At 44.8% G+C, this 72,089-nt stretch overlaps 4 protein-coding genes and 1 pseudogene across 4 annotated transcripts; 2 read left to right on the top strand and 3 right to left on the bottom strand.

Annotated features, from left to right (window-relative positions):
- Positions 1–5,066: 5,066 nt before the first annotated feature.
- Positions 5,067–8,663, top strand: LOC8032976 (carbohydrate sulfotransferase 13-like). The gene is made up of 3 exons (XM_042294871.1): positions 5,067–5,081; positions 6,429–6,663; positions 8,134–8,663. Exons 1-3 carry the CDS (start codon positions 5,067–5,069, stop codon positions 8,661–8,663), a joined length of 780 nt encoding a protein of 259 aa, XP_042150805.1.
- A 14,744-nt stretch (positions 8,664–23,407) lies between these two features.
- LOC8023225 (carbohydrate sulfotransferase 13-like) lies at positions 23,408–36,123 on the bottom strand. The gene is made up of 2 exons (XM_042294870.1): positions 35,905–36,123; positions 23,408–24,244 (listed from the first exon to the last, which is right to left on the bottom strand). The coding sequence occupies exons 1-2, from the start codon at positions 36,121–36,123 to the stop codon at positions 23,408–23,410; spliced, it is 1,056 nt and encodes a 351-aa protein (XP_042150804.1).
- An 11-nt stretch (positions 36,124–36,134) lies between these two features.
- Positions 36,135–60,902, top strand: LOC120849130 (annotated as a pseudogene).
- A 47-nt stretch (positions 60,903–60,949) lies between these two features.
- Positions 60,950–61,723, bottom strand: LOC120849131 (carbohydrate sulfotransferase 13-like). The gene has a single exon (XM_042294869.1). The coding sequence runs from the start codon at positions 61,721–61,723 to the stop codon at positions 60,950–60,952; it is 774 nt and encodes a 257-aa protein (XP_042150803.1).
- A 4,043-nt stretch (positions 61,724–65,766) lies between these two features.
- LOC121838554 (carbohydrate sulfotransferase 13-like) lies at positions 65,767–68,000 on the bottom strand. Its single transcript, XM_042294868.1, has 2 exons — positions 67,926–68,000; positions 65,767–66,612 (listed from the first exon to the last, which is right to left on the bottom strand). The coding sequence occupies exons 1-2, from the start codon at positions 67,998–68,000 to the stop codon at positions 65,767–65,769; spliced, it is 921 nt and encodes a 306-aa protein (XP_042150802.1).
- Between the last annotated feature and the right edge of the window lie 4,089 nt (positions 68,001–72,089).

The raw sequence follows: 72,089 nt of genomic DNA, 5'->3' as shown, positions 1-72,089 counted from the left end.
GAGAACCGCCTTATCTTAACTACGCGCCTGAAATCCTTCCAGGCGGGCGTACACAATATCAAGCGTTTCGAGAAATGCCCGTAGAGTAGAACTATGGGAAAATTCGGAGCCCGCGATGTCGATATCGTCGCCGTTGCGTTAGTACGCCGTCGCGTACTGCAGTCCCCCGTTGGGGGACGGGGGGGGGGGCGGTCTTACTACGATAACATGGCGACAGCGTTTACACTCTATGTATTTACGCGAGGCTCGAGTATTTGGGGATAATACTGCCGGTTGGTGTGCCCCTTTGTGCCTTATATTATCGCCCGTGACGCCAGCGAGTGAGATGGCGACAGGCATGACTGCTCAGTAAACAGGCGTCGGCGGCCATGTTTTGCTGGTTGAAGCGAACCCCCTTGTGCTTGACAGCGAGCGGGGAAATGCGAAAAAAAGATTGTATCGGTCGTTTTGCCAGAACTAGCGACGAGTGTCGTCTACGGTTTCCGGCAACTATTTTGCCATAATCGTGAGCTTAGCGAGGAAATGATTTTTGCTAGCCACAGAACACTACCACGCAGAAAGGGAATGCTTGAACATGTTTTTGTTCTGGATATATATCAGGGATATATATGAGAGAGAGAGATGAAGGTAGAGCGGAAGAGGGAATAGCATATAGTGTCGCAGGAGAATAAAGTAAACAAAGTTCCTAGTGGCCGATGGCTGCATGATCTTTTCTCGGATCACTAGTCCGTAATATGATACCTCTTTGTACACAGTAGTTTCTCCTTAATTTAAGTGTGTGAACGATTTCTTTAGTTATCATTGGCCTCATCTGAATAAAAATATATAAAACATGTGTGTTGGTTTCATGAAACTGGAACTCAGAGTCAGTTCTTGTATAAAACACTGCTAAGTGTAGGCTTTGAAAAAGGACCCTACTTTGGGGAGTTGTATCTTCTTTCTCAATACAATGATGCAACATGTTTTTAATGGAAATGAATGCCGAAATAGAGTATAACAGGTTACCTAAATTTAAAAAAAATCGAGAGTGGTGTTTTTTTTAATTCGCATCGGAATTTTTCTTTGTTTGATTTTTTTTCCATGTTTGACTAAATATATCCTAACTATTGTATCACACAGATACCTTAGTTATTTCTTAAATATTAGCTATATATTAGTAAAATAATATCTGCAAATTATATCATAACGATTAAATTATTTCATGAGATACAGACCTCCAAAGTTTGCCATTTGTCGTTCGAGCAGGCATGTTTGTCAATTTTTAGAAAAATAAATAAATTTTAAATAAATATGATTACTTTATATTACAAGCAAGATATACCCATAGTTTGCGCCTAAAACGTATTAGAGTTCTCCTAATGTTATCGCTTTAGTTATTCACTCTCAAACGGGCCCCCTCCATCAGTGCGCGTTAATGCAACTGTCCACCACCTCATGCATTACGATTTTTCCTGTCCCCAAGTATTTTTTCTAGTCAAAACTAAGTTTGGATTCGTTCATACCAGACACTAGACAATAACATATAAAAACATCAGTTGATTTGAAAATGTCGACTAGCCATCCTTTGGTCGATCTTATCTGAAATCACCCACCTACATTTTCCCATAGGAATACACAGGAAGCGTGGAAAAGTAGACTGCATGCTGTTTGCTTCAATTTGCAACCGGAAGTCCCTTAGACACTAGCGCTAGCAGAGCCTCTAGCGTTCATTCCAATAAAGGCCGGTTCACACATACAGCGGAGCGCTACGTTAGCGCTACGTGAGCGCTCGAAGTAGCGCTCATGTGGCGCTTCCTGGCGCGTGATGTAGCGCTCTGTTGGCGCTTCAGAAGCGCTTTGTTAGCACTCTGTTAGCGCTACAGAAGCGCTCTGTTAGCGCTCTCACGCCCCTTGTGCGGAGCTTGGTGCTGCGGAATAGCGCGTGCGCGGCGATCCCTTGGTTTTTGTTTTTCCTTTGGCATTGAAAGAAATGGAAGTAAAAGAGCCGCTCTCTAAGAAGGGTCGGGCAGGCGACCCAGACTCATGGACTCTGAGCGACTAATTGATTGGGTACGACCTCATAGCTTTCAATTCGATATGTGTGACGCTGGTTTCAAGGACAGGCAGGTAAAAATAATCGCCTTCGAAAGAGCTCTGTGTCTCGGTCCCTCAGCCTATGAACAAGGTTCGCCGGGTACCCGTCGGTATCTCGGAGGCGAAAGATTTCGCGCATCCAGAAGGCTCTTCTGGGAGTTAAGCCGTCCACACTGATATGCACTAATCGCGTATGTAAGAGCATTTTTCGCATTTCTATTACAGCATCCCACATGTCCGCCATGGTGCTGCTGATGCACACCCAACCACAGGAGCCGAAACCGCAGTGCACCTGCTAATCCGCAGCACCGCGGTACAAGAAGCGCTAATGACACGCTAACACGGCGCTACTGAAGCGCTAACAAGGCGCTACTGGAGCGCTAACAAGGCGCTACTAAAAGCGCTAACCACGCGCTCTATCAGAACGAAGTCACGCGCTGGATGCGCCACATGAGCGCTCCTTGGAGCGCTCACGTAGCGCTAACTTAGCGCTCCGCTGTATGTGTGAACAGGCCTTAACTCTATGGCCTGGATGCCCGCAGTGAGCGAGCCAGAGATGTCAGAACAGCAAGCGCGAGGCTGCGGGTGCACCACAGCTGCTTTTGCGCCCGTTCTACTACAGTTCGTCGGCACACATGCCGGACGCGATCCAAATGAAATCGGCGCCGTGAAAGGGATTCCGCCATTTGGGATTCCCCCAGGTATGCCGAAACATTTGAATTATTTTTGTCACTTGTAAAAATCATTTTCGCAATCAAACTATGCTTGTCGGAATAGTTCGACTATATTCTCTTTAAAAAACGACCTCGGTGGCTCTTAAGTGGCAATGATATCAAAACAAAACACAAAACATTAAAACGCCTCAGTGCCTCTGAGCCAACGCCGTGCCCCATGAATCCATATTTGTCGGGTTTAAATACCGGCCGAGGTCCCCGCAATCTGACGGAAGCCAATCTGAGATTTCGGTTGCACGTCCAATGACCTCCATTTAGTTAAAATGAACCCGCAATTTTTTCTTATTGGAGCGCGTTAGGTGATTTTTATTGGATCGGCTTGTAAAACCCTAAGATATGAATATTTGCTTTGCTTTACCTTAGTTCGAAGCGTAGCCAACGCTACGGTCTACTCCGGTCGCCCCACTCGTCCTTTCTAATACTCTCTAGTCGTGCTAGGCCAATGGCCGATAGAATGAAGAGATTTTCCAATCCAATCCAGCTTTTCAGCCTGCGTTTTAGTTTTCTTCCCCCTTGTTTGATTCTATATTTCTCTAACTCCCTTTTGAAAACACTAAGTCTTGAAATGTCCATTCTCTTTCCGGTTGCTTGGATACTATGTTCTCGATTCGCTTAGATTGCCCTGTAATTGTTTATCACTTAAGTTATTTCTACCCTTCTGTTTTTTATTTTGCATTTCTGGTTTTACTGTGCCAAATGTGATTTTGATTCTTTTATGGTCTCTCCCCAGACATTTTGTGCCTTCCTAATCTATTTCCATACCTACTAATCTGTTGTATAGCTTCCGCGACATTAAACAGTAGTCAATAGTCGATTGCGAGTTCTTTCTTTCCCACGTTAGTTTAGAGCGCAGCTCTTAGGCGCCCGTTTCCGGCTTGAGAGGCGTCGCCGTCGCCGTCGCCGTCGGCGTAACCGCGCGGTGCATTATGCAACGCGTGAAGTCACTGATGACGTCATCGGCATACGCATCGTCATCGTCCCTAATGGCGTCATCACTGAGGTCACTGACGACGTCATCGGCATCCGCATCGTCATTGATAACGTCATCGGCATCCGGATCGTCATCGTCACTGAACTAGTGACGTCACTGATGACGTCACTGATGCTCTTTGTTATCCAGAAAAAGTTTCGCTTTTTCTGGATAACTCATTTTCGCTAAATCACGCTCTGCACTCGTTGCACTAGATTTGGGAGAAGCAGTCTAGAAAAGCACGTTGTGCTGCCACTGCCCGTACGGCACGCTATTAGTATGAGCCCGTATCTCACACGCGCATGCAGGAGCAGCACACATGGACGCACATTTCGGGTGTGCAGGATCGCAAAGTAGCATTTTGTACAAGTACCTTCCGCAGCCTCTGTTACTTTTTACTTGTGCTCTCGAACCAACTAGCCTTACCCGGTGCCCCCCAAACCTTGATGGAAATGTTAAAAAAAGTATAAAATCTCCTTTTTTAATACTAAATTAAAGCGATTTGTATGTGAACGCGATACACAATGTCGCCGAAAACAGTCCTAACTTCGTGGTGACTGCCAAGGTCGGTGTTTTATTCATATTTAAAAAAAAGAGAAAAAGTGAGGGAATGAAACTTAATGACGAAACGCAGCAAATATCCATGGTACGTCTATAGTATGTGCACATATCAGCATCTCAGCATCCCCAAAAGGTATTTGCAACCTGTCCAGGCGACGTATTTTGGATGTCCGTTTCGTACATTGTCTAATTTGTATTATCCATAGATCATCCTCAGAACATTGCATCTGGATCTGGACGTTTGGATAAAGCGGGTACATCCAATAGATGTCAATGGTTGACTTGTTTACTCTTTCTGATGTTAGCCTGAGACTGAGGCAGGAAAAGAGGAAGTTTCAAAGTAGAAGAAAAAACGAACAGTCGAGGATACGTCTCGACTGTTCATTTTTTCGTCTACTTTAAAACTTCCTCTTTTCCTGCCTCAGTCTCAGGCTAACATCAGAATGATTAATTTCCACCAGCTCACCTGCGCACTCACTACAATATCATTGTTTACTCTCTCCCCTTCCCCAGCACAGGCGTTTCGTGGATTGTGGCGTGCTTACCTAAACAATGCGGCACATGTCTCGCACAGCCGTGAGCATTTGAAGAGACATTTGCTTTGTTGCAGCTGTATACGTCATTCATGTTCAACAAAGCAGATTGCGTCCACGTCGATGCGCTCTATTCTTCTTCCGGGGCAGCGCCCACAAACTTGGAGTCCCCCAGAGTGTACACCCATGTCTAAGATGTCGACTTGTACGGTGAGCAAAAGTGCCTTGGTGGTTTTGTGCGCAGCAGTTGTGGCCTCGCTCGCATATTTTGACTGGTTTGAACGGCCGCCTTCTTGCCCAGTGCCACCATCCGGCGGCACGACCAGAGAGCAGGTAATACTCAAGGCCCATACGCACATTGGCGTTTGAACGCGTTTGAGTACGTTGCGACGTCCTTGCGAACAGGAGCGGTCGCTTGCGGTGTGACGGGCGCCTTTCCGTTGCGCTTGGTAGTGCGACGCAAGCGAGTAGGGCATCTCTCAACTTTCCGAAGCGTTGCGGTGCGTTCGACCAATCAGAAGCCAAGAGAGATGGTGACGTGTTCGTTCGCCCCACTCGGCGAGGTGTATTTGGTCCTCCGCTCGCAGAACTCGCTTTTTCTTTTTGTGAAGCGGTGGGGACTGCTTTGTGCAAGGCTGCGATGGTTCAAGCTCGACAAAATGTCGGGAAGGCCACCGGGATTTTCCCAAGATCGAACACTTCGACGCTGTCGCTGAGCGCCGCCATGCTGCCGTAGATTTCGCTTACGCCGATAGTCACGATAGCGCGTTCTTATTGGCTCTTGACTGCGGTTCACTGCGTGTCAGCGCAAATGTGTGTACAAGCTTGGCGCGAGCACTCTTCGCAACGCAACGCGTCCGCTTGCTCCTACGGAACGCACCGCGCTCAAACGCAGATGTGCGTAGGGCCCTTAAGTGTTGCCGCTATGGTCACTGACAGGATGAGTACGTCAGGGAGGCCCCTCAGTTGTCCCGCCTCCCGAGCGAGCTTCCTGCCTTCGATAATGCTCCAGCGTTTTGTGAGCTTCGAGCCTGCACATGCAGCCGAAGCACGGTGGAAGCCAATGGGCGCGTGCTGATGTCCCGGCATCCGTAGAAACGCCCTGCCTTTCCCATCCTCTCAGCGAGCATAGTGGTCATCCCGATTCCGATTTCTTCTGAAGATATTCCAAGTGTTGTTCTGACGGGACTCCTTTGAATAAAACTTTCGTTGGCCGTTTTCCGATTTCATGTTTGTCGCACAGGGAACGAAATATATAGTTTTGTTTCGCTTTTGCTTGGTATCCTAGAAAATTTCAGCTTTCGTTGTCTAAAAGCGTTCATGAAATCGACGTGCATACACTTGACCCTACAATAGGTTCTAGATAACAAGGACTTTTCGTAGATCGTACGCAAGGGTTTTGCGTACACAGCGGGAGCTCGTGACGACTCTTCGAGCACAGATTCAGGACGCGGGCGCAAGGCCCGCACTCCGCAATGTATACCATCTCCGCCCAGAACAGTTTTGCACTTCCCGTGTCGATTGTTAATTCCGTGCTCTTTATTTTTGTTTCCGCAGACTTCCAGACGTAGCGACGATGACTTCGCATCCAGAGCAAAAATAATCAACGAAGTGTGTCGCAAGTACAAAGTGACCTTGGTGGATCGCAACTTCGGCTACGAACGGCCCGACCTGTGCCACATCACAAGATGTCCGATCATCATCGACCCCGCACGGAAAGTCGGCTACTGCTTCATCAGCAAGGTTCCATCCACCACTGTGAAGACCATCTTCGGGCTCCTGCTCAACATCAGCAATTACTTAGAATCCAATTCATTTTTCGCTCCTGCTCAACATGGTTTCCGTCGCTCATTTTCTTGTGAAACGCAGCTGCTTCATTTCACCCATTGTTTGCATGCTATACTGGACAAAAACCATCGGGCTGACTGTATTTTTCTCGATTTTTCTAAAGCATTCGACAAGGTTAATCATAAGTTACTAATGCTTAAACTTTCTTCATTAAGCCTAGATCCTAACTTGTTAACCTGGCTGGAATGCTTTCTAACCAACCGCTCACAATATGTAACTCTAAATGGCGTTAATTCATCCCTGACTGATGTTGTATCGGGCGTACCCCAAGGTTCAGTTTTAGGCCCGCTTCTTTTTCTAATATTCATTAATGATTTACCAAGTTGTGTTTCTTCCTCCATGCATTTATATGCAGATGACTGTGTAATTTATCGGGAAGTTCATGATGATGATGACGTACGCATTTTGCAATCTGATTTAAATAATATTACTCTTTGGTGCAAAAAATGGCGTATGGAATTAAACCCTAACAAATGCAAACTAATGCGCGTCTCCCGGCAAGGCGCACGCCCTTCAAAATATACACTAACCGACATTCAACTTGAATCTGTAAACTCGTACCGTTATCTGGGTGTTACTATATCGTCGACATTAACCTGGAAGCCTCATATTGATATAATAATCGCCAACGCTCACCGCATGTTAGGATACTTACGACGAAACATCAGAACGGCCCCAGTTAACTTAAAACTTCTTCTTTATAACACTCTTGTACGGTCAAAATTGGAATACGCAGCCTCTATTTGGGATCCTAACCACACGTTTCTGCATAAAGCTCTCGAACTAGTTCAAAACAACGCCGTTCGTTTCATTCTGTCTAATTATAATCGAACAGCTAGCATATCATCAATGAAATCCAGTTTATTGTTACCCTCTTTGTCATTGCGCAGAAAGTTTTTTCGACTTTGCCTGTTTCATAAAGTGTATCATCATCAGTCGCTGCGAGACCATTTCTTTACACTGCCTAGCTATTACTCTTCCCGTCTGGACCATCGGAATAAAGTTGGATTAACACGTTGCAAAACAAACACTTTTTTTTATTCATTTATCCCGCATACATCAAACGACTGGAACCACCTTCCAGCAGATATCGCAACTATACCTGATTATTCTCTTTATCGCCAATCTTTGTCTACATTTCTGTTTGGTGAGCCAACATGAGTCATTTTATTTTGTTTATTTTTTTCCGTAAAATATATTGCTTGCCGCTTTTGCCAATGGCTGTGTGTTTTTGATATTTCAATTTCTTGTTGTTTGTTTTTTATTGCTTTGTCAGTTTGTTTTATTTTGCTTTGCCCCTCCCCTCTACAATGCTTCGGCGCTTGAGGGTATGTACAATAAATAAATAAATAAATAAACACGCCAAATACAGTTGACAGCTTTCACAGGGCATTTCATGAGCAGGTCCGCACAGTCTCACCCATGACGTTCCTACAAAAGAGCAACGAGGAGCACTACACAACCGCCATGTTCGTGAGGCATCCCTTCGAGAGGCTTGTATCCGCTTACGTGGACAAGGCACTAGCCCCACGTGCTGTCAATGACTATTTTTACGAGCGGTACTGGAACGACGTGCCTGGTGTCAGGGCAACGGGTCGAAACTTGACCTTCCCGGAGTTCATTGATTACATACTGAATCAGAGAAAGAACGAGATGGATTCTCATTGGGCTCCGTACCACGTGACGTGTCAGCCTTGTACCGTCAAGTACGAGGTCGTCGGAAAGCTGGAGACAGCAAGCAGGGACTTTGCGCTGTTCTTTGAAGCGCTAGGTGTTCAGCCAAAGGACATTCCGCACGAAAACAAGAGTGGCGACCACGCGTACCGCAAGTCTGCCCGAGAGTTTTTTAAAGAGCTCACCTTCGATCAGGTGATGCGCTTATATGAGCGGTTCTTCTTCGACTTCGAGATGTTCGGGTACGACTTCAGGGACTATCTGCACTGAGAGTGTACGCGAAACCAAAGTGGATAAGGAATACTTCTGAGGGAGTTCTTCAAATCCACTGCTTAAACAAATCTGCAGTGGAGAAAGCGAAGACTCATGCATGAAAGCCATAAAGTTATTGTTTTTTGTTCTCTTCAAATGCGCATTCAACAGTCAGCTTTATTTACAATTATATAAGTCTAGACGACTTGCGTTTGCCAGTTTCTTAAAAGTAGTGCCTCATATGTTGACTCATAACCTCCTGTATACTGATAATGCCTCTCCAATCGCCGGTAGCCAGCTATCACCACAAGGACACGTTGGTTCCCTATACAAGACAGAAAATGTGAACGAAGTGAATAAGCTTCTCTCGCCCGTTGTATTCTTGGTGCTATTTTTTACATTTTTTATTGGTTGCTGTGGGCAGGAACCTGCCGCATCTGTCATTTTACTATGCCCCAAGCTACACCCGGGACCATGGAAAATGACTGAAGCTGATTACGAGGAAACACTGCACCCCAATTCTGCCTCCTGCCACTCAACAGTATGCGGTAGGCGCCTTTTAAGGATATCTTGTCTGTCCATTTTCGTGCATCCTGCGGAGGCTTCACCCGCAACCCAGCTTCGCTGAGGCCTCCCTATCGTCGAAGCTGGATCAGCCCATGTGCCCTTCCAGATCCTCTTTCGGCGCTGCTTGAATGGCTCTCAGAGGTCACCTGCCCACATCTTTCTCGCGAACCACAAGTAAGTGACGGGCGCCTGACGACAAGCACAATGCCTGTTTCCGTGACGTATGCCCCGACACAGCTCACACCTTCTGTTGTGATTCAGAGAGAGGAAAACCCACAAAATAATGAGAAGAGAAGCAGGGCCCACGCGGGCCTGCTGAAAATACGGGATCTCACACGTCGATTAGATGTGGTGACGGCTAGAGCCCGGGAAGGCGGGAAAAGTTCCGGGAGAAAGAGACGTCTGAGACGTTGAATTTCTCGATCCTTACTTTCTCTATGAGGGTTCAACAACATGGGGCTCAAACGCCCGGGGCGACCAGCCTGAGAGCACGGGCCTGATGGTGGCTGGTGGTGCAATCTATGAAATGTGGAACTTAAAACGAAAAAATCTGCTTAGGTGACTTCGTACCTATTGTTACCCCGGAAGACCCTGGCCGTTGCGATTTCTCGACCCCTTCTGCTCTTCGCCTGGTCCTTGACCTCAGAATTGAAAAAGTTCAGTGTTCGCTGTTTCAGTGAGTGGGTTTATTGATAAAATTAGGTGGAAAAAGATAGGAAATGCGGAACGGTTGGTCAGGCTCTTGATGTATGGTTAGATTTCTCGTTCCGTTTGGGGAGGGGAAGAACCATGAGTGATCGAGAAGAGAAAGAGGGCTTTCTGCCTGGGACTCGGGAGTCGGTGCGTGAGCAACGATGAAAGCTCCGGGGCCTTGAGAAAATCAAATATGGCTTGGAAAACCTTAATCCTGGTCGTTCGTGGTCCTATGAGTGAGAAGAGACTTTGAGCATCTTGGTTGCCGATATTATTTGCTTTTGAAGATAATTCATGGGTTGTCCATAGAGCCACTAATCGGCTACGTAGAGTGTAACGGCAGTGTGTTCCCGGTATTGTTGTGGGCGCCGCCATCTTGGTGCTTAATGCAGATCAGACGCAGCAGCCGATCGTTATGATTCAAAAGTGCGACTTTTCTGCATTATATTCGGCGTTAGGAAGCTCATATAATATTGATTTGCTCTGTCGCAAACCGTTTAAACATTTCTAAAGGACGGAAAAGCGTTTTTTATGCTCTAAGATAGAGCTGCAGATATATGGCAACTATAAGTTTAAGTCCCAAGACGGGTAAGTGTCGTTACTCTGAAATATAACTTGTTTATTGAGTTTAGTCCTGCGTATTTTGGGCGTGCCCAAAAAAGAATGCTGAAGGCTTTTTTCACGTCGCACTGGGGATAGTCTTGGAGAATATACTCGTCAAATAAGGTGCAAAGGAATGTAGATGTTTGTGCAGCCATTTCGTAACCTGTGCAGCAAAAATTGCTTTTTACACCGTGAATTGTTTTTTGCAATGAGATGTGGCAATCTAGAGGTGGTTTCGGGGCGGCAATTATTGCTTTTCTCCACTTTTTGAGTATTGTTTCGTGCACACTTGTGCGGATCTATTGTTATCGTTTGTTATGCGTCATCGTGTTTCCTTAAATAAATGGGCTCCATTACAAGTGGGTGGTGTTTCCTTGATTTGCCATATTGCATATAAGTTGGGCAATTGTTTTCGCGAGTGGTGTTGCCTTTTTTAAGGTTTGAAGCTGTATAAGGCCTTTTAGTTCGTGAAGATCGCAAGCTACTCGTTCTTGTTGTGTTCTGATCTTTCGGTGAGTGCAAGCTCCATGGTGACACGTGTCACGTGACGTCACACGTGAGCGTTGTGTGTTGTATGAAATTCCTGCGCAAGGTCATTTGGCGTCACGTCATACGTGGCTTTGACGCCACTTGTGAGGTTACAACCACGTGACCTCGCGCGAACATTTTCTGCTATATATGGCTGAATTATTTTTCATTGCAGTAGCTCGCATTTGATCGCATTTTTGCTTGTGTAGCCTAAACCGGACTGGGAGTAAAACCGGTGTGGCTATGAGGTGTGTTGCTTGTGAGCAGTCCATGTACTGTACAGTTGCCTCCGTCATGAAACGTCCGCCTCTAACCAACAAGGCCGTTTTGGAAGTTTTGTTATAAAAGCTACTTTTACTGCCATCTCGCACTCACTTTTCGTGCAAGATGGCAACGGCCACCGAAACTTCGTTATAATGGCCCGGGCCAAGTGCTATGTTTGAACTGAGGAAAACAAGGTCAGACAATCTGCTGTTTAAACGTCTCCATTGTATGCCGAAACTCAAGCTGCTGAGCACATCCAAGACGTCGAACTCTAATTTGAAAAAGCACATTAAGGTGAATTATTCTTCAATGTAACATACTTTTTTCCCGTTAAAATGTCATCGTTAAGCCTTCTTAGCCAAAACAACTCACCTTTCTTTCGACATCGTTTAGTTGCAGCTTTTCAGCTACATCTCAGAATGCTCGTTAAAGTAAGCTAGCGAAAAGTCTTCGAAAACGGCTTAGATTAGTTTACTTGTATATTTCAGAACGAGGCTAAATCAGTCATGGCAGTTATATATAAACGCGCCTATTTGATATTTGATTAAGATTGTGATTTATCCAAACAGTTTTTTCTCTACTAATTCGTGATGCTGTTTATTGATTTACTAGTTCGTTGTTCCACATAACTGATAACTAGAAATTAACAGCGGTGCTTTGCACCAGTCCTAACTTTTCTTTTCCGTCAGTCCCTCCGTTCGCAAAAGCTATCCGAGTTCACGGTAATTTCAAAGAAACGGAAGACCGAGACTACAGCCCACTTTCCCGACAGCCCTTGCTGAAGCAGGGGAAGATCAACCGTATGCATCAAGCTCCCGTTTGTCAAGAAGTGTTCTACAAACTTGTGGAGACGTTTGTGGTTGAGACTGTAAAGTCATAAACTAACAGCTGTCGTACGCTAACAGTGAAACACAAAATAACAACAAAGTAACGTAAAAGTAACGTCCGTCAGTCATGGCAAGTGACGACACCAATATTTTGTTACATTTGCAGAATGCTAACGGAGCTCTGTAACGCGTAAAGAAGCGCAAAAAATACAAGGACAAGGAAGGAAACAGACAAGAGCGCTACTCGCAACTGGTTTTTATTTGTGAAAACAATGAAATATATAGCTTCGAACTAACACATACTCTCTCCTAATATCTGTTTAACCCCCGTAACAAGAATGAATACTCGATCCCCGATAAGGAAAGGGACGTGTCACTTACGCATTTCTTGCCCTTTGCCTGGATTTTGAAGACTTCATGCAGTTCTCCAGAAACCCCATCCGGGTATCTAGCCAGAAACCTGGTGTCGCCAAATGACAGGCACATGGGCAACGACTGCAGTGAGTGGCAAGATGTCCCGATGGAGTGGCTTTCGCCGCCGCGGTGGGAACACGCCGCGGTGGCTCAAAACTCAAGTTCCCTCGATTTCGTGAACCGAATTTGTCGTAAAAGGCCAGCATCTTTCCCCCTTTCTGCACTATATTTCGAAGACGTTCGTAATTAGAGCGTTTTGGCTCCGCACAGGGGTGGGTAAGCTGACTTTCGGAAAGGGTTTATTAACGCGACAGCGTTCACGAGCTCGAGTCGCAGAAAGTGCTGCGTCGGCGTCGGCGTCGGTAAAGTCACTGGAGCTTGGAAAGTAGCTCCATTGTGTTCCCACCTGCTACACTCTAAAAAAAGTCTCTGCGTCTACGTTCACGTACAACACTTGGAGAACCAATCATCGCAACTTACGCAGGCAGCTCAGCGAATGACGATGCCGAAACATCTGTTTAGACCAAAAAACGCAGACTGAGTTGTGACATTAAGCAATGCAAGCGTGACGTTTTGCATTGCTTAATTTCACAACTCAGACTGTGTTTTTTGGTCTAAACAGATGTTTCGCGCATCGTCATTCGTTGAGTTGGATCCGTAAGTTGCGGTGGTTGGCTCTCCGAGTGTTGTGTGGGAAAGTAGACGCATGGACTTTTTTAGAGTGTAGCCGGACGCAAACAAATACCAATATAAATACGACAAAACCTCTCAATGTGATTGGCTTATCGCTGTCGGTTGCCATGGTGATCGTTTCGAAGTTTCGAAAGGGTCGTTGAAACCAGTCGCACCAAGATCGCTATAGAGAATCATCGTACTGAAAGCGTCCTCGGCCAATATGAGCGCCTTTGGCACTGTGCATGCAATACACTTATCACTCATGCTTATTTCCTCGAATATTTTACAATTATGTTGCTCTTCTTGCCTGTTTCAAGACAGCACAATTATTTTTCACCACCTCCAAGCACTGGCGTTGCGTGTGATGGCGGTACAAAGATGTGCGTCATCACACGCTGCCTCGGTGCTTGGGGGCATTGAAAAATAATTTTACTTCCTTGAAACACGCAGATAGAGCAACATGAATGTAAGAGATCTGGAGAAATAACCATGAGTGATAGCTTTATTGCATGCACAGCTCGAAAGACGCTCATATTGGCCGAGGAACGCTTTCAGTATACGATGATGTTCCATACCGATCTTGGTGCGACTGGCTTTAATAACCCCTTCGAAGCATCGAAGCTTTGAAAGGGTCGAAAACGGTGATTATCATGGCAACCGACAGTGATGATTGTTGTTCTCGGGGGCGACTTTAATATTAATATGATGGAACCTTCCCATGCTGGGACCCAATTTAGCAATGTTCTGAGCTCTTTCGGATATGCGAATGTGATTTTGTGACCTACTAGAACTACCCTTGAAAGTGAAAGCGTACTGGATCTCTTCATTACAAATATGGGCCAAAAACTTACTGCAGCTGGTACGATCAGTTGTAGCATCAGCGACCATATTCCTATTTTCCTCGCCTTTCGTCGCTGTGATTTGAATTTAAGAGTGAAATCAAACGTTTTTTCTCTCAAAACATTAACAAAACATGGTTTGCTGCATTTTAAAAACAAAATATGTGCTCTCGACTGGACATCTGTGACATCACAATCCAACGTTAATGATGCCTACGATACAATTCATGACTTCAAATCATATCAAATCAAAGTTTATTTAGACAACCGTCGAGGAATACAGCTGTCTGGGGGGCCGCCACAAAAGGCATCGACATGCCTGACAAGGCGACAGCCCCCCGCCCTCTCCACGGCCAGACAAAATGAAAGACTTAGATGACGAAAACTACTTGATCATGAAAGATCAAACATAAAATACCCTAAGCGGTACAGAACACTGTATACAAAGAGAAAAACAATGAACCAAAACCAGACTATCCCCCATGTAAGACAAACGACAACGAGGCACATCAAGTTTTATGCCTGCACAAACATGACAAAGGGGCCACAAACAACAACATTGTGCAGCAAGCCAGCCATCTCTACAAAAATATTTCTTTAAGCCCGCAGAGATGCTGCACAAAAAACAATATACGCGCACAAAAAAAAAAGATACTGAAGAAAAAAACATGTTATTTTTGAAGGGACAATAGATAGACATTTATGTTTTTCTTTAAAGCTTGTATAGACATACTTCCCAGAATAATGGTCATGAGATCAGGGTGGTCATTCAGAAGTACAGGTATTTGATGATCTAATTTTTTTATGCCATAGTTTATGCGTATTTTTTGCCTTCTGTAGCTGGTGTGCCGATAATTGTAGGGATAATCTGTCCAAAGATACGTACTGAAAAAGACAGTTGGTTCTAATTTGATTTGATTATAGATTAATAAAGATAATTTTTTATTTATAACATTTTGAATAGTTAATATTCGGTGCTTTCTAAAGAGCGGAGCAGAGTGACTCCGGTACGGGGCATTTTCGACCAAGTGCAGGGCCTTTTTCTGTAATATGTGCAGGCCTGGTTTCTAGATTTGTTTTTATTGTGGTTTCCCATACAAGGAGACAGTAGCGAAGACGGGAATGAACTAAGGAATAATATAGTTGTTTTTTACCCAGTGAGGCAGCACATCTTTAAGTCTATAGATAATCTCGATAGAGCGTGAGGTTTCCGTTCTTATTCTCTGCACATGGAAAGACCGATTTAGAGTTTCATGAAACAGAACACCTAAGAAAGAACCTATGTGATAGAACACGTTCGATGATTTCGCTTTGAAATTGAATTTGAATCTCCTGCTGAATAGGTTTATTTTGTGGTCGAAATATAATATACTTTGTTTTTTTCGTGTTTAATTGAATTTGGTTTACTCTAAGCCACGATGATAAATTTTCAAGCCATGCGTTCGTTTCGTGCTCAAGTACTTCTAGGCTTTTTCCAGAAAAAAATATGTTTGTGTCATCAGCATATAAAATTATATCTGGTGTTTGAGGTATTCTTATAATGTCATTTGTGTAGATTAAAAATAAGAGAGGGCCAAGAACGGACCCTTGCGGGATACCGTATTCCATTTGACCCATATTTGACTTCGCCTGATTTATGTCTGCATATTGTGAACGATTCGACAAATAGCTTTGTATTAAACTAAGTGAGATTCCCCTAATTCCATATTTGTACAATTTTCCGAAAAGAATATGATGCCTGATTGAATCAGACGCTTTTTTGAAGTCAAGAAACACTCCTACTGCATATAACTTCTGCTCGAAATTGTCAATTATTTTATTTTTGATGTTTAGAAGCGCCAATTCAGACGATTTTTCCTTCTGAAAGCCGTACTGTTGCTTAGCTATAACATTATTTTGTTTAAAAAAAAATATTAGTCGTGCATTAATAGCTCCTTCTATGAGTTTTGAAAAAATGGGAAGAACGGAGATTGGTCTGTAGTTATTTAGGTCATTTTTATCACCTCCTTTGTGAATCACCGACACTCTTGTTATCTTTAATTTATCGGGAAATATGCCGGTACTCAGAATTAGATTACATATATGTGAGATTGGCCCACTAATTAAGTGAGCAACAGATTTTATAGGCTGGGATCTTATACCATCTTCACCACAAGCACTGCTATTCTTAAGTTTGTGTATTAGGCTGTATACTTCGGTTTGAGTAGTAGGAAACAAAAATATTGAACTCTCAATACCCGGTGAGATGTAAGATTCGTAATCACGACTACTAATGACATTGCCAGGCGAAGCACCGGACATCAAAAAGTGTGCATTAAATTTATCAGCAAGCTTAGCCCTGTACAGGACATGCCTTCTAATATAAGCTCAGAAATATTTTTTCTTTCGTTTTAAGAAAGTAGGTCGTTTACATTTTTCCACAGCGCCAATTTTATTTCTGCTCTTTTTGAATTCAGCTAGATAATCCACATGTTTTGTTTTTATAAAAAGGGCGAAGAGCTTATCTCGTTCTTTTATTCTCCTAAGAAGTGCGGCATCAATTCAAGGCTTTCTAGACTTCCTGTTTTTTTAATAGGAACCATTGGAAACGCTTGATCATATAGTATCTTAATTCTTGTAGAAAAAAAGTCGTATGCTACAATGGAATCATCCAACCGAACAACGAAGCTCCAGTTTTCCTCCTCGACTAAACTTTGAAACAACGTAATAATTTTATCGTTAATGACCCTGTACATAATGGGTGCATGACTTGTGGGTTCTTTACGTTGTGTTGAACAAGTTGGTAAAAAAATAAAAATAGGTAAATGGTCACTTAGATCCGATAGCAGAACACCCGCCTCTAGCTCATTCACCTGATAGTTTATAAAGCACAGGTCAAGCAAGGTCTGAGACATTTCCGTCACCCTGGTTGGGACATGAATTACATTTTCATGACCAAAAGAATGAAAAACATCAAGAAGCCTTTGTTTGGCTGGATCTGCTGATAATACATTTATATTAAAGTCACCACTAATAATAGCATGTTCACCGATTCGGGCGCACCATTCCAGCATATTTTCCAGGAATTCTAAAAACGTGGCTACTGTACCCGAAGGAGGTCTATACACAACGACAACTATGGTACCTACACACTTTAGCATGAGAGACTCATAATGGGGGTTAATTATAGAGAATTCTGACACGACATGTATATCTAGGTGTTCCTTTACTTACAGCGCCACACCCCCTCCCTTCATATTGTCCCGGGATATTGACGTGCACCCATATCCCGCGAAGTGAACGACATCGTAGTCGTTTGAAAACCAGGTTTCAGTAAAAGCTAAAATATCAAAATTATGGTTTAACTGATCGAGTAACATGTCAACACCTTTGTGTTTATTTCTTAAACTTCGCGCATTCAAATGAAACAAAGGAAATTGTCTTTTATCGCAAAGTTTATTGAAGTGTTTAAAAGAATCCGAATCATAATAACTGCATTTTGACTGCGAACTAATCGTCAACATCACCAAACAAGAAAGAAGCGTTAGTAGCCATTGTCACAATATAGAAATAAAAATTTGCGAGTTACGAAACCCATTAACAATACTCAGTCCATTCGCGAAAATTCTGCCACCTCTCTTCGGCACATACATACGGGGGAAGGAAGGTCAAACTGCGGTAGCAGGGGAGCTTCCAGAAGTGCTATGATGAATGTTTTCCGTATAAGTAATGTCTCGATCGATAAAATCACGAAAACCTTGGATCACACTTGATCACATCAGTATGATTAGAAAAAGGAGTCTATTGTTCAAACATTTTATTTCCTCGAGACACCCAGACAATTTAGCATCCTTCAGACGATATAGAAATACATTAAACTCTATACTAAAACAAGCAAAAGCAGTGTCATGCAAACCTCTTCAGATATAAATCGAAAAATTCTCCTGCTGTGATGTAGAAATCTATAAATTAGGTTCTCCAGCGTGGCCCACGTAACGATAAAATGGGGGAGCTACTGATCAATGGCCAAATGATCTCCGGTATCCCACTGGCAGAATGCTTCAATTCCTACTTGGTAAATCTTGTTTCAAGCACATATAATGAAGATGCTGTCAAATATATCACACGGAGCCCAAGCTTGTCCCTTTTTCTCAGTCCAACAAATGGAGTTCAGGTCTACAAGATATTCATGCGACTCAATAAATAGTAACATTCGTGATATTAGCGATTTTCGAATGAAACCAGTCAAGCTTGTCATTGACATAATTGCACCGTACCTCGCACATATATTTAACCTCAGCTTGGCTTGCGGTGAGTTTCCCGCAAATATGAAACTTGCCAAAGTTACTGGGATTCAAAAAGGAGGTGATGTGAACCTAATGACCAACTATAGACCAATATCCATCCTTCCAATTCTTTCTAAGGTAGTAGAAACGCTTGTCAAAACTCGCGTAGAAAGTTTTTTTATCGACATGAAATAATAACTGACGCCCAATTTGGTTTTAGAAAGGGAAGGTCGACAGAGTCAGAACTTTTAATCTAGAAATAAATAATTCAAATTAACATTCAAAACAAGCTTTTAACACTAGGTATTTTGATTGATTTTAGTAAGGCGTTTGACTGCCTCAATCATTATATAGTCCTTGATAAGTTAAAGTGTTATGGAATACGTGGTCCAGCACTCTTACTCTTGGATTCCTATCTCTCCAATCGCCAGCAGTGTGTCAGCATCGACGGGCGATCTTCTTCTCTCAAAGCCGTAACCTGCGGCGTGCCTCAGGGTCGCATACTAGGCCCTCTGCCCATTAACATTTTTATAAACGACGTGGTAGAGGTTAGTACTCTTGCGCAGTTTGTAATATATGCCGACGACACCAGCCTTTTTGTGTCGGGCGTAGACGCGGAAAGCTTAATTATTAAAGGGGACCTGCAATGACGTTTTGACTGGTTTTTAATTTGCACTGAACCTGAGCGTACTGAACGTAGAACCTTAATCCAACTTTTCTTTTCTCAAATTTCGCTTTAGTTTAAAAGTTATAGGCAAATTAGAATTACAAAAACAAGCAAAAAATAACCTCCTTCATGACGTCGTAGGTCCTGCCTTGAGTAGCCTTGAACTAGAGGAGGAGTAGTGAGCTCATCGAGCGCACACGGCTGCCGCACTCCGTGTCGACGGCTCGAGAGGGCGCCACTAAAGCACATGTTGGATAGGCTGTATGAAGCGGACGGCCAGGGCAGCTCGTATTGCATTTGCAGCGCGACTAAACACTAATTCGGCATAACATTTCATTGGCCAGAAACGACAGCAAACACGGGGTAAAGATCAGTTCAGAACGGGAGCTACTTCGCTCTGACGCACCGCCAAATGGCCGAATCGCCAGCAGGGCCCGCGCCGAAGGCCTTCGGAACGCTCGGAACCGGTCGGATCCTTGAGCCGGTATACGACCACAGCGCCGCCGCGTACATTCGGGACCTTTCTACGCTCCTCGTTTGTCGTAGCCTCTTCCCACTAACCTTTTCTAGTATGCGCCGTTTTTTTCCGCTGCTTGGTGGCGGGTATGACGACGGGTCATTTCTCGTTTCCGTACTTTCTAAACTGCATTTGTTTCTTTTCTGACCTAAAATAGTGAACAAAAACTACTTTCATACATAATTGAAACGGTTCGCGACACTTATATTTTGTATCTCGACTAAAAAAAAGCTCTTAGCGGCTTTGACCAGTGGCAAGCCCAGGACCAAAGACGTCACATTTTGCGCGCTTTCGGTACCGCGGGTCGCCCTCGTCGGTGGAGGAGGTTTCCGCGTCGTCCGGTTAAAATATGACGCACTGATATTTAGTTACTCTCTCCGTGCCCGCTGGCTTGCCCCAACCCCAAGAGACGTGGAAACCGCAAAAAAGGTAGACGCCTAAATATGATTGCAGGGCCCCTTTAAGGAGAACAATATTCTCGCGCAATTTGGCAGATGTTCTGAGGTAAATTGCCCCAAAATTAATGTAAACAAAACCAAGGCACTCGTATTTCGGTCATTGAATAAGCACGTCTCCTTCACTAAATCTCTTACCTTAAGTGGTACAGTAATCCATATAGCTAAGCACCAAAAAACGCTGGGCGTAATTTTCTCTGAGCATCTGTCGTGGGATCGCTTAATTGATAATTTGGTCAGCAGGTTTTGCAGAGTCATTGACGCTATTAGAAGATGCCGCTCAATATTGCCTGTTAACATTAAACTCATGATTTATCATTCCCTTTTCGGATCTCATATAAATTATTGCCACATCGGGGGGCACACCAACAACTTCGAATTTAAGCAGGATACTGTTACTTCAAGAAAAGATGCTAAACATCATCGCGGATGTACGCTACTTATGTCACACTAAACCGCTCTTCGAAAAAATTAAGATTGTTGCCATTACAGATATGCACGTGTATCGTCTTTTGTATGTTTTCCTTTTCGGAACAAACGAATTCAATGAATTTTTTTGGCGTACCTGGGACTTGAATAAAAAGGAAATTTTGGTCAGTATGCGCTGCTCTGAGATATGGTATGTTCCTCATTTCCGCACAAATCATGCTTTACAATTCCTTCGCCATATGTTACCCTCTCTACTCAACAGGTACCACCTAGAAAACATGGAAACATACTCTCTGGCTAAAGCTGAAAATTATCAGAGTTTTATCTAACGCGGATGTCTCTGTATGACATTTTTCTTTTTCTCGCTTTTGCGTATTATGCTTGCTGCCGAACGTCCCTGCGCTCTCGCTCGATAACTGTGTTCATTGTTACTTAAGCACGTGCCCAGTTGGTAAGAGAATCTCCATATGCTGTATAACGAGTCTTTTCGATGTAACACTTTTTGGCCAGATTGCTATGCTTGTTTAGCTTTAGGGCCTCAGACCCTGTCAAGTTACCATACGGTAGGTTTTTGTCTGGAGGCCCGCCAGAGGAAATTTCTGGAAATAAAGATTTCATTTCATTTCATTCCATTTCATCTGTATGTTGGCATTTGTGTCCGGCTGGCAGATGGAAACGCAATGGCGCTTCTTCCCCAGATCCAGTGACATTACGCGCCGCAAATCCCACCATGCCCCTGGTGACGTCACACATGACGTCACGTGTGACGTCATGAGGGTTTGATTTTCCCGCTAAATATGTCGGGAAAATTTTTCAGCCAATATATTGAAAAATTATCCCGCCAATTCTAGCGGAAAAGTTTGGCACGAGGTCATCTGGCTGTGACTGTCACAATGGCGTCACAGCCACGTGTGACGTCACGCCACATGACTTCGCGCGGGAATTTCAAACAACCCACTACGCTCACGTGTGACGTCACCTGACACGTGACGCCATGGGGCTTGCACTCACCGAAAGACAAAAACACAACCAGAACGAGTAGCTTGTGAACTTCACGAACTCTAGGGCCTTATCACATTTTCAATACTTAAACAAGAGGAAACAAACACCACTCGCGAAAAAAATTGCCCAACTTTCCCGCAATATAGCAAACCAAGAAGACATCACCATCTTCCAATGGAGCCTATCACATATGGGACACGCGAAAGAGAAAGATGATGCTCTTACCAAGGAAGCCCAAGACGACGCATCAGAAAAGATAACATTTGACCCGTACAACTCTGCACGATACAATACTCACAAAATGGTGCAAACGGATCACCCTCGCCCCGAAACAGGCTCTGGATTACCGCCTCTCATTATTAAAAAAAAAAAAGAGTTCGCGAGGAAGCAACAATATTTATTGCACAAATTACAAACTGGCTGCGCATACATCCAATTTGGTTCGCACCTTATTCCACGAGTATATTTTCCGAAAATATCCCCATCGCGACGTGACAGAAGAACTCCAGAAAAAAAATTTTGGGTATGCCCAAAACACGCAGGACTAGAGTCACTAAATAAGCTACGTTTCAGAGTAACGATACTTACCCATCTTGGGGCTTAAAATTATGGTTTCCATGTATCTGAAGCTCTATGTGAATAATCACAAAAACCTATTTTCCTTCCTCTAGAAATGTTTAAACAGTTCGCGACAGAGAAAATCAATACTACATTACCTTCCTAACACCGAATCTAATGCTCAAGAAGTCAGACTTTTGAATCATGACGATCGGCAGTTCCGTCTGCTCTGCACTAAGCACCAAGATGGCGGCGTCCACAACAGTTCCGGAGAGCAAAGAGCTGAAACTTTAATCGTAGCTCATTTAGTGGCTCAACACAGTACATAGGAATTATCCTCAAAAGGCAATCGCGCCAAATCACATGGGCAACCAAGATGCCCAAAGTCCCTTTTTTTGCAATAAGACCACAAACGACCATGATTAAGGCTTTCCATGCCATCCTTGATTTGCTCGAGGCCACGGACCTCTCATCCCGACTCTAACCCCGACTGCCAGGCAGTAGCCCTCCTTTTTCTCTTCGGAATCACTCGTTTTTTTCTTTATAACATCACATTGGGAGGCTAACCTCTCGTTACGCATTTCCTCTTTTTCCACCTTGTCTTCTTATTTACCCCGGAACGGCCAGGGTCTTCCGGGGTTACAACCGCTACGAAGGTACGTGAACAGTGTGGAGGGCGTTAGTTGTGGCGGGGCACACGTTAGAGAGAGAAGCTATGTGCCCATCGCCAGGCGCCTGTCACTTACCCGACGTGCGCGAGAAAGATGCCAGCAGGCAACCGTTGAGAGTCAGTCAAAGCAGCACCAAAAGTGGGCCTAGAACGGCACATGGGCTGATCCAGTTTTGACGCTAGTGAGGCCTGAGCCAAGCTAGGGTTTGGGTGATGCCTCGGCAGGATTCACGAAGGGGGACGAGACAGGCTACCCCTAATGTCTGTTTCGAAAATGTGTCTAGCCTCATACTGTTGAGTGACTGGACGTAGAATTGGGGTGCAGTCTTTCCTCGAAATGAGCTTCAGTCATTTTCCATGGTCCAGCGTGCAGCTTGGGGCCTAATAAAATGACAACCCCGGCAAGCTCATGCTCACAGCAACCACGACAAATGCCAAAAAGAGCACCAAGAATACAACGCACGAAAAGGCTTATTCACGTCGTTCACAGTTTCTGTCTTGTAGGGCTTAGCGGCGCGCCCTTGCAGTGACAGCTGGCAACCGTCGATTGGGCAGGCATTATCAGTATATAGGAAGTTATCCGTCAAAATATGCGACACTATTTTTAGGCAGCTGGCGCACACAAGTTGTCTAGACGTATATCTTATCCAGTAAATATGACTTTTGAACATGGATTTGAAGAAAATAACTTTATAGGTTTGAGGTATAGGTCCTCGTTTTCTCTGCTGCAGATTTGTTGAAGCACTGGCTGTGAAGATCTCTCTGTGAAGTTGGCCTCATCTTTTGGTTTCACGTACACTCTGAGTGCAGATAGTCCCTGAAGTCGTACCCGAACATCTCGAAGTCGAAGAAGAACCGCTCATATAAACGCATCACATGATGTAAAGTGAGCTCTTTAAAAAACTCTCGGGCAGATTTGCGGAACCAGTGGTCGCCACCGTTGTTTTTATGCGGAATGTCCTCCGGCCGAACACCTAGTGCTTCAAAGAACAGCGCAAAGTCCCTGTTTGCTGTCTCCAGCTTTCCGACGACCTCATATTTGACGACACAAGGCTGACACGTCACGTAGTACGGAGCCCAATGAGGGTCCATCTCGTTCACTCTTTGATTCAGTATGTAATCAACGAACTCCGGGAAGGTCAAGTTCCGATCCGTTGCCCTGACGCCAGGCACGTCGTTCCAGTAGCGCTCGTAAAAATAGACCATGACAGCACGTGGGCCTAGTGCCTTGTCCACGTAAGCGGATACAAGCCTCTCGAAGGGATGCCTCACGAACATGGCGGTTGTGTAGCGCTCCTCGTTGCTCCTCTGTAGGAACGTCATGGGTGAGACTGTGCGGACCTGCTCATGAAATGTCCTGTGAAAGCTGTCAACTGTATTTGGCGTGTTGCTGATGTTGAGCAGGAGCCCGAAGATGGTCTTCACAGTGGTGGATGCAACCTTGCTGATGAAGGAGTAGCCGACTTTCCTTGCGGGGTCGATGATGATGCGACATCTTGTGATGTGGCACAGGTCGGGCCGTTCGTAGCTGAAGTTGCGATCCACCAAGGTCACTTGGTACTTGCGACACACTTCGTTGATTCTTTTTGCTCTGGATGCGAAGTCATCGTCGCTACGTCTGGAAGTCTGCGGAAACAAATATAAAGAGCACGGAATTAATAATCGACACGGGAAGTGCAAAACTGTTATGGGCGCAGATGGTATACATTGCGGATTGCGGGCCTTGCGCCCGCGTGCTGAATCTGTGCTCGAAGAGTCGTCACGAGCTCCCGCTGTCAATGCAAAACTCTTGCGTACGATCGACGAAAAGTCCTTGTTATCTAGAACCTATTGTAGGGTCAAGCGTATGCACGTCGATTTCATGAACGCTTTTAGACAACGAGAGCTGAAATTGTCTAGGATACCAAGCAAAAACGAAACAAAACTATATAATTCGTTCCCTGTGCGACAAACATGAAATCCGAAAACGGCCAACGTAAGGTTTTTTTTTACAAAGGAGTCCCGTCAGAACAACACTTGGAATATCTTCAGAAGAAATAGGAATCGGAATGGCCACTATGCCCACTGACAGGATGAGAAAGGCAGGGCGTTTCTTCGCATGCCGGGACATCAGCACGCGCCCGTTGGCTTCTACCGTGCTTCGGCTGCATGTGCACGCTCGAAGCTGACGAGACGCTGGAGCATTATGAAGGCAGGAGCCTCGCTGGGAAGGCGGGACAGCTGAGGGACCTCCCTGCCCTTCTCATTCTTTTGAGTGGCCATAGCAACAACACTGCGTATTACCTGCTCTGTGGTCGTGCCGCCGGATGCCGGCGTTGGACAAGAAGGTGGTTGTCTCAACCAATCAAAATATACCAGCGAGGCAACAATCGCTAAGCACAAAACAGCCAATGCAATTTTGCCGACCGTACAAGACGACTTCTTAGACATCGGTGTACACTCTAGGGCACTGCAAGCTGACGGGCGCTGTCCCGGACGGAGCGAACAGACGAAGAATATGCGGGCACCGTGTCCGGCTGCAACAGAGCAAATTTGCATTTTACTCTTCGAATGCTCACAGCTGCAAGAAACATGTACATCATTGCTCAATTGAACACGAAACTTTCTGCGAAACGCGTGCACGAGGGGAGAGGGGGTTGGGTAATCAACGATGCAGAGGAGCTTAGAGTTATAAACCGGAAGCTAGACAGCGGCACCCGGGCTTCGGTTGTCACCACTTTGTACGGAAAAGCGACTACTCGTGCCGTGACCTCTCGAAAGCGGTGACGTCACCGGTAAGATTGCAGCGCCCAGAGCTGGTGGATACGAGTTAGTTCTGTGCGCGGTAATCGTGATTTCGGACTTCTGAACCTTTTGATATAACGTGCTGTCATTGCAGTAGCTCGCATTTGATCGGATTTTTTTTTTTGTGTGTGAAAAGCTGGTGCTGATTTTAGTGATGTGCACGTGAAGTGTTACAAAGGGTTCGAACCAATCATTCGGAAAATAGTTAACTTCTAGCGTTCACAAAACAGTTAAATGTTTCCATTGGAGCTCACGAGACAGCAAATCTTGTTTTTTTTTTTATTGGGCAGTGCAAAAATTATGATCAGACTCCGCTTAGATGGTTGTCTCATCCACCACTCTATCTAGAGTCTTAAAAAAAGATGAAGTCCTACCACTACACTTATTAACAATTCTTTAAATTTAAAGCAACTCGGGAATAAAAAGTGAAAGCCGTTTACAACTCCCTGTAACACCGAATTAGAGCGCAGCTCTTGAGGAGGAGGAGGGAAGGGTACTGGGGGGGTGAAGTGACCTTGGGGCGTCACGTGACCTTAGGGGTCACGTGACGATGCCGATGATGTCATCAGTGACGTCACTGATGACATCATCAGTGACGATGACGATGCGGACTCCGATGACGTCATCAGCGATGATGACGATGACGATGCGGGTGTCAGTGACATCAGTGACGTCACTGATGACGTCATCTGTGACGATGACGATGCAGATGCCGGTGAGGTCATCAGTGACGTCATTGATGACGTCATCAGTGATGATGACGATGACGATGCGGATGCCGGTGACGTCATCAGTGACGATGACGTCATCGGGGAGGTCACGTGACCTCGGCGGGGGTCACGTGACCCTGGGGGTGGTCACGTGACCTCGGGGTTCACGTGACTTTGGGTGTCACGTGACCTTGGGGGTCACGTGACCCTGGGGGAGGGGTCACGTGACCTCTTGGGGTCACGTGACCTTGAGGTGACCTTGGGGTCACGTGACCTCGGGATGACCTTGGGGGTCGCGTGACCTTCGTTACGCCGACGGCGACGCCGACGCCGACGACGACGCCGACGCCGACGCCGACGCCGCTCAAGCCGGGAACGGGCCCCTAAGAGCTGCGCTCTAAAAGTGAAAAGCATTTATAACCCCCTGTGCCGTCGAATTAGAGCACAGCTCTTGAGGAGGAGTAGGGAGGGGTACTGAGGGGGGGATCACGTGATCTTGGGGGTGGGGGGGGGTCACGTGACTCTTCCCCTCCCCGAGCTCACCGAAGGTACCCGAGGTCCTCCCGAAGGAACCCGAGGTCCTCCCGAGGTCCTCCCGAAGGAAACCGAATCCCTCCCGAGGTCCTCCCGTAGGAACCCGAGGTCCTCCCGAGGTCGTCCCGAGGTCCTCAGGGGGGGGGGGGGGGGGGGGGGGGTTACGGTTGCTTTGACGCCGCTCAAGCCGGAAACGGGCGCCTAAGATCTGCGCTCTAAAAATGAACTGTAGATGCTTCAGTTTTGTAGGATTTACTGAAGCCATAATTTTGTTCATATGAATGGAATTGTATCAGTCAGGTGATTATTTACTTGCTCTAGTTACCCGGACAAAATAACTGGTATTAGTGTTCGTCCCAATTGACCGAAAAAGCAGTCTCTTAGGAATATGTTGACTACCATTTATTTCAGTCTGTTCAATTGACGTTTTTCAAAAGTGTGTGCTGCCTATAGTTTGTTTCACCATAAATTGGCAAAGAGCAGACGCTACAGCCCCCTCAAGCCAATCGGAGAGATTGAGTGAAGGTATGTGAAAACTCTCCTTAGGAGGAGAGTCCTCTGATGATATATGGTCACGTGCCTCTCTTCAACGTTCATATTGGCTCACTGGGAGTTCGCCGTTTGCTAAATTATGGTGAAACGGACTATACTCAACCAAAATGTTGGGGCGCAAGCAAGCTGGTGGAAGTTTACCATTTTAGACAAAACCCCGAGACTGGGCGGCAAAAAGGACAACACAACACAACGTGTTGTGTTGTCCTTTTTTCCCCCAGTCTCGGGGTTTCGTCTAAAATTAACTAGACTCCCTTCCACTACCATTGTAGCTAGTGTGATTATTACTTGATTGCTTCATACTTTGGGAATGCACTCTAGGGCTGTATTGGACAAGACTGTTATGCCAGCAATCATTGTGAACTCAGCTGAGTGCCTATTGGACTCAAGTGCAGTATTAGCGTTCAACGTGATATAGGGATCATTCACGTGCTTTACGCCGAAGAAAAAGCATGTTGACAGTGTTGAGTGAAGGGGTTTTGCAGTGTCCATTGTCACATGTATATGGAATTTCGCTGCTATATAACAATGCCCATAGCCAGAATCATCACATATAATTAAACTGAGAAATTATTCAATTTCTCAGATGTTTGTTCGTCTTTGTAATTAACAAGTTAAAGAAATAATTATTTGTTACGAGTGTAATATTTTTGTTCCAGGAGCTCGGCCTGTTTTGTGCAAATTAGTGTCGGTGTGCTATTATGTTATTATCATGTGTGTATAGTTTTAAATATACTGTCTGCAATGCCTACGAGGACCGTTGGAGGGATTAGAAGAATGAATAACTTATTCATATAACTGGAGTTTGCTGCATGGGGCAGACCCATTTGACAAGTCTGCCTATACCGCCAGGCTAGGGAGAGGGGCGGGAGGGGGGGGGGGGGGGAGTTACGTCAGAGATGCCTGTGCCCTGAAAAGCTCCACCGCTTGGAGTTAAAATTAATCTTGGCGATTTTGCATCTTAAGGAGTAAAGGCTGGTGTGTGAATTTGGTAAGTTTTTTGAATATGCTTGTTTCCACTTGGTTGCCTGATTATTGTTACTTATCAAGGGGTTCCATAACAACTTCTTTCTACGACAGTCTGCTCTCAGGCGCCCAGTCATAGTGCCTGTGCTCCAGCTCCTGGCATGTTGGCGTTCATTTTCGTCGAGTGGCGGTTTGACTGACTCCTCTGTCTTGGGATCATTCGTCATGTGCCGCCATTGACATCCGATGGGCTGAAGCTGCAGGGCTGGTTGAGATTCCCGAGTTAGAAAACGATAGCTGTTCTCAATTTTAAATTTAAAATTCAAATTCTTTATTGCTTACCACATGGACAAACAAGCAGGAAAAAGAAAAAAAACAACAACTCAGTTTTGGGTGACAAACTTCTGCCTCCCCCCCCCCCCCCCCCCCGTCAGCAGCAGAGAATATCTGCAGATACACGCACAATATGCATAACAATAAAGTAATTACCAACAAACTAAGTATTACTACCAACCATAGCAAAGAGAAAATAATTTAAATTGTGCAATCACCTTATGGTCTTAGGATGAAAAGACATAACTAGTTAAAATTCCAACTCAGCATGTTCATCTTAAATTCATTGCATCAATTTAGAAAATGCGATACCCTAGGTATTATTGTTTAATTAGTCCTTGAATGCGGTACTTTCCAACTATCCGTACAACGAGTATTGTACGTCTTTTGCCTGAACTCGAGATGCCAGATTGCAAGGAATGAATATTTTTGAAATGAATTTTTTTTATGAAAGGGCTAGTTTGTAATTATAGTGATTGGTAACTTGCAAAATATTGAATTTTTCGAACAAACATAAGTTTTATGGCATATTATACGTATCACTCTTTTTTTGGGGAATATGTATCGTTGAAAAACAGCTCTCTGATTTGACATTAAGTTTATAATTGTAGAATACATAGAAAAAACTTATATACCGTCAAAAAAGCATCAAAACGTCATGCACGCGGGGGGGGGGGGGGGGGTCGCACCTTAAACAGCGATCACTAAACGTTTCTAATTCTGAGGTCAAGGACCCGGCGAAGAGCAGAAGGTGACGAGAAATTGCAATGGCCAGGCTCCTTTAGGGTTACAACCACACGAAGTACACTAATCAGTGTGGAAGGCGTTAGCTGTGCCGGGGAACACGTTAGGGAAAAACGCATTGTGCCTTTCGTCAGGCTCCCATCACTTACTTGAGGTGCGCGAGCAAGATGTTGGCGGGTAACCGCTGAGAGTCAGTCAAAGCAATGCCGAAAATGGACCTGGAAAGCACATATTCCGATCGAAAAGGCCATCAAGAAAATCTGTTGTTCCATCAAACTTTCTTGATGGTCCATCAAACATCCCTGATGGCCCATCAGGTTTTCTTGATGGGCCACCAGACCTCCTTGATGACGCCTGATGGACAATTAGACCCTCGAAATAGACCATCAAAGGGATTTTGATGGTCCATCACACTTCGTTGATGGCGTCTGATGGACCATCAAAAGCGTCTTGGTTCTCGATGGTCCTTCAGGAGCTTCAATGGCACCTGATGGTCCACCAGCCTTCTCTGATGGACCATCATACGCGTTTTAATGGTCCGTCAAGGGCTCAAATGGTGGCTAATTCTCCATCAGACCTCCCTGGTGGACCTTCACAAGCGTTTCACGGTCCACCAGAAGTTCATAACGGCCGATGATAATCCGTCAGACCATCAGGCGATGGACCATCAAAATTGCTTTGTACCATCAAAGCACGCTGACAGAGTATAGGCTGGTACTTCTACAAAAAATATTTTGCGGCGGCTCTTATATGTGGTGACCATATTGGATCTGTCGTGGACGCACCTGGTTGCAGTGGTTCTGAGCAAGTGTATATTCCTCTTCACTCGATCGCATGCAGGCTTAAACAGATCGGAAATATATATATATATATATATATATATATATAAAAACACCGTATTTGTAATAACGCTCATAACATCAGGTACGCCTGTCGATTGTCCAACAGGCGTACCTAATGGTGCCTGATCGACCATCAAACATTTCTTGATGGTGGCTGACGGACCATTAAAGTCTTCTGTTTGTAGCTCAGAGACCTTCAAAACGTTTGTTGTGTCGACTGACGGCAGTGGCGGATCCAAGGGGGGGGGCGGTGTGGGCGATCGCCCCCCCCCCCCCAAGCGCCTCGCCAGGCACCCCCCCCCCCCCGGGGTTCTTCGTCAGCTCGAAGAAAAAACGCAAGCAATCGACGCGAGGGACAAAGGATTAAAACAGCGGTGGGTGGACGCGCCTGCTGGACGCTTCCAAAGTGGGGTTTATCTCCGTCAAGTCACGGTACGTCTTCCCGACAGGGACGGCGCCAGGAGTTTAGAAATGGAGAGACAGTGGGGAGGCGCACCAAATATCAGGGTCCTCGACTGCAGGCACTCTTCCCTTAGCGAAAACTAATACGTTTGAAATATACCACATTCTAATTTGAGTGTATTTGAAATACAGTTCATAATTTTAAGTACACGAAAAATAGACCGAAAATATAAGCTTCTTTTTTTTTTACTTAGTACTAAAATATACTTCTAAAAATCATTTTAAAATACCTTTACTTAAACTACATTTGAAGTTCCCTTCAGCCGTTTTGAAATATGTAAATACTAAATTAATAGGCACAAAATACCTTTCACGTATATTTCTTGAAATATTTATTTAATTCGTGCAAAATATACTCCAACCCTAAAAAAATGGAGCAATCAAAAATACGTGCAGAATACTCTTAAAATACCTGAAAATCGTAAATACTGTTGTGTTATACTTGAAGTACCTTTTAACTTCAATACTTTGGTAGTTTGACTTAAACTACCAAAATATTGAAAAGCTCCCCTTCTAGAAGTTCACTTCAAGTAGATATGGAGTACACTGAAGCGCCTAAATACAACATTTGATTAGTTTGTCAACTGAATTGCGGAGCATCGCACTGATAAATCAGCCCAGTTTATGTTATTGTTTCCTTTTTTCTATCAAGGACACACCTGATCAGTTCCTTGCACACCAATCACAAACGGGGTTCGGGGACTACAACTACAATATTTGCTGATGCTGGAAAGCTTCAGCAGGTGCTGTGACCAGATACGCTTGGAGTGGTTTTGTTAGCACAATGTTAGTTCACTGAACGTGTATACTCACCATTGCACGTGATGTGAATAGTGACTTTAATACAGTGATATTAACTACCATATTAAATAGTCAACTACTAAAATGGAAATGCAAAACAACTACTGTAAAATATTTATTTTTCGCGGGCTCAATATTTCGCGATTTAGGTCAAAGTTGGAGCTTTGGAATAATTCGCAAATTCTAATTTTCGCGACGCGCTGGGATCGCAATATAGATTTTAATATTTTTGCATTTTGCCGGAATTGTTCACGGGACCTATTTTTCGGAATTGTAGGCGATTCGCGAACTTTGCGAGAATTAGGTCCTCACGAAAATAAAGTCGTTCACAGTATTTTAATGTGAAGATACTGCCTTGATTCGCTTCGTCCTGAGTGGTGCTACGCAGAGAAGCAATAACATGTATTTTATGAGCCGTTTGTGTGGATATTGTTTTAAGGACTGCGCCGAATTGTTATTAGTTGTACCAATGCCAATGCAGATCGAATACTTGGAACCTTAATAAGCGCAGAGGTGGTCACCGAAAAAATGATTACCTTCAATATGTAGGCTATATAAGGCTCTAGAGCAGTCAACGGGACTGTGAATGGGCTATTCAGTGCGTCATGGTGTTTGTGTTTGTGTTCGTTTCTAATGTACCTTTGTGAGATGTATCTAGTAGTGCCTTCAAATACCACAGGGACACCATTTGCTGACAAAATCGAAAATAAAAAAAAATTGTGTAACCGGTTTTTAATGCGCAAATGGCATCTTGAGTGTGAAGGGATAATATTTTTGGTATATCTAAAATATTTTTTGATTCATATTTATAATGTATTTTGAATACATTACGGGCGTATTTCGAATGCGGCCAAAATAATACAGAATAAATACAAAATGAATATTCGTACTAAATATATTTCAACTACGTTTGAAGTACGGCCTCTTTTTGCTAAGGGTTCCAAACAAGGCCACCACGTCGGGCACGGGGGGAAAATACCTTCAACATATCTAGTCCCTTTCTCTCCCTCTCTCTGTCTCCCTCTCTCTCTTTGGAGGTTGTCTGCGAAAAATTTTTGACCTGAAAGCTTCCAAACGCAGGCGCCAAGCAGCCTTCCTCAACGGTACGATCTTCCTCTCTAGCGGCCGCCTTTTCATCACTTTTCGTTTGATGGTTTCTTCGCGGTTCTGGGCTTGTCTTTTGGCATTTTTTTTTTGGCTTGCTTTAAGATGCTGTTGCCCACGGGCTCACTAAAGGTTTCTTATTGGCACGGTGTGCTCATTGCCAAGGGAAGTGCGGAGGGGACGTACTAGGAGGAGACGTTCCAGGGGGGGGGGGGGATGCGGCTTGTACTACCAGGTGACCTATTGCTTTTCTTCTCAACTGAGAGAGGAAGCAAATGCTCTGGGTACAGTGTAGTCTGGGTCTGAGCTTCTCCTGAAGACGCTCCGAACTTCCCCGCTTTCGTCCTCGCCTCCATCCCTCACTGAGGATCAGCGCCGCAGCGCGGAATACAGAAAGAAGCCGACGAGCGCCAGAAGGGGGGAGATGTTTCCTCTAATGTCCTTCATACTGCCTGCGGTACGACTTCTCGTGGCGGGAAGCTAATAAAAGGAAGATAAACGGTACGAGCACTCTAAAGGCTGGAGGCTGTTTACACGGGGTCCTCAAGCCGACGCCGTAGGCATTTATTTGCATACAATGCCGTTTCAACTTAGGGTGGCGGGACATATTTTAGGAAAGGCGCCCACTACCCCTTGTCTCCCCTTGACGCCGTCTTTACTTTTCGAGTTAAACGCGACTTCTCTGGATTGACGGCAGAGCTTTCGCGCGGCTTTGCAGGAGCGAATATGTGTGTGTCGAACAAAACAGAGGCGGGGCTTGCTGGTTTGCAACTGCGGCTTCGAATTCCCTACCTAGGGACTTGAGGAAAACGAGCTCTTTCAAAATTAAATAGACAGTGCCTGTGCCCGTTCGAGTGAACACCGGCTCCCAAACATCCATGCTGCAGTCGTGATAGGCCTTTAGCCCAGTTGAGATTCGCCGACCGGACAACCGCTATGCCCCATCATATCTCTGCACCTGTCCTCTCGACCCTGACGAATGAGCTAACTACCCAGAAACAAGTAAGTGTTCCTTTCAGACAGAAAATATCCAGACGAAGTGCAATTGAATATTATTTGGAAGGATCCATTGCTGGTTTAAGGTCTTGTCTAAGTTTAAAAGTTAGAGCTGCCGAACTGCAACATGCTTTCAAAAATATTCAACAATTATTCGCTTTCGTCCTCTCGAGTTGCATCCAGAACACGTGAAAACACGAGTTTGGGTTGGCAATGCCGCATGTGCTGCGCTCTGGACATTCCAAATATACGGCGAAGAACCAACGAACTTGCCTGGCAGCGTTCGTTTCGCTCGCTGCGTCAACAGTGTTTTGACGCCGCGAGCAGCGTCGAAGCCGCCGGGCCATTTTTGTCGCTTGTTTGCAACGTACTCGCTCCATTAAAGCAACCGGCGACAATGAAAAGTATGTTTTAAAACCACGTTCTGGCATTTTGGCACTGAATATAAAGCTCTAACTACTATGCCAAGCTTAATCTCAAAGAACAGCCGAGTTTTAGATTAAAAGTTTTTCGGAATGTCATTAGCTGCATGAGCTTCCTCCGTATAGTTGGCAAAGGTTGGCTCTCCGTACATGCTCTGCGGGTGTAATGAGAATATATAAATATTCAAGCAAAAGAAGCCCGAAAGTTGTAGCCCCGCTGGGGATATCTGAGCCATCAAGTTACACTGTCTGCAATTGTCACAGCCGCTATAGCACCAAACGTTCATCCCCAGTAGTTAAACTTCTTGTTCCATTTCTAGCACGCTGCCACGCGAATGGAGTAATCCCGTTTTCTATGAACTACAAAATTCCTTGCGTTATGGTGTTCAGAAAGTATAGTGCCACCACAATTTTCTAGATACTTACCTCTAGTGTGGTCACCCGAAAGGTTTTAATTCAAAAAGTTCATCCCCGACAGGTAAACCGATACAAAAGCTCTCAAGATCTATATTACGTTATCAGAGTTTAGTAAAAACGATAACTCTACAAAAAAATATAAACACTCCCCCCCCCCTCCCCCCCCGCTGTTTTACACCGAGGAGCCGCCCCCCCCTAAAATGGAGGTCTGGATCCGCCCCTGACTGACGGACCATCGAAAGAGTTTGATGTTGCCCGGTGAGACCATCAGGATATCTCGATAGACCACCAAAACGAAAAAAGGCTGATGGTGCGTCTCATGACATCTTTCGGTGGTGGAAATAACCTGTCTATATTCAGGAGGTTCCAGCAGTGGCCGAAAATAGACGTCAATGATTTCACGTCGTTGCGCATGCGAAAATTACATACGGTGTGTAAAGCCATCAGCTGCGTTGTTTGATAACAGCGCGTTGAATCCGGAATAATCCGCATCAACAATTGTCGTAGGATACTCGAAAGGTAACGAAGACGCCTTCTTATAAACTCAGGTACGTCTTTGCATCCATATAGTTTTGTTTGAAATTGTTTCATTGTGCGTTGGTGAAACAATTTGTTGAACCGCTTTGTATGTCAAGTAGATCATGTTTACGATCTAAGTGGCAGAGATTGTGCCGAAAAACGCACTTTGCTGGATAGGAAATTTATTTACTAGATGAACGTGTACTGTGAACTAAGTGTTTGCGTGAAAAAAAGCAAAAAAACAAAAGCGTTTACAAAGCTGCGAATGCGGTAATATGAGGCTTACTGCATTCTCAAACCGACGAGGCTTAGGATATTGCACGCTATCGCACGACGCCGTTATGCCCAGCATGAATGATGGGGACATAGTGTAGATAGCCACGCAACGGACACCGATGAAGTTGCTGCGCGTCGTTTAGTCTCGAAAGTACTGAAGGGATTAAACGCATTTTTTTTTTCATTTTGTTTTTGCGATTTAAAAATTCAACGTTCAATTATTATCAAATAGAAATAATAACATCCCATATTCTGAATACAAACTTTGCTTTCAGGTTTTATGGGGATTTCGGAGGGTGCCCTAAGTCTTCGGATGTTCCTTTTTAACAAAATAGTGGGCACAGAATAGTGTTCACAAATGACTGGAATGGAATCTTTGTCTTCTTTCGGCCAATAGGTGTGATTACAAATTCATACCGACCAACAGACCATCAAACCATCACACCATGAAACCATCAATGTCTCAAAATACGACAGACCATCAAACCATCACACCTTCGAGCCATCAAACCATCACACCACCAGGCCATCAAGCCATCACACCATCAGGCCATCAGACCGGCAATGTCCCAAAAGAGGTCAGACTATCAGCCTGATGAACCAGCAGGATTTTCCCTGATGGTATTCATTCGAATACCATCAGGTATTCGAACCGTCATTCGAGTCACGACACTGCCATTGGAGTGCGGGCCTTACGGTTCCCTCTACTTCAGGTGTTCCAGACCACCTTGCTGTCTACGGAGCCGAGGACACTACGAGGAACGACGACTACCATCGAGGGATACACTCCGGAGCCCGAACCGATGAACAAGACGAGCACCTACCAGCCAGCCTTCTTGCGGCGACCATTTTGCCAGGTACGGAGGTCCACTCGCTTTTGAGCGTGCAACCATGGTCATCGATAAGAGGCGCGGGACCGCTTGACTGGCTTCCACCAAACCGTCATTCGAGGCACGACACCGCCATTGGAATGCTGGCTTTACGGTTCCCTCTGCTTCAGGTTGGTCCATCACACCTTGCATGTTACAAAGACGATAACCCATTTTTGGTTGCGATGTCGTACCCGACCCAAGCGTACACATTCATTGTTTCTGTCCATTGCTTTGTAACTCGGAAGATTAGAGCTCTACAGCTACTCCTTTCCGGTGACATCGAGGAAAATCCCGGACCAATGTCAAAAGAACAAGAAAAGCAACTAAATCTTGTAGTGTCCAGTGTTCAAGGCCTCGAGAAAGGTCAGGCTGAAGTGCTTGTCACTCTGAGACAACTTCGGGAAGACCTAAACAAAAGTGACGCTATCGTTGCATCATTATCAGCTAGGGTGGCAGCCCTTGAGACGCACCAGACTGTTATACCGGATGTAAAAGAAGAAATCACCGCAGCTACTCAAGCACTGTCAAACGTCAGGCGTGAGTTGACTGTTCTGGGGACGCGTTGCGAGGATAGCGAGAACAGACAGTGGCGCTCAAACCTGCTTTTTTATGTATTATCAGACAAAGAGGGGGTGACATGGGCTGATTCAGAAAAGCTTGTTCTCGATATCTGCTGTGCGCAACTTGGTTTACCATTAGAACCTGGCATCATTGAACGCGCCCACAGCATCGGTCGTTTCGGCCCGAATAAAAAGCGCCTTAACATTGTAAAGTTTTGCTCAACAAAGCAAAAGGACTTAATACTAGGGAAAGCTTACAAGTTCAAGGGTACCACGTTTCCCGAAGGCGAAGGCTTTTTCCCTGCCGTGCGTGAAGCTCGTCGAGAACTCCTACAGTTTGCCATTCCCCAAAATAAACCGTTTAAACTAAAATTGAGCAAACTTTCCATTGGAACGCAGTTTCTTGTTTATGACCCTGAAAGCAAGTGTTGTGGAAGACAGGCATCCATAACATCTTTGTGATCGAGAGTCACCTCAGTGCCCCCAGATTAAAAACAAAGTTATTTTCTGTACTTTAGATAAGAAGTATACTGCCAAAGCGTGAAGACCTTCATTTATTAACTGACTCTAGTGCTGCAGACTTTGTTTTCCTAACGGAAACATGGCTAACACCTGACATAAAAGACCCTGAAGTGTTTCCCACGAATTTTAATCACAATATTTATAGGTGTGATAGGGCGTTCCGACGTGGGAGTGGAGTCCTAATTGCTGTACGAAATCATATTGTAGTTTCTTTTGTTCAAATTCCTACTTGCCTTGAAATGGTATGGCTACGGCTGCATTCCCTCTCCGCGTATATCTTCCTTGGTGTGTGCTATAGACAGCCCGAATTTGTTAATGGTTTTTTGATAAGCTTCATGACGCGCTCTCTTTCATTTTCTACCAACCCCGAAACACATCATGCATTCTCTTAGGCGACTTCAATTGTCCTGACATCATTTGGGATACTCTTTCATTCTCGACTCATATTTCAGGCGAACTCATAGACACGTTTTACATTTAATCTATCGCAGATGATTACTCAACCTACCAGATCAATCCAAAGAACAAGTCATATTTTAGATCTATGCCTCACTACTGACACTAAACTTGTTAAAAATATAACATACCACCCACCCATTAGTGACCATGACGTAATTCATTTCAGCATTGAATTTGAAACTCAGCGGAAATCACCATATTTTAAAACCATTAAAGACTAGAATAAAGTTAATTACTCCGCAATTAACAATGAGCTTGAAATATTTTTCGATAGTCTTCAGCATGGCTGTATGAGCAGGACAGTCGATGAAAACTGGATTTTCTTCAGAAATAAACTTGCACACCTTGCCGACACTTATATCCCATCAATAAACATAACTTGTGACAAATCAAATCCCTGGTTCACAAAAACGCTTAACCAACTTAGCAGAAATAAGAAAAGACTATTTAGCCGTGCCAAACAACTGACTACCGATCTCGCTTGGAAACAGTACAATGATATGCTAAAATATATAAGAAATCTATTACAGAGGCGAAGGCAAAATTCTTTAACGATGACTTAGTAAACATTCTTCGCAATAAACCTTAAAAGTTCTGGGAGGTCATTAATACAAAAACGTCTATACTTGTACAACTAATGAGCGATGATCGGTTGCCATTATCGGACGAAGAAAGCGCCAACTGTCTTAACAACTATTTCAACTCAGTCTTCACCACAGATGACCACAGCAGCATGCCTCATCTTACCAACGCATATCACACTCCCATGGCTGCCATTGAGATAACGTATGCAAGCATCATAAGCTCTATAGAAAGGTTACAGTTGTCGTCGTGTTCTGGGGACGACAAAATCAATTCGAAAATACTGAAAAACACTAAATTACACTCAGCTCGTTTTCTGTTAATTATCTTCCAACAATCTTTGTCTTCTGGCGAGCATCCTACAGAGTGGAAAATTGGCAGAGTGGTCCCCATACACAGATTATCGTCCTATATCTCCTATAAAATTATCGTCCTATATCTCTAACCAGTGTCTCATGCAAGCTACTTGAGTACATAAGATATTCAAATGTCATGAAGCATTCAAAAATAACCTCATCCTCTTTCCAAACCAGCACGGGTTCGGACAATCATATTCTTGCGAAACGCAACCTATACAACTTGTTCATGAAATACACAGTAACATCGATAACAACATACAAACAGACGCCAAATTCATTGATTTTTATAAAGCATTCGATAAGGTATCCCACAGTTTACTCATGCTCAATATAAATCAACTTCACATTCATTCACTCGTAACATCATGGATAGGACTATTTTTAACCAATCGTACTCAGCATACTGTGATTAACAACCAGTCAGCTTATTCTCCTGTATCATCCGGAGTCCCCCAGGGCAGTGTTCTCGGACCTCTGCTTTTTTGACATTTGTAAATGACCTACCAGATCGCATAACATTCTGTATTCGACTTTTTGCTGATGACTGCGTAATTTACCGATCTGTATTCAACCTAAATGATAACATAACCCTACAAGCTGACCTTAACCTAATAGCCAACTGGTGTAAACAGTGGAAAATGACAAGTGCCGTAGGCTTGGCACTTTGCCTTGAAGGTAGTGATTTCGGAGGACGAGGAGTCTTCAATGGGCTCAGAAAAACGTTCCATCGAGGACAGACCGTGGTCCATTCCTTGACATGCTGTCTCTCTGACGAGGGATGCAAAAAGACTTCGACCTCTAAATGAATTCTCTGTCATCCTAAATCCCATCAAAACGTCACCACGCCCTTGTCAAATAAGGACGCCCCTGTCAACATTTATCGCATGACGTCACGGTGGAATGAACTGGTATTCTTTATCTGTAGGTGTGGCCTTGAACATGAAAGTTTAACACGCTGCTGTATAAAAGGACAATACATACCTTCGTTGTAGGTTACCTCGTTGAAGATCGTGCAGGGTTTTCGAGAATGGTGGACCACCTGAAGCATGCTGGAACACGTGTCTTATCTTCTGTTACGGTTGAAAAAAACGATACGGTGGCATCCCTATTGTGAAGGTCCTTCCTGCTGACCCTCCGCCGCCGACGCATGAATTGCAGTCATCAAGTTTCGCCTTGCATACTCCAAAAAAAGACCTCGTGGATTGCGACCTGATATTCCCGGCAGAGTTTCGAGCTCTCCGAGAAACAGCGCGCTCGAAACGAGTCGCAGGTGTACGAAGTCTGGGTCCGCACAGCGAGGCCACGTCTGACCTCTTTCCTGGGTTTCAGATCACCAGAGCAGCGGGTCACTTTCACGTCGGCTGATGACGTACCCTTGAGCCGTGCAATATTACGGGCACAGCCGCAGACGCATTTGAATATCTGTTGAACTTCACTGCGCGAGTTATTGTATTATTTCAAGTCAACCACCACCAGGCTCGTGCTGCAACAAACTATGACTCAGCTTTGCCGGATGGGTGTACTGTGTACGCTAAAGCAAGAGATACGGTTAGCAGCGGGATTTGGATGCCCGCAAACAATGACTCAAGAAACCCTTACCTAAAGACCTACATCACAAGATGCTCTGACTCCACTCCTGACATGCCACCTGGTTTGAGTTCCCGACTGCGCAACACTTCTCAGAAAAGATTAGAGGACGCATAGAAAAATAGTTTGGAGAATGAGAAGGAACCTTGGTCAGCATGGTAACAATGCCCCAGCATCTCCTTGACCCTGGTGCCCTCAGAAGTAAAAAAAAAGCGTTCGGGTTCTTCTTTTCTTTTTAGGGGTTACATTTCTCAAGAAATGTAACGAAATACATTTCGCCCTGATTGTATTGCGATACAAAGGAACATTCAAAATGTATTTCGAAACAGAAATACAGATCCTGGTGAAAAAAAGGTGTCGCGATACAGAAATACAGATACGAAATGTATTCCTGAAATACTATCGCAATACATTTGTATCGCGATACTGCCCAACCCTGTTTCAGACACACCGTTCAGGCACAGATCTTGGGCGTCAGTAAAAGCTCGTGCAAAAAGGCTTAGCGACGAATAGGGGACGCTTTTAGGGCCTCCGTCGTAGCTAGCCGATCTCAGCGTTTGCGAAAACTTAATCTTCTGTTAGCATAAAATTTGAGTGGGAGATATATGATGACACGAGGAAGACAGCGTAGTAACTTTGGTGCAGTAGTGAGGTCGAATTTACTGCGTTTCCTTAAAAGTTCATGCGTCAACGCTGAGCTCAACTTTGATACTCCTGTGAGGATGTGGCTTGCTTTTCACCCACTGAAGTAACAAGAAGCGGACATTTGGCAAACGAAATACGCGTAAGGCTCCAAATGACCAAATTTCAGTTTTATTTCACTGGTACTAGACGGGATTATTGAAATTGAACTCAAAGGTGAGGTGACTAAGCCACGTCTTACTACGTTCGCATACGCACTCATAAAATCCGGTGTTTCGGGAAGCAAGGAAAGTGCCCTGGTTTTTGTTTTGTATCGCTCGAGAATGAGTGTATTGTACGTTCGTGAAAAGTCAGATAATCGAAAACGCAAGCAGCGCGTTTGGTCGCGGCGCGATAGCAAGAGATGGAGCTGCCCAGGCGAAAGCGAAACTGAGTGGCCAACTACTTCACAGAGTGCACTGCGTGGTATTTCGCCGCGATGGGGCGCGTCGGTTTCGGAAAAGTCTATTGCCCCATAGAGCAATGTACACAAGGTAAAGAGGGGACACTGTCATAGGCCCCAGCGGCCCAGATAGATCAGTGACAGGTAGCGCTCCTAGCGGACGGTATTAAGCATAATCTGATTCCGTTTCCGGTCAAGTTAGTAGGGAGTTTCAGGGAACCGTTTCTGCACATCCGAAACGGTACGATCGGCCGTCCGGTACGCGCTGGGCATGTGCGTCTCTTCTGTGGTAGCGCATGCGCAGTGCGTACCGGAGGGCCCATCGTACTGTATCGGATGTGCAAAAACGGTTCCCTAAAACCCTCTAGTGTCAGTTTCGGTTTGGGCGTTCCTTGCTCCGGTTCTCCGGTACCCTTCTTTCTCTCTTTCCTCCCCGCCTCGCTCGGCTCTCGTGAGCTCCTTGACTCCCGAAGCCGCTGTTTTTTTTTTGTTTTCTTTTTTTAATACTGACGCACTTTTGCTTTATTTTTTACAATAGACTCCGTGCAAAATGTGTCAAACAATATTTCAACTTGCTTCAGAAAGCAGAAGTCAATATATTTCGTGTTCTTTTTCTATTGTAAAGCATTGAAGTTACACAATCGCCGCATTGACTCCTGGCTGGTGGAGCATTTTGGGGTTAACAACAGTAAATGGTTCAACAGATTTTATTGGACCACATTCATGTATACATGATTTATTTCAGAAGCTCTCTATGTTTTATACGAAAGAGATCGATACTCACAAAAATAAATGAATATGAAGGACTTTGGCTTATCGTACACTTCGTAATAGATTCTTAGCGGAACCAAGTTAACAAAACCTGTCCACGGGGAACATGCTGTATGATACATTCACTTTCACGCCGACTCGGGTACGGGAAGTAAGTGCAAAAATAAATAAGACATCGCTATTATTACCAGTCAGAAGAGTATAATAACAGTGCGAAGCACACGCCGGATAGTACAAATTCCCGATTTCCGGCAAATATAAACAAAACACCAATTTGCATAGCCTCAAACTCACTGCGGGCGAGCCATAACCAAACAATGAGAACTCTATTCGAAATCTGACAAGATTCAACGTCCCTAAACATTCCCCGAAATTGTTCAGAAAAGAAATATGGCTTCAGAAAAAAGCGGCTAAAAAACTATGGACTATACAAAAAACTATACAAAAGTAAATACCTTTTCTTTCAAATAATTTTATCCTCTATACGCTATTTTCTATCGAAATTTTGTAGAAAGTGGACAAATATTTTTGTTAGGAAGCCGTGATACACATTCGCTGGAAAAAGGGGAAACAAATATTTGGAGAGCAAGCTGCACCACCCACTTAATAAGCACTTTTTTGTTTTTTGTTTGGCAACTGCCTCTGTTAATACACTATTAACAGTTAAACCTGTCTCGTTGCTTACTAGCCACTAAAGAGTGCAACCGAGCTTTGTCCAAAATCCGGTTAAGAAATCAAACATGTCAACACAAGCGTATTCTGCAAACCAATTTAAAAAACCCTTTGTGGTACTCCTCTGGGCAAAGGCTAAATCCACCCAGACCTCAAAGTGTGCTATACAAGGCGGTACATACTCCCTGAACATGTGTCACACTCTCTATTATGGGAAGAAAGTGATTTTCTAGTTGCTGAATGAAATGAAAGGCAGCCTGTGATGGTACTACTAAGTTCCCGAAGAATTTTCCAGGCACGTGGTATGCTTTAGGAACAAGACAGTACTGGTGAGGCCTGGTCAAGTTATTACTCATCCGATAGCAGCTGAGAACAGCCACAGCTGTAAGTTGTCTGTTCAAGCAAAAGCTTAATCAAATAACCCCAAACGTAATAAAAAAGTGGACGAGTCATTAATTATGTTAGACCTGATGTCGGATGCCAGCTCAGAAATATCCTCTAGTGGCGGGAAGTTATCAATTGGAAGACATTCCACAATGTCTGAAATTAAACTTTCATGGTGCGAAGATATTTGCAACTCCTTTAGGAGATCAGCCTTGTCATCCTCTACGTTTTCATTGTCCCACAGTTTTAACAGTTTCTTTATCGAGAGGTGTTTTAGTCCTGAGGTGAACTGATGCACATTTGGGTTTGTGTTGCAGCCCAGCATTTGTCGTATATAGCTCCGAAAACGTTCTCAAGTGTGTCTTGCTGCGGGTGTCGTGTAAGTAAGAACTTAAAGTCATGGCTGCTTGAAAGCTCATCCCACAGCATAAGGAAACTTTTTATTGTAACTTGCCACCCAATGATGGCTTATGCCTGCCTCCTACTTTGGACCTGCCATGCTGAAATCCACCCGAGTTACTGGTGGAGAAAATCAAGTATTTCAGATTCTCCCTTCAGAATGGCATGACGCAACGTCTGCCCTGTCTTCTTGAATTTTTTAGCTATTTAGACAATCAAAAAGTACGCCCATCCTATCACAGAAATGGGCTGTAGCCATGGCTGCCTCAGGAAGTTCTTCGGAATAAACAAGGGATATGATTGTAAGAAAGAGTGAGGCACTCAGTACCTGTGGGGCACAATTTTCTTCCATGTTACAAAAAGGTTCTTGAAAAAATGTGTCTCTCAGTAAGTTTCGGAGCCAATTGCAAGCTCATCTCATGAATAGAACAATAAACTTCAATAATAGAAGACCACTCAATGACCTTATTTCCAATGCAAAGTTTGCGGGCTTGGAGATTGCTCTTGGTAGTTTTGGGAAGGTGCGGAACATCAAACACAAACTAACGTGTTCGTTCTCAACTTCAAAAAATGGCTTATCAACACACACACCAAGCTTACGTTTTAAGCCGCCTAACCACAGACCACAGCCTTTACTATGAAGCCAACAGTCTTAAGCTCCCGAATGAGAGAAATGAGGAGACTGCGTTAAACAGAAGACGTTGTTGGAGTGTGCACAACAGTGTATGGAAGGGGGTAAACGCACCTCCTGGAAATTTCCAACAGCATAACCACCAAGGCTCTATCTGCAATGTTAGAGGTTCGTTCAACAACGTCATCTGTAAACCCATGGACAATGTCGCGTGCAGGGTCGTAAGTTAAATTATTTTTTTAAAACAATCTCATCGAAAATCAACATGCACACACGTTCAAGTGCAGCCAGACAGCCCGGCAGAAACAACAGCGCGAGAAGCTCGAACCGATCGGCTCTACGAATTCACGCCGAGCATGCGAGCACGCGGGCGGTCATGCGTCACCTTGAATGATGCAAAGTCGACCGAACATGATGCAGCAGAAAGCACAGATGGACCGCACGCACGGCACAGACGAACGACGCAGGGACGAGCAGAGGCCATGCAGTATGATGCAGAGGCGAAGGCGTGCAGGGAGGCAGGCCATGGCAGGCGCCATTCATCACGTGGTTTTGGTGACGTATTTGATTTAAACTATCTAGTCGTTTTAAGTACTTTAAATAATTTTAAAGCACTTCCATTTAAAAAATAAATACTTTTCACAAAAAGAGTTTTAATGAATTTTAACCAAGTTGCAGAAAAGCGCCACGTAGTGGAGGGTATTAAACGCACTATCTGGGCCGCGAATCGGCTCCTGTGTAGTCTCTTTACGTTTACTATATTACTCTATGATTGCCCTCCGAGAAGGGGGGAGGGAGGGGGGTCGACTTTGTTTGGGGGGGGGGGGGGGGGGGTTAGCGAAATGCGGAGCTCAACCACTGCTCAACCGACGTTATTCAAGGTATTGAATTTTTCGCGAGAGTAGTGTGTTTCGGGTATGCGAAAAATACTAAGGTATTGACTACGGCGTACGGCGAAACGACTACGGTATTGATTTTGGCGTACGCCATAACTAAGGCTCCGTGTTTTCGTATAAATCCGAAAAACTCCGAAAAACACCCGCCGCTAAAATTTCTGTCAATTCGAATTTATCCGATAAAGTCCGAATTGTTATGTGCCCATGCCAGCCCCCCCCCCCCCCTCCCCTCCCCCAACAGCAACAAAAAAGTGTTTTTTTTTTTTTTTTTACAATTTGGGCAGCGCAGGAGAAATGGTCCTGGGTAAATGGCAACCTAAGTCCTAATCATCTTTGAAGCCTCGGACCGTTGTCGAAAGGGGTCTTACGGCTTGTTTCGTCAAGGTCGGTTCAGGGCAACAGGTCATCGAACCATTAGTGTAACGACAAAAGCCACTCTTTTGGTTTCCAGTTTGGGCCATGAGATTTAGAGAAAGGAGAGGGCATGTTTCTGGGGGGTAACAATGAAAGCTATGAACCATAGAGATTGTACAAAATAGGGAAGAGGGGTAGTTGAAACTTCTCTATTACATCCTTAACAACTCCACCTTGCACGGCCGCGGTATAGATTGACGGGATGACTACGAGCTTCCTTGCGACTACCTCCGGCAGTTTATTGATTTTAAGGTATCGACGTTCATTGAAGCCACACTTGTGTGCGACTTTTGTCGTGGGACAAACTAGTATTGCCAATGACACCAACGCCAAATTCGACTGAAGAAATATTACCTAATTGATACAAGCGCGTTTTATTAATTATCTGGCATATGTTTGCATCCAGTTAATATTTATTATTTTTTTATGGGAAACACTGCGAAAGTAATCTCCGAATTTCGGAGAATTGGGGATTTACAAAAAATAAACTCCGATAAGCACCGAATTTTCGCTAAAAAATAAACTCCGAAAAACACCCTCCGACCTAAAAATCCGGTTCGACAAAAGTTCGCGGCACCCCTAGTAGTGAGAACGGCGTCCCTACACCGGTCAGATGAGGGCGGCGGCGCCTGGCGGCTCCCCGGAGCATACGAAGTTGCGCGGCGGCGGCGGTGTGGAGAAACGCGTTGAACCGGGCGCCAACTACAAATTCGTTTTGCACCGCAAATACACCTCTACATTTTTTTTTGTTTTATAACATTCCTTCTTCATCTAGGTTGTTAAAAAAAAACAAAAAACCCCGCATCTCCACGTGGTGAATGATGTTGATTGGGGCAAAGCTCTGGTGGTGCTTGTCTGCGTAGACGCCGAGCCGCAGCATGCCGAGCCTTTCGTTCGTTTCCATCCATGTCACGCTGCGGTCAAATGCTCAAATGCGTATGTAACCTTGTTCCATACCACACATTCTCTTTCTGACATAGATGAAAACGAACGAAAGGCTCGGCATGCTGCGGCTCACCGTCTACGCAGACAAGCACCACCAGAGCTTCGCCCCTAGAGCTACTTGCTCTAGGGCACATCTCGGCGGCAAAAGCTCTCGTGCGTTAAGAGTAGCTCCCAACGCTATGAGCTCGCGCTTCTAGCCTTGTTTGCGGTACAACATGAGGTGAAACGGAGTATAGTAAGCGCTTATCCTGTTCATTCTTTGTCCTGCCCTTGTCCTTTGCGCTTGTGTAATTAAGATGTTGAACCAACTAGCCCAACAGTTAATTTTAATTAAGATAGAGCTAGGCAGCAGGGGTACACCACAGGGGGGGGGGGGGGTTACATCACAGGGTTTGGTTCTGTCCCCCTTTCTGTTCAACGTAGCGATGGTCGGCCTGCCGAAAATCTTAGTTAAGATCAAGGGCCTCAACCAGTCTCTACGCCGACGATGTTAATCTATGGGTGACGAGTGGCAGTGAGGCTCAAATAGAAGACGTGCTACAGCGAGCAGCGGAGGCAGTCGATCGCTACGTGACGGAAAGGGGACTCAGTTGTTCGCCGCAGAAGTCAGAGCTCCTGTTCGAAGATCTCACCACTAAAAACAGTATGAAGGGGCACCAAGCATTACCTTAAAAGCGAGCGGGGGTCCGATCACCATTGTGGAACAAATCAAGGTGCTAGAACTCCGGGTGCTTGCGGAGGGCAGAAACAACGACACATTAAAGGCGCCTAGAACATAGCACACAGCAAACAATTAGGCTGATCAAAAGAATTGCCAATAGGCGGTACGGCATGAGGGTGGCCGGCCTAATTCGCTTAGTGCGGGCCTTCATCATTATCCGAGTCGTCTATGTGGCGCCGTATCTAGTATTCGGCGTCGCCGAAAAGCGCGAAATGGAAGAACTAATACAAAGGGCTTTCAAGCAAGCAATCGGCGTCCCCATCACAACACCCATCAACAACCCAAGCAGCACGGAATTGGGCCAAGCATTGGCGAATGGCTGGCGATGGTCTTTTGACCAATGGCCAAAGAGTGGCCAATCATCGGCTACCGTCTATGTTAGCCACTAACCCAAAGCAGTTTTGGAATGTTGTTAGTAAAAAAAAATTGTAATTTCACTCAAGGCCGCGAATGGAGACGTAATTAATAGCGATGAATGTGCTCGCGTTTCGAATGATGTTTTTATTAAGTTCTTTCAGACTGTTATTAACACGCCTATTTGTAGATTTGACGCGAGTGATTTTTTGCCTATGGGACCCGTTCTTGTCGACCCATTTGGTATTGTTAAAATAATCGATAACTTAAAACTTTCTTCCTCTGCTGGCACCGACAGCATTAACTCAAAGTTCCTCAAAAACACAAAAATGTATTGCTCTTTGATATTATCTCAAATTTTTTCCCAGTCGCATTCACTTGGAGAGTTGCCTGCTGATTGGAAGATAGGGAAGGTGGTGCCAATCCACAAAGGAGGTGATAAATATTGCCCGGATAACTATCGACCAATTCCGCTTACTAGCATTCCATGCAAGATACTAGAACATATCATCTACTCACAACTAGTTCAATTTTTGGAATCTAACCTTTGCTTCAGCACCGCTCAGCATGGTTTTCGTAAATCCTTCTCTTGCGAAACGCAACTTTTGTCATTCACCCATGATTTGCACCTAGCGCTTGACCGAGGGTCCCAGGTAGACTGCATTTTTTTGGACTTTTCCAAAGCATTCGATAAAGTTTCACACAAGCTGCTGCTATTAAAACTTAACAGTCTTAACATTGACGCAAATGTTCTGTCCTGGATAACTTGTTTTCTCACTAATCGTTCCCAGTTTGTAACTGCATGCATGGTTGTAACCGCTAACGATGAAACATCCCCGCTCGCCTCTGTCCATTCTGGAGTACCGCAAGGTTCTGTATTAGGTCCGCTATTGTTCCTTATCTATATTAACGATTTGCCGAATTCGATTTCTTCTTCAATTAGTTTATTCGCTGATGATTGTGTTATTTACAGAGAAGTTACTAACGCCTCGGATGTTCTGAATTTACAAACTGACATCAACCATGTTTCAAAGTGGTGTTTATTGTGGGGGATGGAACTTAACACGACTAAATGCAAGGCCATGACAGTATCGCGTAAATGTAATTTTCCTTCTTCTTATTTTCTCGAAGATGTCCCCTTACATTCTGTCTCTTCTTATAAATACTTAGGCGTGTATATAACCTCAGATATTTCCTGGCAAATGCATGTTGAGTATGTTATTAATAACGCTAATTGAATGCTGGGTTATCTAAAACGAAACTTTTCACTTGCCCCTCCATCTTTGAGACTAACTCTGTACAAAACGCTTGTACGCTCTAAATTACAATATGCTTCTTCTATCTGGGACCCCGGTCATTCCCAACTAACTAACGCCCTGGAATTAGTTCAGAATCGCTCTGCTCGATTTTTTCTTAATAACTTTCATCGCACCGCAAGCGTGAGCTCAATGAAAACTAGCCTATTGTTGCCTAAACTCAATTTACGTCGTAAAATAGCTCGCTTATGTCTTTTTCATAAGATTTACCACACTAACTCATTACTTCACAACCGACTGCTGAATCAACCTTCTTATATTTCACCTCGCATTGGTCATATGTATAAGGTAGACATTCTAAAATGCAACACTAATGCATTCCAAAAGTCATTCATTCCGAAAACTTCAGTGGATTGGAACCACCTTCCCGCATCTATCGCAACAATTGTTCCTGACCATTTATTTAGGACTGCCATAAATAATCTATACTGCTCAGATTGAGCTGCGAAGTGTACTACTGCCACTAACCCCCACTCCCCTCTGTAATGCCAATGGCCTTGAGGGTATTTTAAATAAATAAATAAATAAATTAATTAATAGATGCTTGGTCGATGGCTGATGGCCATTGGCCAATGGCCAGAGAAAGGCGAGTCATCGGCCAATGGCTGGCCACTGTCTGGTTACTGGCCAAAGGACCATTGCCAGCCATCGGCCAATGATTGGCCAAATCTGTCCTGCTTGGGTAGCTCTTAGAGTTAGGGCTACATAACACTTTAAATGAACTCGTGCAGTTCATCACACCATTGCACAATAAGACAGACTAACAAAAAGCCCCACGGGACGACACATTCTAAATAAACTTAACATCCACTACATCCTTGGATAACACCGGATGTTTTTAAAAGAATTAATGTTCGTAATCGTATGTACCATAAATTCATCAAACTGAGAGATGAAAAATATTGGCCGAATACAAAAAAATTAGAAATAAATTAGCCTCAGATATTAAGAAATCCAAATTGCATTATCATCAAAACAAGTTTTCAGTTATCTCTAATGATCCCAAGAAAATATGGAAAGAAGTGGCATGTCTTATATCGCGACCAACTAGTAGACACCCCATTGAAATCACTAGTGATGGTGTTGCATACGCTGGTGTATCACTATCAAACCTATTTAATTCGCACTTTCTACGCTGCGGCGGGTCTTCCTCTTCTCCGGTTGTGAATGAGACTATCAGCTCTTATGTTTCAAACGTGATATCAAACTCAATTTTTCTCTCGCCAATTGGTGAAGAACAGAACTTTATTACTAGCATTAGAGAATAACACCTCAGCTGGTCAGAATGATCTTAAAGCAGCACCAATTAAGGCAATCTCGTAGCTCATAAGAGCTCCTCTGGCACACATTTGCAATATTTCTTTATCTACAGGAATTTTTCCTGATAGGATGAAAATCGCTAGAGTTTGTGTTTTACATAAAAGTGGGCCAAAGCATGATATGAAGAATTATAGGCCAATATCGGTGCTACCGCTTTTTTCAAAAATCTTAGAACAAGTAATAAATAGCAAATTGATTTGTTACCTAGAAGAGAAGAATTTAATTGCAAAACAGCAGTACGGCTTTCAAAAACGCAAGTCTACCGAAATGGCCTTATTAAACATAAAAAATAAATTAATTGATGCTTTTGAAAACAAGTTACATACAATTAAAATTTTCTTGGATTTTAGAAAGGCTTTTGATTCTATTAAACACGATGTTCTTCTTGAAAAACTACCATTATATGGTATAAGAGGTATTTCACTAGACTTGATACGTAATTATTTATCTAATCGTTTACAGTATTCACTCGTTAATGGTTTTCAATCAGAGCTAAAGCAAATATATTGCGGTGTTCCTCAAGGGTCAACTTTAGGGCCATTACCTTTTATCTTGTACATAAATGACCTAATAAACATACCAGCAACTCCAAATATTATTCTATATGCCGATGACACTAACGTTTTTTTCACCTACAAAAGCCTAGAAAAACTTGAAAACTAGGCGAACGCTTGTTTGCACCAATTGTCATTATGGCTACAATTAAATCAAATAGAGCTGAACATAGGTAAAACAAAATACATCATCTTCAAGCCTAGAAATAAGGAGATGACCAGCACTGTGACTATAAAATTTCTAAATTCAATAATAGAGCAAGTACCTTCGCACAAGTTTTTGGGGATTTGGTTTGACGAAACATTAAATTGGACGCGCCATGTAAACCATGTGCGCTCTAAAGTATCTAGTTCAGTTGGCATTCTGAATAGAGTCAAGTTTCTTCTTCCCAGCTGGCTTATGTGCCAATTTTATTACAGCCTTATAAACTCACATCTTAATTACTGTCTTTTACTGTGGGGTTCAACCACAAAAACCAACCTTGATAAGATCATTACCATTCAAAAAAAAGCTGTACGCACCATTGAAAGTTTATCATCTAAAGAGCATACCGCCTCTTATTTTTTTTAAATATCATATACTGCGTGTTGATCAGCTTTTCAATGTCAAGCTTGCGGTAGAAATCTATAAACAAATTAGTATTGACCAGGTAGCATTCTACGAGCTCTATCAACGTAAAAGTACACCTTATAATCTCAGGGACCAAAATTATATGACACCGAAATCTCGAACTAATTACGGTTTACAAAGATTAGCACATGAAGTTCCTGAATTTTTAAATAAGTATTTGGAAATTGAAGAAATAGTTAAAGATGCTGTATCGTCTTATAGCTTTAAAAAGAGTGTGAAAGCTTACTTCTTGTTGAATTTTGGCTAGTGTTTTTTCTACTATTGTTGATTGTACGGTTGTGACGTGGAGGGTATGACGTGTGTTCATGTGAATGTATTATTACTTTTGACTTGGATGGTACCCGAGTGATATGTGTATTTATATTACTTCTAGCGCTAACATTTTAGACTTTGTCCTATCATTGTCTAAATGCTGTTGAATTTTTTTTTCTTATATTTTTTTATTGTTTTTTTTTTATTCCCCTCTGCTGCTGAACGATATACACGGCTGGTGGAGCCTTGTCAGGCGGCGTTAGATTCGCCTTTTGCCCCACCAGCCAAGACTACTGAGCCTGAATAAAGTTTATTATTATTTATTTATGAATCACAACACGGAGCTAAGGGTGATATACCAAAGAGTATCAGAAAGGACGTCAAAATCACTCCACTGCCCAAGAACATGCACCCGGAATACCATAAGGAGAGACGGGAGGCAAGAGCTCGCAACATCAAACGAAGATACCAAGACGTCGAGGACGTGGTTTATGTAGATGCCACGGAATACCGAAATTGCAAGGGCATGTCCATCGTAGTGGTAGGCGCGGACGGGGAGCCCTTCGTAAGCGGGACCCTGGTGACGGACAACCCCGCGACAGCGTAGGAGGCGGCCATCACACTAGCGGTGGCCTCCACCAAAGCTAAAATTATTATATATAAGCGACTCAAAAATCACCATCCAAAATTTCGCAGAGGAACGCATCTCATCAGAGGTGCTCAAAATTTTAAGAACGTACGGTGGCCATCACCAACAGCGGCCAGCGGGACGATCCAAATCATTTGGGCCCCCGCACGCTCCTCGCTCCCAGACAAGGAGGCCGCTCACTCAGCAGCTCGATATCTTACACGCCGAGCCAGTGAGCCCGCCCAACCGGGAACGCGAAGGAACCGCATGTTCACCTATCGAGAAATTACGAATCACTATCGGCTGGGACGGGCCCGGTCTTCACCGGCTCAACCTGAGTTAACTAAGAAGCAGGCAGTAACCTGGCGCCTCCTCCAAACCAACATGTACCCGAACCCGGTGGCCTGTAGCCGATTCTACCCGGGACAATCTGAAAATACGCGTAAAATCTGAAAGAAGAAGGCGGATCTGCCACGTATCTTAAGGGCATGCTCTCGGGCGGACTTGCCCAGACCCACAGGATCAGGTCTGGGCAAGTGGTTTGCTTCTTCCACAGGGGTTGCGGTGACATCAGAACGACGCCGAGTTCCGATTGGCTTTGACTAGTACGATAGTGGGTAGGCCTGAATGCTAGATGCCTTGAGGTCTCCATACTATATTTTTTTCAATCAAGCAATAAGAGCTCGGCGTTCTGGTTTCATCGCAACTCCTGTGCAGAAGAACTTGATGCTTAGGATTGAGGCGTTTTATATTAAAAAGCGAGATGACAATTGCGTTAGCGTGCCATCTATTTATTTACTTGAAAACAAAATACGCAGTGACGTCTCTGGATGGATGTTTGTAGGAGTAGTGATTGGCTCCGAATCTGGTTGGCAGAGGAGTGTGTATGTACAGGGTGTCACAAATGAAAGTTTACACGGTCTTTTTTACCCCAAAAATAAACTAGGCATCGCTGAACGTCAATTCTCCGGCCAAAGGTAGAGCTAGAGGTCACAACCAGATGCCAAAGTTTCAGCCCGATCCGATAACTTAATCAAAAGTTATAAGTGATTTTCTGAAAATTTCGATGGGAAAATAGCGGCCGACGGAGTTTTCAAACACATGGGGCTCTATGGCACCAGAAACCGAAAATGGGCAAAATTGGGCTCCATTTTCTCATTGAAATTTTCAGAAAATCACATAACTTTTGATTAAGTTATCGGATCGGGGTGAAACTTTGGCATCTGGTTGTGACCTCTAGCTCTACCTTTGGGCGGAGAATGAGTGTTTGGCGATGCCTAGCTTATTTTTGGGGTAAAAAAGACAGTGTAAATTTTCATTTGTGACTCCCTGTATATATGCGATGATGGCTTCCAATCAAATCAGTTGAGAGCAGGGTTGGGCAGTATTGCGATACAGATGTATCGCGATAGTATTTCAGAAATACATTTCCTATCTGTATTCCTGTATCGAATCATATTTTTGGATGTTTCTTTGTATCGCGATACAATCAGGGTGAAAGGCTTTTAGTTACGGTTCCTGAGAAATAACCCCCCCCCCCCGCCCCCCCCCCCCCCCCCCTCAAAAAAAAAAAACGAAATAAAAAATTCGAGCGCATCTTTATTTTGTTTTATTTCTGAGGGTCAAGGAGATGTTAGGTCATTGTTACCATGCTAACCAAGGTTCCCTCCGATTCTCCAAACTATTTTTTTTGCGTCCTCTTCTCTCTTCCGAGAAGTGTTGCGTAGTCGGGGACTCGAACCAGGTGGCGTGCAAGGGCCCAGGAGTGGAGTCAGAGCATCTTCTGCCGCAGGTCCTTAGGTAGGGATTTCTTGAGTCATTGTTTGCTGGCATGTCTCTCTTGTCTTAGCGTACACCGTACACCACGCCGGCAACGCTGAGTCAGCGCCCGTTCCAGCACGAGCCTGGCGGTGGTTGACTTGAAATAGTAGGATGACTCACGCAGTGAAGTTGAACAGAACATATATTCGAATGCGTCTGGGGCAGCGCCCGTAATATTGCACGGCTCAAGGGTACGTCATCAGCGCACGGGAACGTGATCCGCTGCTCTGGTGATCCAAAACCCAGTGAGGAGGCCTGACGTGGGCCGTGGCCTCGCTGTGCCGATCCAGACTTCGTACACCTGCGACTCGTCTCGAGCGCGCTGTTGCTCGCACCTGTGCCGGCAATCTCAGGGTGCAATCCACGAAGTCTTTGTTTGGATGATGCTAGGCGAAACTTGAGGACTGCAATCCATGCGGCGATGGCAAAGGGTCGGCAGTAAGAACCTTCACAACAGGGATGCCACCGCATCGTGTTTTACAACCGTAACAGAAGGTAAGACATGTGTTCCAACAGGCACGTAGCCAGGGGGGGGGGGGGGGGGGGGGGGGGGGAGGGGGGGGGGGGGGGCCCGTGCTCTCCGAAATCTTTCATTTTGCTGGAGCCTGCTCTCCCCCATTCCCCTCCTACAGAATTTCGTCATTAGCACCTCCCCCCCCCCCCCCCCCCCCCCCACCCCCCGAAACAAAATCCTGGCTGCGTGCCTGTGTTCCAGGATGCTTCAGGTGGTCCACTATTCTCGAACATTCCAAATGACACTGCCTGCACAATCTTCAACGAGGTAATTCCTGCAACGAAGGTACGTATTTTCCTTTCATATAGCAACGTGGTAAAATTTCATGTTCAAGGACACACCTGTAGATCAAGAATACCAATTCATTTCACCGTAACGTCATGTGATCAATGTTGACAGGGGCTTTCTTATTGGACAGGGGCGTGGTGACGTTTTGATGGAATTTAGAATGACATAGAATTTATTTAGAGGTCGAAGTCTTTTCGCAACCCTCGTCAGACAGACATGATGTCAGGGAAGGGACCGCGGTCACTCCTTGATGGAACTTTTTTTTGAGCCCATTGAAGACTTCTCGTCGTTCGAAACCACTACCTCTAAGGAAAAGTGCCAAGCCTACGGGAAAGTAATTTCGAGATAAAAAACTTTCACTGCCAACTTCAAGCTTCATCTCATTTAACGCCTCAAACAAATTTGAAAAAAAAATGTATTGCAGTATCAGTATTTCTGTATTTGTATTTCTGCCCTCCCTAAAATGTATTCCTGTGTTTGTATTTCCGAAGACTTTTTGGCTCTATTTAAAATGTGTTTCCGATACGTATCGCGATTCACTTTTACAAATATATTTCAGTATCAGTATTTTAGTTACTATTTTAATGTATCCCAATATTTGTATTTCCAAATACATTTTTGAGTATTTCTTCCCAACCCTGGTTGAGAGTTCGCGCCTGTCCTGTTGTCTTCGTGCCTTCTTTGTCTTCGTTTCGTTCGCACTTTTAAACATTTTTATTTAGGATACGAACCCTTATTCAAGGAGAGGAATAGACTACTTCCATAAAGCCCTGCATGCAACACGGCGCGCGTTGCACTCTGGGAACTAGTTGGCCAGGGAGGAGGGTGGCATGGTTTCGGTTTCGATCGACACGTCGACAAGAGATCATTTTCTGGTCCCGAGAGCGTCATTTGAGGTCTCTAAACTAACCTAAATTGCAAGACCTCGAAGCTTTAGTACAAGCCTGAGACGTATAGTTTGTCTTAACATATTCTTGTTGTATTTTTGTGCTTGAGCCTTCCTGTTAGCGTTTCAATCGAGGCATGTGGACGAGCCAGTGCTGGGAATCTCGACGCTGCGAAGCTCGGGAATCTTGCTTGTGTACGAATCAACAAGTTGTAGCAACCAATTAGTACGCATACATCGAGCTCGCGCCTTTACATTAGTGTTGTTGATCAGGAAGTTTGTTTGTTTTGTGCGTCCATAGACGAAATATTACCTTTTGCAATTACTGTTTTTCTTAATATGCCTGAGTATGCGAGGTAAACCTCGGAGGCGCCATTGAAAAGCTCTTCTAATCTCTTATCTGTACTGACCCGCAGCACTGCACGAAGTGAACTCCCCACCCGCTTGCTTTCCACTAATATTCAACATCGCGCACAGAGTTATCCTGCAATCATATAGGCAAGTTCGCACATACAGACCGTTTTAAGAAAGCAAAAGTCGAGCACTTGTGTGAAGAATGTCGCACCGTTCGCCGGAAGTGCGCCGGACGGGCATGAACCCCTATGCGCACCGTGCACATAGGGGTTCACGCCCGTCCGGCGCACGGTGCGACATTCTTCACACAAGTGCTCGAACGAATTCAAAGCGCATTTGACGGTTGCTAATGGCCATAATATTTGTTATGTGTTTGTTTTCTTCCTGCCTGAGTATGCCGAGATAATTTCAGACACACCGTTCAGGCACAGATCTTGGGCGTCAGTAAAAGCTCGTGCAAAAAGGCTTAGTGACGAGTAGGGGACGCTTTTAGGGCCTCCGTCGTAGCTAGCCGATCTCAGCGTTTGCGAAAAGTTAATCTTCTATCAGTATAAAATTCGAGTGGGAGATATATGATGACAGGAGGAAGACATCATAGTAGCTTTTGTGCAGTAGTGAGGTCGAATTTATTGCATTTCCTTAAAAGTTCATGCGTAAACGCTGGGCTTAACTTTGATACCCTGTGAGGGTGCGGCTTGCTTTTCGCCCAATGAAGTAACAAGAAGCGGACGTTTGGCAAACGAAATACGTGTAAGGCTCCATATGAACAAATTTCAGTTCTAGTTCACTGGTACGAGACGGGATTATTGAAATTGAGCTCAAACATGCACTCGAGGGGTGAGGTGACTAAGCCACGACTTACTACGTTCGCATACACACGCACAATATCCGGTGTTTTTTCGGGAGCCAAGGAAAGTGCCCCGGTCTTCGTTTCGTATCGCTCGAGAATAAGTGTATTGTACGTTCGTGAAAAGTCAGATAACCGAAAACGCAAGCAGCGCGTTCGGTCGCGGCGTGATAGCATGAGATGAAGCTGCTCAGTCGAAACCGAAACTGAGTGGCCAACTAGTTCCCAGAGTGCATTGCGTGGTATTTCGCCGCGATGGGGCGCGTCTGTTTTGGAAGTACTCCATTCTGTCGAATCTTTGTTCAGACAGGTGGATATCAATCAGCCCAAATGTGTGTCTGTTGTTTCAGCTGTGGACGTAAAATGTAGCCAATGCAGTATCACTTTTATCCTGGTGTCTTCAACGTCCATCACGCGGTAGTGATGCACGATCATACCGGTACGACGGTGGAAGGGGTGGGGAATAAACCCCGCGGTTAAAACGGAGGTTCGAGTGAGGTGATCGCTCATGATGTCCAGGGGGAACAGCGTGGACATGAATGCGTGGACTTGTGGGCGTGGACTTGTGTGCGTGGACTTGAGTAACTGTTTTGCGGGTGCGCTGTTTTCCCTGAACCCCAGGGTTTGCGGATTTTGTAGTGCAGACTTTTGCTCCGCGTACTCTGAGCACTCAACATTTCGGTCGCAAGTACCGCACAATTTTAGATGGCGCAATTTGATTTGTAGTCGCGGTAAAAAAAAAAAAGGGGGGGGGGGGGGCCTTCGTGTTTTACAGTATTTCCATCGGCCAGTGTAATGCGGAAATCAAGTCGTCTGCTTTTTTCACAGGAGTTAAGCCGACGTCAAAAAAGACGCCCAGTTCTGATTGGCTCCGATTGAAGGATAGCAGGTAGACCTAAAAAAAAAAAAAAGCTGCCTTCAGGTTTATCCACTAGTCTTCACTGGAAACCAACCAAAGCTCGGTGTTGGGACGTCACCACATCACCTACAAAAGAGGCAGACAAGCTTCCGCTCGACATACAAGATATAATTGCGACAATTGTTTTGTCATACATAATAAAACTGTAATTCGTGGAATGGGCTTTTGAGTTGCTAATTACCGTGTCGCGCTGTGTACACTTCGGAAAATTGGAATTTTTTTACAATGCAGAAAAACAATCGACTGCGTTGCAAACTAGACTTGGTATTTAAAGAACCGGCTGACATTCCGCTGCTGGCAGCGAAAATACAACTCACTGCATATTTTTACCGTAAAGGTCAACCTCCGAACAGCGAGGCTGTCGGAAGTTGACCTTTACGGTTTTGTTTACTTCCAAACTTCTAGCGTTGCAGAACCAAGGAATCCTAAATTCAATCCTCCCCACCCAGCCCGTTGCAATCTGGATGCGTACGGTCGTGTATCACTACTGGCTGGTGCACATTAGAGATCCCAGGCTAACGGATGCACTGCACGAGCTAAATTTATCACCTGCAGTTAACAATGTCGCCAAGTTTCCGGCAGACTAACATCCTGCTGTATAAACAGCTAACGATTAATGGACCCGTTTCAAAAGTCAGTCACCTGGTGGCAGTCCCGAAAGCTCCAATATTTCTGCTCTAATGACGGTGATGGGAGATCATGCTCAGCTAAATCAAACACTCTCGATTTCGTGAATTGAAGGAGACGTAAAGAAGCAACAACTTTCCCCTTTCTGCACTATGTTTCGAAGACGTTCGGTTTTTTTGGTTTGGAGAGGCACTGTAGTCCTAAAATTAGAACGTTTTGGCTCTGCACAGGGTGGGTATAGTGACTTTTGAAAAGGGTCTATCAAAGCGATAGCGTTCAGGAGGTCGAGTAGCGGAAAATACGGCGTCGGCATCCGTGGGACCAGAAAACCCCGGCATGCACCTGGTGACGTCACACGTGACGTCACGAGGGTTAAATTTTCCCGCCAAATATACTCTAAAATTATCCCACCAAATTTAGCGGAAAAGTTTGCGCGAGGTCAGGTTGCTGTGACGTCACAGTGGCGTCACAGCCACGTGTGACGTCACGCGTGTGACGTCACGCCACATGACCTCGCGCGGGAATTTCAAGCAACCCACAACGCTCACGTGTGATGTCACGTGACTCGTGACGCCATGGGGCTTGCACTCTCCGAAAGATGGCTACACAACAAGAACGAGTAGTTTGTGATCTTCACGAACTTAAGGGCCTTATCACAACTTCAAGACTTAAAAAAAGGCAAGACCCTTCGCGAGAAAATTGCCCAACTTGTACGCAGTATCCAAAATTAAGAAAACACCACCCACTTCCATCGGAGCTAATCACATAGGGGTACACGGCAAAGAAAAAGCGGATGGTCTTGCCAATAAAGCCCACGACTACGCATCAGAAACGATAACATTTGACCCATACAATTTTGCACGAAACGAAACTCACGAAGCGGTACAAACCAATCACCCTCGCGCCCAAACGGCCTCTGGATCGCCACCTCTCATTGTCCAAAGAGAAAAAGAAATCACGAGGAAGCAATCATATTTATTGCACATATTACGAACTTGTTCCGCAAACATCCGCTTTCATTTGGTCGTTATCTTTCGAGTATAATCTCCAAAAGTATCCCAACTGCGACATGACAGAAAAAAACTTCGGCATATGCTCTGGGTATGCCACAAACACGCAGGACTAAAATCACTAAATAAGCTACGTTTCAGAGTAACGACGCTTACTCATGTTGGGAATTAAAAATATAGTTGCCATATATCTGCAGCTCCGTTTTATAGTAAAAAAAAAAAAAAACTATTTATCTTCTACCAGAAATGTTTAAACAGTTTGTGACAGAGCAAAGCAATATTATATGAGCTTTCTACCATAGAACTTAATGCTGAGGAAGTCGCTCTTTGGAATCATGACAATCGGCAGTAGCGTTTGCTCGGCACTAAGCACCGAGGTGGCGGCGACCACATCAATACCTGGGAACACACAGCGTAGAGCCACTAACTAAGCGTAGCTCAGTTAGTGGCTCTACGCAGGACCAAGAAATTATTAAAAAAAAAAAAAACCACAGCAACAAACAAGGGCAACCAAGATACCCAAAGTATCCTTTTCCAATAGGACCACGAACGACCAGGTTTGAGGTTTTCCAGGCCATATTTGATTTGCTCAAAGCTGCGGACGTCTGATCGCGACTCACGCCCTGACACGCAGCCATCGCCCTCGACTTCGTCCTCTCAACCACTCATGTTTTTTCCCTCCCCAAGCGGAACAAGAAATATAGCCCCGCATTGAGAGGCTAACCTCTCGTTCCTCATTTCTTTTCTCTTCACTTTATTTTCTCAATAAACCCACTAACTCAAACACTGAACCCTGAACCTTTTAAATTCTGAGTTGAAGGAGCAGGCGACGAAAAATAACAACGGCCAGGGTCTTCCGGGCTTACAACCTCTACCAAGTCACCTAAGCAGCGTGGTAGGCGTCAGCGGTGCCGGGGCACACGTTATGGAAAGACACATTGTTCCTATCGTCAGGCGCCCGTCACTTACTCGAGGTGCGCGACGAAGATGTGGGCAGGTAACCGCTGATAGTTCGTGAAAGGAGCGCCGAGAAAGGACCTGGAAGGGCACACGGGTTGATCCAGCCTCGGCCAGGCCTGAGTTAGACTGGGTTTTGAGTGAAGCCTCTGTAGGATGCACGAAGGGGGACCAGACGGGCCATCCTTAATGTCCGTCGCGAAAAGGTGCCTACCGCATACTGTTGCGCGGCTGGAGATAAAATTGGGGAACAGTATTTCCTCGAAATGAGCTTCAATTATTTTCCATGGTCCCAGGTGCAGCTTTGCGCCCTATAAAATGACAGCCCCGGCAGATTCTTGCCCACAGCAACCGCAACAAATGCCAAAAACAGCAAGAATACAAGGCACGAGAAAGGCTTATTCAAGTCGTTGAAATCTTCTGTCTTGTATAGGTTAGCGACGCGCCCTCGTAGTGATAGCTGGCAACCGGCGATTTGACAGGCATTATCAGTATACCGGAGGTTACGGAAAACACATGAGACACTTTTTTAGGCAGCTGGCCCACTCAGATTGTCTAGACCTATATCATATGGAGTAAATCTGGCTTTTGAACACGCATTTGAACAAAAAAAAAAAACTTTGTATGTTTCAGGCATGAGTCCTCGTTTTCTCTACTGCAACTTTGTTGAAGCATATTGGCTTTGAAAACCTCTCTTAGAAATACGCCTCATCCTTCGGTTTTACGTTCACTCTCACTGCAGATAGTCCCTGAAGTCGTACCCGAACATCTCAAAATCAAAGAAGAACCGCTCATATAAACGCATCACCTGATTGAAAGTGAGCTCTTTAAAAAAGTCTCGGGCGGACTTGCGGAACCCGCAGTCGCTACCCTTGTTTTTCTGCGGAATGTCCCGCGGCCGAACACCCAGCGCTTCAAAGAACAGCGCAAAGTCCCTGCTTGCTGTTTCCAGCTTTCCGACGACCTCGTACTTGACGGTACAAGGCTGGCACGTCACGTAATACGGAGCCCAATGAGAGTTCATCTGGTTCACTGTCTGATTCAGTACGTAATCAATGAACTCTGGGAAGGTCAAGTTCCGGCCCGTCGCCTTGACGCCAGGTACGTCGTTCCAGTACCTGTTGTAAAAATAGACAATGCGAGCACGTGGGCCTAGCGCCTTGTCCGTGTAAGCGGATACTAGCCTCTCGAAGGGATGCCTCACGAACATGGCGGTTGTGTAGCGCTCCTGGCTGCTCCTCTGTAGGAACGTCATGGGCGAGACAGTGCGGACCTGCTCATGAAATGCCCTGTGTAAGCTGTCTCTTGTGTTTGCCATGTTGCTGATGTTGAGGAGGAGGCCGAAGATGGTCTTAACTGTGGTGGATGCAACCTTGTTGATGAAGCAGAAGCCGATTTTCCTTGCGGGGTCGATTATGATGGGACATCTTCGGATGTGGCAGATGTTTGACCGTTCGTAGCCGATGTTGCTCTTCATGACACGTCTGTTGTGATCCGCCAGGGCCATCTTGTATTTGCGACACACTTCAATGATTCTTCGTGCTCTGAACGCGGAGTCATCGTCGCTACGTCTGGAAGTCTGCGCTAACAAAATTAAAGAACGGAAAATTAACAATACACACGGGAAGTGCAAAACGGTTCTCGTCGCGGATGGTATACACTGCGGATTGTGGGACTTGCGTGCTCGAAGCTCCTGCACGCAAGCATGCTCGAAGAGTCCCCGCGAGCTCTTCTGTCAACGCAGAGCTCTTGCGTACTATCTAGGAAAAGTCGTTATTATGAAGAACATATTGAAGGGTCGAATGTATCCACGTCGGTTTCCTTCACGCTTTTAGACAACGAGAGCTGATATTTTCTAGAATAGCGAACAAAACGAAATATGACTATATTTTTTCTCCCCTTTGCGACAAACGTGAAATCCAAAAACGGCCAACGCAAGGTTCATTCAAAAGAGTTCCGTCAGGAGTACACTTAAACGATAAGCTGAAAAATTGGACTCGTAATGACCACTAGGGTCACAGACAGGATGGGAAAGGCAGGTCGTTTCTTCGGATGCCTAGTCACCAGCATGCGCCCGTTGCCTTCCACCGTGTTTTGGCTGCGTGTGCACGCTCGAGGTTCACAAGACGCTGGAGCATTATCGAAGGCAGCAAGTTCTCTGGGGAGGCGGTACAACTGAGGAACCTCCTTGCCGTTCTCATTCTTTCAGTGACTATAGCAACAGCACTGCGTATTACCTGTTCTCTGGTCGTGCCGCCGGATGCTGGCGTTGGGCAAGAAGGTGATCGTCGTAGCCAGTTATAATATACCAGTGAGGGAACAATTGCTGCGCACAAAACAGCCAAGGATATTTTGCCGACTGTACAAGAGGACTTCTTAGACATGGGTGTACACTTTTGGGCACTACAAGCTTACGGGCGCTGTCCCGGACGAAAAGTTGAACGAATAGAAGAAGAATAGTGCGCATAGCGTGTAGGGCTGCAACAGATGGATTTTTTATTTTTACTCTTCAAATGCTCACAGCTGTACGAATCATGTACTACATTGCTCAATTGAGCCCACCACCTTTTGCGAAACGCCTGTACGAAGGGAGAGGAAGGATGGGTGTAATCAACGATGCGGAGGGGCTTAGTGTTGTAAACAGGAAGTTAGACAGCGGCACCGGGGCCTCGGTTGCCGCCATGTTGTACGAAAAAGTGACTACTCGGCACGTGACTTCACAAGAGCCTGACGTCACCGGTAAGATGGCAGCGCCCAGAGCTGGTGGATACAAGATAGTTCTGTGCGCGGTAATCGTGATTTCGGACTTCTCCACATTTTGATTTGACGTACTGTCATTGCAGTAGCTTGCGTTTCATCAAATAATTTTTCTGTTTGTGTGAAAAGCTGGTGCTGGTGCTCGCATTAGTGATGTGCACGCGAACTGTTACAAAAAATGCGAACCAATCTTATAAGGATAGTGAATTTTTAACGTTCACAGAAAAGTTCATTTTTTTCCTTGGAACTTACAAGACCGTACTCTTGATACTTTTGTTTGGGCAGTGCAAAACGTTCTGCAAAACTTTCTGGGCACGGTCCTGCTCCCCACTGGCTGAGACGCGCAACACACGTGCGCCCTACTTCCCTCCATTCTACGAAGGAGGCGAGGAGGTAGCTTCGCGCCGCGAGCACCAGGGAGCAGGATGGCAGGCGCGTAGATGCGCTCCGATAAGAAACCGAAATCTAGAAACGCGTCCATATGGAGCGTTTTTACAGAACGCTGTAAAATGCTGCCGCGGAGTTATATCCTTCCAAAAATAGTTGATTTAGTGGTTTTCGATGATGCTCTACAAGTTTTTAATTGGAACCATATGTCTATTTCCACTAATTAAAAAGTTAATTAACGAATTTTAATTAATTAGACAACTTATCGTAAAGATTAGCCACCCACATACTGTTCACCTGGCCGTATAACCAACCTGCACAAACCGCATTAGTGTAACTTTCACGTTTTTTTTTAAACAAATGTGAAAGAATAAAAAAAAAACGCCCTGTATATATACACACGCACAGTATTTGTAACCCCGCTCATACCGTCAGAATTAACTGTCGACTCTCGGACAGGCTTACCTAATGATGCCTGATAGACCATCAAACATTTCTTGATGGTGGCTGATGGACCACGAAAGTCTTCTGTTTGTAGGTCAAAGACCTTCAAAACGTTGTTGTGTCGACTGACGGACCATCCAAACATCTTGAAGTTGCCCGGTGAGACCATCAGGATATCTCGATAAACCACCAGAATGAAAAAGGGCTGATGGTGCTTCTCATGACATCTTTCGGTGGTGGAAAAAACCTGACTATGTTCGGGAGGTTCCAGCAGTGGCCGAGAAAAGGCGTCAATGATCTCACGTCGTTGCGCATGCGTGAATTGCATTCGGTGTGTAAAGCCGTCAGCTGCGTGGCTCGATAACAGTGTGTTGAATCTGTAATAATCCGAGTCAACAATTGTCGTAGGATACTCGAAAGGTAACGGAGACACCTTCTTATAAACTCAGGTATGTTTTTGCAACCATATAATTCTGTTTGAAATTATTTTATTGTGCGTTGGTGAAGCAATTTGTTGATCCGCTTTGTATGTCAAGTAGATCATGTTTACGATCTAAGTGGCAGAGAATGTGCCGAAAAATGCACTTTGCTTGATAGGAAATTTATTTTCTAGGTGCACGGGTACTGTGAACTAGGTGTTTGCGTGAAAGAAAAAAACTTTTACAAAGCCGCGAATGCGGTAATACGAGGCTTACTGCATTCTAAAACCGACGAGGTTTAGTGTATTGCATGCTGTCGCACGACGCCGTCATGTCCGGCATGAATGATGGGTACAGTGTAGATAGCCATGCAACAGACACCGATAAAGTTGCTGCGCATCGTGGAGTCTCGAAAGTACTGAGTGGATTAAACGCATTTTTTCTTCCATTTTGTTTTTGCGGTTTAATAATTCAACGTTAAATTATTTCCAAATAGAAATAATAACATCCCCTATTCTGAATACAAACTTTGCTTTCAGGTTTTTATGGGGATTTCGGAAGGTACCCTAACGCTTCGGATGTTCCTTTTTAAAATAATAGTGGGCACAGAAGAGTTCACAAATGACTGTAATAGAATCTTTGTCTTCTGCCGGTAAATAAGTGTGATTAGAAATTCATACGGACTACCAGACCATCAAACCATCACACCATGAAATCATCAACGTCTCAAAATTCGACAGACCATTAAACCATCACACCTTCAAGCAATCAAATCATCACACCACCAGGCCATCAAGCCATGACACCATCAGGCCATCAGACCATCAATGTCCCAAAGACGTCAGACTATCAGCCTGATAAACCACCAGGATTTTCCCTGATGGTATTTTCGATAGGGATAGGCTGATCCAGTTTCGAAGCTAGGGAGGCCTGAGTTAAGCTGGGACTTGAGTGAAGCCTCAGCAGGATGCACTGAGGAAGGCCAGAGAGGCCATTCTTAATATCTGCCTCGAAGTTCTGCCTACCAAATACTGTTGAGTGGCAGGAGGTAGAATTGGGGTACAGTCTCTCCTCGAAATGAGCTTCAGTCAGTTTTCATGGTCCCAGGTGTAGCTCAAGCGCTAATAAAATGACAGCCCCGAAAGGTTCTATCCCACAGCAACCATAACAAATTCCAAAAAGAGCACCAAGAATACAGCGCACGAGGGGGGCTTAATCACGTCGTACACATTTTCTGTCTTGTATGGGGTAGCGGCGCGCCTTTGGGGTGATATGTGGAAACCGGGGATTGGGCAGACATTATAAGTATACACGAAGTTATGACTCAATACATGAGACACTATTTTTAGGCTGCCGGTACACTCAAGTTGTCTAGACGTATATATTATTCAGTAAATCTTACTTTTGAATACGCATTTAACGAAAAAATAACTTTATAGGTTTCAGGTATAGGTTCTTGTTTTCTCTACAGCAGATTTGCTGAAGCACTGGATGAGAAGAACTCTCTTTAAGTTGGCCTTAACCTTTGGTTTCCCATACACTGTCAGTGCAGATAGTCCTTGAAGTCATATCCGAACATCTCGAAATCGAAGAAGAACCGTTCATATAAACGCATCACCTGATGTAAACTGAGCTCCTTAAAAAACTCATGGGCAGATTTGCGGAACCCGTGGTCGCCACCGTTGTTTTTCCGTGGAATGTCCCCCAGCCGAGCACCCAACGCTCCAAAGAACAGCGCAAAGTCTCTGCTTGCTGTTTCCAGCTTTCCGACGACCTCGTACTTGACGTTACAAGGCTGACACGTCAAGTAGTACGGAGCCCAATGGGGGTTCATCTCGTTCACTGTCTGATTCAGTACGTAGTCGATGAACTCCGGGAAGGTCAAGTTCCGGCCCGTTGCCCTTACGTTAGGGACGTCGTTCCAGTATCGGTCGTAATAATAGACATTGCCAGCACGTGGGCATAGCGCCTTGTCCACGTAAGCGGATACTAGCCTCTCGAAAGGATGCCTCACGAACTTGGCGGTTGTGTAGCGCTGCTCGCTGCTCCTCTGTAGAAATGTCTTGTGTGACACTGTGAGGACTTGCTCAAGAAAGGCCTTGTGTAAGCTGTTAACTGTGTTTCCCGTGTTGCTGATGTGTAGCAGGAGCCCGAAAATGGACTTGACTGTGGTGGACGCAACCTTGTTTATGAAGCAGTAGCCGACTTTGTGTGCAGGGTCCATCATAATAGGACAGTCTCGCATCGGGCAGAGGTGGGGCCGTTCGTCGCTGATGTTGCGCTTCAAAATGCGTCTGTTGTGATCCGCCAGGGCCACCTGGTACGTGCGACACACTTTGTTGATTCTTTCTGCTCTGAGCGCGAAATCATCGTCGCTGAGTCTGGAAGTCTGCGCAAACAAAAATAAAAACACGAAATTAACAATAGACACGAAAAGTGCAAAACTGTACTCGTCGAAGCTTGTATACACAGCTGATATATATAATTATTTGCTGGATCGCGTTTGCCCAGCTCCGCCTATGCACAGAAATGTGGCGACGGTCGGCCATCTTTTTGGTAGGGTTATATTATCTCTAACCATCATAGTATTATGGCTTACGGCGTTGTGGAGGCAGTCTGCCATAAGAATAGCCGTGGGTCTAGTACACTGTACCGTGGGTGATATTTCGTACTTGGAAGTAGCTCGACAAATCAGAACCTTGAAACTCAGTGCATGCGACATAGAAAGATCCACTTTGCCGTCATGTTGTGCGGCGCGCTGTTCAAATCGGCCTGATCGCGACAAGACAGGAACTTACCATCGATAAGCATTCCCAAGGTTACCATCGGGACTTACCGTAGGAAAGCATTCCCCAGGGTATTCCTGAAGTAGCCCCGCGACCCTTCAGCTGTGGGTGGAAAACGTGCACCCTATCAAAGGGGAGGTAGATTGCGCCACCATACTAATATGGTGTGGCTAGAGATAATATAACTCTACCAAAAAGATGGCCGACCGTGGCCGTATTAGCGGAGCGGGCAAACGCGATCCAGAAAATAGTCATAGAGATCACTGGTATACACTGCGGATCGCAGGCTTTGCGGACGCGTGCTCAATCTGTGCCTGGAAAAGTCGCCACGAGCTCGCGCTGCCAACGCAAAGCGTTTGCGTACAATCTACGAAAACTCCTTGTTATTTAGAACCTATTGTAGAGTCGAGTGTATCCATGTCGATTTCATTCACGCTTTTAGAGAACGAGAGCTCAAATTTTCTAGAATACGAAACTAAACAATATAAAACTATCTTTTCCGTTGCCTCTGCGGCAAATATGAAATCCGAAAACGCCCAACGCAAGGTTTATTCAAAGAAGTTCCGCAGGACAACACTTGAGAGATCCGCAGAAGAAATTGAAATCGGAATGACCAATACGGTCACTGACAGGATGGGAAATACAGGGCGTTTGTTCGGATGCCAGGCCACTATCACAGGCCCGTTGCCTTCCACCGTGCTTTGGCTGCGCGTGAACGCTCGAAGCTCACGAGACACTGGAGCATTATCGAAGACACGAAGCTCGGTAGGGAGGCGGGACTGCCGAGGAATCAGCCTGCCGTTCTCATTCTTTCAGTGATCATAGCAACAGCACTGCGTATTACCTGCCCTCTGGTCGTGCCGCCGGATGCTGGCGTGGGGCAAGAAGGTGGCCGTCGTAACCAATCAATATATACCAGCGAGGCGAGAATTGCTGCACACAAAATAGCCATGGCTATTTTGAGGAGCGTACGAGACGACTTCTTGGACATGGGTGTACACTCTACAGGACTGCAAGCTCGCGGGCGCTGTCCCGGACGAAGACTAGAGCGCATACACCAAAAATAGAGCGGATAGCGTGTACGGCTGCAACAAAACGAATTTTTCTTTTACTCATCAAATGCTGACAGCTGTACGAAACATGTACTGCATTGCTCAAATGAGCACGCTCCTTTCTGCGAAACGCCTTTCTGAGGGGAGGGAGGGGTGGGTAATCATAGGGGCATAAAGGCTTAGAGTTATAAACCGGAAATTAGAAAGTGGCGTCCGGGCCCCGGTTTTCGCTATGATGTACGCAAATGTGGCCACTCGTCACGGGACCTTACAAGAGCCGTGACGTCCCCGGTTAGATGGCGGCGCCAAAAAGCTGGTGGATACGAGTTGGTTACGTGCGCGGTAGTCGCGTGGACTCGTGATATGCTGCTGCTTTACGACGATTCCGACTTCTCAATGTTTGGTTATAACGTGCTGCCATTGCAGGAGCTTGCATTTGGTCGCATCATTTTTTTTTTTTGTGTGAAAAGCTAGCACTCGCTTAAGTGGCGTGCACGCGAACTGTTACAAAGGATTCGAACCAGTCATTTGGAAAATAGTTCATTTCTGACGTCCACAAAGCAGTTCTTTTATCCCCAGGAACTCGCAAGACAGTCAGCAAATCTTAACATTTTTGATATGGCAGTGCTCAAATTACTGCATCTAACGTGACTGAGAAAATTGTATTAGTAGGCTCTTGACCTTGCCGATCGGTATGAAACATTAAACTAACCTCCAGTTTATGATCAGACTCTTCTTAGATGGTTGTCTCATCCATCATTTCAACACCTAGAAACTTAAAAAAAAATGCAGCCGAAGCACAATACGTATAAGCGATTCTTAAAAATTTAAAGAATCACGGAAATGAAAAATGAACTGCATATTTCTTACTATGGTAGGATTTATCTCACCCATAATTTTGTTCATAAAGTGTTAATTGTACAAGTGGGTTGATTATATACTTGTTCTATTTACCCAGATAAAATAGCTTGTATTTGTCTTCGTGCCAACTGACCGAAGATGCAGTCTTGAAGCAAAACGTTGTCAACCATTCCTTTCAATTTCTTCAATAGACTTATTTCAAAAGTGTGTGCTGCCTATACTTCGTTTCCCTATAAATTGGCAAGGAGCAAACTCTACAGCCTCCTCGAGCCTATCGGAGGGACTGAGTGAAGGCATGGGACAACACTCCGTAGAAGGAGACCACTCTGATTATATGTTGTCACATGCCTCTCTTCAACGTTCACATTGGCTCACTGGGACTTCGCCGTTTGCCAAATTATGGTGAAACGGAGTTATAGTTATACTCCCTTTTACCACCATTGTCGCAAGTGCGCTAATTACCTGTTTCCTTCCTACTTTGGGAATGCACTCTAGGCATGTATTCGACAGGAATGTTATGTCAGCAATCAATGTGAACTCGTCTCAGTGCCGAATGGACTCGAGCGCTCCAGTAGCGTTCCTCTTGAACTGGGGTTCATTCATGTATTACTCCCAAGAAAAAGCATGGGGACAGTCAATTTTCTGCCTGATGGGGTTTTGCAGCAAGTACGTATGACGGGGCGGACGTTGTATCGTGGACGTGTTTGGCGCTTTAAACTGGGTGATTCAAGGAGCGTCCAGGCTCTTTAAATCGACCGCAAAATTCGGTTTCTTAACCTATCGCGCTACGACTTTGTGCAGGGTTGGCCACAGGTAGTGAATTTGTTTTTTTGTAAAATTTGCGAAGAGCGAACTTACCTGAGGAAAAAGTAAAGCAAGAAAAAGGCTTAGCTCCTATGGAAACGCAGCGAAGCCACCGGTCTTCAAACAATACGGCGCCGTTTCGCACGGGAGACAAGAGATGGTGCAAGCGGAATTCTAGCTTAAGGAATTGAATACCTGAAGAAGTAAAAAAAACAAAGGGGGGGGGGGGGGAGAACTATTTTTCTTTGTTCACGAGTCTCTTTTTAGGTCACTGCGATTTTTATTTTACCGCGAGTCTTGAAAGACCAAAAAATAAGCCTCAGCTGTTATAGATATTCAGTTAGGCAAACACGAAGTGGGACTCTCAGAAAAGGCTTATGCTTACAACATAACAAGATTAATGCCAATGTCAAATAATTACACTATTAAATTATCAATATTATTTTTAGCACTGAGTGCGGGGACAGTTAAAATAACTTCTGCCTGAAGCGATATCTTATATCGCTGGCTCCGCGCCAGCGTATCGCTGCGTCATGCTGCCTTGGCAGACAGATATCAAAGGATTGAAAAATAATAAATGAAGACTTTTTGGCTCGGCACAGAACTTCGTTTATTTTAGACCACCCAGTCTCAGGTGGTATAAAAAAAAGGTAAACCTACACCAGCTCGCCTGCGCCCTAACTGTTTTTTTTTTTTAACTTTGTGTTCGTCGTTCCTTCGTGGCTTCTGCCGCAACGCCACATGGTGTCAGGAATGGGGTCCATCTGACCAGGAATATGCCCGAAGAGCAGGCCATGGGGACATCGGTACCAGCTCAAGGGGGACTGGAACTGCATCCACCACCTAAACTGGACTTTGACAAAGCGTCAGAATGGTCAGTGCGGATTCAATAGTTCGAAGACTACCGGTTCGCAAGCGGTCTCAACGAAAGAAGCGGCGAGGCTCAGGTCAGAACCCTTCTCTATACCCTAGAACGCAGGGACTGCAAATTTTCGCAACCTTCGGCCTGAGCGAGGAAGACTTGAAAGACTACGTGAAAGTCGAAAAGAAGTTTAATGAGCACTTCGTGAAAGAAAGAAACGTCGCGTGTACGAGAGCGCCTGCTTTCATCGGTGTGTGCAGTATCCAGAAGAGACCATCGACCAGTACGTGACAGCTTTTCACACCCTAGCAGACCGCTGCGATTTCGGGGACCTCAAACAACGAATGCTGCGTGATCGACTGGTCGTCGGCATGCGGGACAGAAAGCTGTCGGAAACACTTCAGATGGACTCGCAGCTTACGCTTGCTTCTGCGCTGGCAAAAGCAAGGTTGACAAAGACGGTACGACAGCAGCAATGAGAACTGCGTCCCGAGGAATCGCCTGTAACATCCGAGGACATGAACATTGATGCAGTAAGACGCTACAGTGGAACATCGTGGCGTTAAGGACGCATTGGCAACCATTCCGAGAAGCATAGTTTAATTGTGAAAATGATTCTTGCAAGTGATAAAAACATTCAAATGTTTTCGCATACTTGGGGGAATCCCGAATGGCGGAATCCCTTTCATGGCGCCCATTTTATTGGGATCGCGTCCGGCAGTTGGACCGGCTTGTGTGCACACCGCGTGGTGCCGACGCAACGGTAGAACGCGCGCAAAAGCGGCTGTGGTGCCCCCGCAGCCTCGCGCTTGTTCTTCTGGCATCTCGAGCTCGCTCACTGTGGACATCTAGGCATCTGACACCCTAACATCTGATGCTTTTTCTGTCTTTCTCGTGGCGTTCCAAGCGGCACACGACGGCAAATGCCCATCAAGCTATTCTTGAACACGTGTCGCCATCTGTATTTTATATTAAGGAAACTGCAATTTGCTGTAATTAAGTGAGAAAGTTTTGAGGTCTAATAACACTTTTAACCTGTTACATATTTTAATAGGAGTTCTGGAAAATATAATATCGAAGGATGATTCGTAATTTAATGTCTTGTAATATTGATTAGTTGACGTGATTCCGTTTTAATAGCACCCTAAAATAATACCGTTTCAAACATTATTTTTTTATTTTAAAACATACATTATCCGTAGATTTTGTTGCTGCTTTTTAATTCAGTATATCCAACCGAACGCTCACGTAAGCTATCGTGGAAAATGGGACGTTATAACTCGAGAAATATTTTTTTTCAACATTAGAGATTGTGGTTTATTAGAAGCTGAATAATTAACTAAAAAATAAAAATAATCGTAATATCGAAACATTAAAGTATTTGTGGAAAACATATCTTTTTTTTTTACATTAGCTTTATAATTGTAGAATACATAGAAAGAAAGCTATAAACCGTCAAAAAAGCACCAAAACGTCAGGCAAGGTAACAGCGAACACTGAA

Source organism: Ixodes scapularis, unplaced genomic scaffold (assembly GCF_016920785.2).
Source record: "Ixodes scapularis isolate PalLabHiFi unplaced genomic scaffold, ASM1692078v2 PGA_scaffold6__148_contigs__length_123643588, whole genome shotgun sequence".
Lineage (NCBI taxonomy): Eukaryota > Metazoa > Arthropoda > Arachnida > Ixodida > Ixodidae > Ixodes > Ixodes scapularis.
This window is presented reverse-complemented; position numbering and strand designations above follow the sequence as displayed.

Excerpts from the sequence above, each read along its gene's own strand:
- LOC8023225 (XM_042294870.1), bottom strand. The coding sequence starts at position 36,123 with ATGGGTTATCGTCTTTGTAACATGCAAGGTGTGATGGACCAACCTGAA. Across the intron at positions 24,245-35,904 it reads CGCCGCAAGAAGGCTGGCTG|ACTTCCAGACGTAGCGACGA; the intron begins GTAGGTGCTCGT and ends TTGTTTCCGCAG.
- LOC120849131 (XM_042294869.1), bottom strand. The coding sequence starts at position 61,723 with ATGGCCCTGGCGGATCACAACAGACGTGTCATGAAGAGCAACATCGGC.
- LOC121838554 (XM_042294868.1), bottom strand. The coding sequence starts at position 68,000 with ATGTCCAAGAAGTCGTCTCGTACGCTCCTCAAAATAGCCATGGCTATT. Across the intron at positions 66,613-67,925 it reads CAGCAATTCTCGCCTCGCTG|ACTTCCAGACTCAGCGACGA; the intron begins GTATATATTGAT and ends TTGTTTGCGCAG.
- LOC8032976 (XM_042294871.1), top strand. Across the intron at positions 6,664-8,133 it reads CGGGCTCCTGCTCAACATCA|TCTCACCCATGACGTTCCTA; the intron begins GCAATTACTTAG and ends AGGTCCGCACAG.